The following is a 72,089-nucleotide window of genomic DNA, read 5'->3' on the forward strand; positions in this document are numbered from 1 at the left end:
GAAATCATTGTGAATTCCCAAAAGTGTGTTGCCTGCTTTGTTTAAGCAAAGATAGGTAGGTCTCTCCTGGCGCATGAGCGGGAGAGATGAGGCTGTAGGGATGGGCAGGACATGAAAATGAACACTGAACTTGCACTTAAACTTTGGTGAATCATTAAACAATTTTTAAATGGCAGCTGATTGGTTTTTCCAAGGATCACTCCGGGGCAGAGATAAACCTGTTTAATGCTTTCCCAACTACCAGGCAAAATCCTGAACAAAGGATTAGCTGCCTGGGCCGGAAGAATCTGTAAGATAAAAGCATCAAGTTCTGTTTGTAGAATAGATTCTTTGCTACGTGAGTGAGTGAGTGAGTGGTGGAGGTGGAATGCATCTTCCCTCTTGGGTGGCTGGCGAATACTGGTGCCACTTACTATGTTGGGGAACGTATCAGGGGGAACAGATCTGGCAAGGAAGATTATGACTTTGACCCTACTGCCTGGGGAGGTAGCACATATATTTTATATTTTGCATTTTACACCTCATCAACACATCTAAAGTTTGGAGATTGCAACCAACTTTATATATGTTTATAATGATTTACATAATGTGGGAAACAATGACTGAAGGAAATGTACATACAACTAAATTTCCTTATAACCTGTAGCCTATTGACTAATACTTGAGGCAGGCAGATAAGACCCTCTTCCAGGAACTCCCAAGTGTCTTAGTGTTAATGCTTTGCTAGAGGGTAAAGCAACTTTAGCTTTGAGGGTACTAGGCCTCCAGGAGTCTGTGAGTCTTCCTTAGCATATGAAAATCCCTTTAGAAACTCTCCTGGCCTTTACCTTCCCCAGCTCCTAAGTATATGATCAGTCACTTCTCACAATCCTGGGGCAGTGCTTTCTGCCCATGGGTCCTGTCCCTGAGCTTTAATAAAACTGCCTTTTTGCACCAAAGATGGCTCAAAGATTCTTTCTTGGGCGTTGGCTCCGAACCCCAACACTTCAAACCACATCACTGCCTACCTATACAATTTTGTGTGCAATGTCCATTATTAATACAAATCTGAAAAGGCTGAGACTAAAATACATCCATAGATAGAAGCCCTGGTACTTTCTTTCCACACACCATTAACTGCTTTGTAAACTGCAGTTTGAAAGTCCTGGCTTTATTTATTTATTTAAAAAACTTAGGGCTCAACTCCTCAACCATGAGATCATGACCTGAGCCGAAGTTGAACGCTCAACCGACTGAGCCACTCGGGTGCCTCTGAAAGTCCCTGCTTTAAAACAAGTCTGTAGATGAGGCCACCCTCATCTCCAGGAGAAGCAATCGTTGGGCGAAAAGTTTGAGAGGGTGAAGGTAGGTGCCTCGCAGTACTCCCATTTATGAATACACTTAAGAATTAAACAGAGGATGGGGCACCTGGGTGGCTCATCAGTTAAGGATCTGACTTTTTTTTTTATTTTTTTTTTATTTTTATTTTTTTGTTTTATTTTTTTATTTTTATTTTTTTTTTTACAAATAGTTTATTGTCAAATTAGTTTCCACATAACACTCAGTGCTCATCCCCAAAGTGCCCTCCTCCATGCCCACCCCCCCTCCCCCCCATATCCATCAGTCCTCAGTTGACTTTGTTCCTCTCAGGTCATGACCTCCTGGTTCGTGGGTTTGAGCCCCACATCAGCCTCTCTGCTGACAGCTGAAGCCTGGAGCCTGCTTCAGATTCTGTGTCTGTGTCTCTCTGCCTCTCCTCTGCTCATATTCCCTCTCTCTCTCTCTCTCTCTCTCTCTCTCTCTCTCTCTCTCTCTCTCTCACACACACACACACACACACACACACACAAACACACACACACACACACACACACTTAAAAAAAGGAGTTAAACAGAGTTAAAAGGAGGCTACAAAGGCTAGTGAGATGGCAGGGCCAGAGAGGTTAAGAACATTACATCCTGGAAGTTAAGGGAAGACCAGGGCTCTTGTGTGTGTTGTCCCGATCCACGCTTTTATTTATCGAGTGTGCCCACTGTCGCAGGCACATTCCAGGGCCTGGAGACTCGGTAAAATAAGACCTCGTCCTGCGTGAGAGAGGCAGAAAGTAAATGGTAATATTACAGGGTGATAAGTATTTTAAGACTAAACGTGTATATTTTTTATTAAAGTGCATGTTTATGTGTCAGGGAGGTGGGATACTTCCTGTTTTCCAGAGGAGCGATGGCTGAGCTTTTTCTCTTGTAGTTGTTCAGCTAAGTGTGGGGTAGAGAAAGCTTAAAATGTTTGTGATTTTGATTCCCTAACAAAAGTTTCAGTTAGGTACAGGGAACCATCTTCCTGGTGTCTATCATCATCATGAATATATGCAAGTACTGGCTCATTTATATTCCTGAGGAGAATTACATTTTCACAAATTGTTACAGATAACAGTACTCACATTGAAATGAAAACTTTTAAATACCTTTCTCTATTTATAGCAGGGAAGGAAAGAAGTTCCCCAGTTCTGCTCCCTGGAGGCATTCATTAGGAGAAGTTTAATGAAGCAGGCAAACAGGTGCTGCTTGTGCTTTTTATAAAGGGTTGCAACAGGCTCTTCCCATCCCTTCAGCTTCCAAATGGGAACACACCTCATCCGCTAAGCTAATAGCTCACAGCAGGGTCCTTTCAGGGGATCCACATAAATATTCAGTTTTATCTTCCTCTGCCTGGTGATCTATCACAAGCACAATGGACAGAGAAAGATGGAAAAAGTAAATACAGAAATATATGATTTCTGGGTCATGAATCTAAAGTTAGTTTTGGTATAGTAAGATTTTAAAAATCTTACACTGAATATAAGGTTGGTATATGAATTAATAAAAACCCTGCTGATTATAATTAAAGATTTTCCTACATCCCAATTTTCAGGGAAAATAGGTAACTAGTAGCCGTGTCTCTTTTCCATTGCGCTTTTTTTTTTTTTTTTGAGAGAATGAGAGAGAGACAGAGACAGGCTCTTAGGCAGAGATCATGACCTGAGCTGAAATCAAGAGTCAGACATTTAATGGACTGAGCCACGCAGGCGCCCCTCTTCCATTGCTTTTTGATTTCTCTCCCTTGCTAACAACTCCTATGTCTGTGGGCACTTACAACATTTACAATCATTCTTAACAGATTGGACATAATGTAAATATTGTATGAAATCTTTGTTGGTTTCACTTAAGCCAGGAAGTAAACTCTAATTACTTGGGTGCTTGAATACTTGTCAATTTGGTAGTACGGTTTCCTTTGAACAATCAGAGTGGAAGATCACTTTCATTCACTTTGTAAAAGCTCACTTAAAAATAACCTGAATGAGGGGCGCCTGGGTGGCTTAGTCGGTTAAGCGTCCGACTTTCGCCTAGGTCATGATCTCGAGGTTCATGGGGTCGAGCCCCGTGTCGGGCTCTGTGCTGACTGCCAGCTCAGAGCCTGGAGCCTGTTTCAGAATCTGTGACTCCCTCTCTCTCTCTCTGACCCTCCCCTGCTCACTCTGTTTCTCTCTCTCTCTCTCTCTCTCCTAGAAATAAATAAAACTTAAAAAAAAAAAAATAACGTGAATGAGAAAAATAAATAAACATGATTGTCCAATTTAGATGGGAACTCCGGATTCAAGTAAGGCTTCTCATTGTTTAGGGTTTATTTGGAACACTTTTCTGAACTATTTCTACCTGGATACAAGAATGAAGTGTTTTGTACCTGTGAGTTGGATCCCTGTGTTCTGGTAGAGACTGAACCAAACCGAAGTATGTAGTTACTCTTAAGTGGTATGCAATTATTACCTCTTACCAGGAATCTTAAATTAATAAGATCATTAACAATCATTTTGGCTTATATAAAGTAAAATAAAACTATGGGAAAATGTAAACATTGAGGTAGTTTAAGGGCAAACATTGGTAAGGCAGAGGTAGAAAAGAGGCCTGGGAATCAGATAAATTATCATCCCAACACAGATCAGTGTTAAGTGAGGGAGCATAAAAATCTGATTATACTTTTCATGCTGTACTTAGGATTACAGTTTGGCTGTGAGAAGGAGACTAGAAAAGACCGGCTTTAAACAAGTTGGGTGTGTATATGTCTTTTCCTGAAGATTGGTGGTAGGCAGTCCCCAGCTGGTGAGAAGGCTCTGTGTTGTTAAGTCCAGAGGAATGCAATTCCTTTGAGCTCCCTCATCCCTGAAGTATGGCCCTTGTTCTTAGGGTTCAAGATGACATCTGGAGCTCCAGATATGCTATGCATGTTCTACACAGCAGAAGAAAAGACAGGCAAAGGATGGGCACAGATGTGGATTCCATTTATACATCATTAGCCAGGACTTAGTCACACCTCAGCTGCAAGGCTGACTAGAAAATGACTGCTTTATCCCAGGTGTCCTTGTGCCCAGCTAAAAGTCGAGGGTTCTGTCGCTATTGAAGAAGGAGAGAATGGACATTGGTAGGCAAACAGCAGTGCCTGCCGAGGCTGCCTCTATGGTAAATGTTGCATTAGGAAGCACAACTACTTGATGGGCTGGGACCGCTGCGGTGTATAAGTCCCTAAGGATGGGTTCTAGGTTGTTCACTTCTTTACCTCCTGGAATCCTAGACCCCATCTGGCCTTCCCTTGATCCCTACCAGCTACTACTACTGCCCTGCCCTCCAGAGAAGGCCTGGGTGTGGGTATGGCAGGAATTGCGGGCATACTCTTGCATCTGGGGAGAGGAAACCTGGTGGCAGCCGTCTCCACCCAGGATGCGGGTACTCTGCACTCAAGTTGCAGCGTCTTCGTTGTGTTGTGTTGGAGCGGTAGCCCTTAGGGAGAGGATGTGCCAGGCTCAACTTCCCTGGTTGGCTGGAGGGAGAACCCAGCTGTGGTCAGATGTCAGCACCTGTTAGCTCTGGAACGTGAGCCAAGCCACTGGCAGCTGTGAGGGCCTGCCCTTGCCCCATGAATAGACAGGTTGACCTTGGGGTACACTTTCTTCCTGACTCTGGTTTGAGTTTGTCTCTTCTGGCCCACTCTGTATGCTCTCAAGGGATGAGCCACAAAATTAGCCTTCATCTCAGTGGTTCCTAATAGGAGTTAAATGCTCTGTTAATTACATTTAAAACTGGCATTTCATCATATAAAGATAAATGGTAAAATTCATGCTAATAATTCAAAATCTCAACATTCTTAGAATGAAATTAAGTAGTAAATATCCCATCATCATGACAAATTGGAAGGCAGACTGCAGAAGAAAGGAAAAAGCCTTAGATTTTAATGCCTTTAATGGCATTTCTTCCCTTCTTCCCCACAATGATTTGGAACAGGAAGCCTCGCATTTTCATTTTACACCGGGCCTTACAAGTTATGTGGCTGTTTCTATAGGTGAGTTTTTCTATTTCAGTAAGAAGATCTTGCTTTTAAAGTTTTGGAGGCGAGTTTGTAAAATTTCATGAAAGGAATAATTAGAACAGTGACCCTTTGGCTGTGCAGGTGTGCCCTTTTTGTCAGGTGTCAAATAAGATTATGTGCTCCCCTTCATCTCATTGCCTAGTTAGCCATTTGCTACCCAGAGTCAAATAAGATATTCTTATTAATGCCAATAAGACTTGTGTGCAGTCTTAGCTTGGTATTAGAATTAGATGCAGAATAGCTTTGTCAATAAATCAGTGTGGATGTTGCCTCAATAACCACAATGTAATTTTCAGCATGTCTGATATAGATTTATATCCTTTTATTATATAAAAGAAATGCTGAAGGTCTTCTGTGTTTTCCTAAGCATTGTTGAATAATTGTACCCTTTCCTACCTCTCTCTAATTCTGACAGTTTCTGTACGTCTAAATGGAAAAGACAATTTCTACTCTAAAAGAGGAGATTATATAAATGAATTTATTCTCTTGTTTCCCTTCGGCTATGGCCCACCTACTCAGGGTTCTATTTATAAAGCTAGCTTGGCATGTAATTTGGTTGCCTAATGAAATGGAGGTGAATAACAAGTGGTCCCACTGTAAAATAATCATGTGCAAGATGGATGAAGTCGAATGTTTGGTTTCAAGAATTTCCTGCACTATTAGTCCCTTGGGTAATACATCTTCCCCCCCATGCATATTGTGTCCCCATTATGCTGCACACTTTCAATTTTTGCAAAATGCACCAATGTGCCAGGCCCAGACTGACATTTCCACATTGATGTTTCCTAATAAAACAACTGACAAGATACATTTTTAGCCCCGATACAGCTCTTTCAAGGTTGTACTGTGTCAAAATGCTCTGTGAGAAGTTACTGCGGATGTAGAACACCACATTACTTGTGTTTTCACTGAAGATAAATGTATCGGTACCACAATAAACCAGCCATTAACATTCATATTACAGGTAAATTCCAAGGGTGAGAAATTGGAGGAAAAATGAGTGAAGATGAAATTTCTCTCATTTTAATAAGCCATGGTTAGGGTTTTGATGCATAGATTAGTTTCGTCATTCAACGAATTTAGTGAGGCTTAATATCTGCTAGGTACTATTCCAGGTACTGGAGAGCCAGCAGTGACAAAGATAAAGATTTCTACCTTCATCTCCTGAAGCTTTTGTTCTCATGAATATATAAGAGCACATGTAACTAGTTAAGGAAGCTTAAGAATTATACAGAACAGATCCTTTTTTTTTTAATGACTTGGATTATGGGAATATTATTCATAAAAATTACTGAGCAGGAGAGAGTAGTGGTGAGGAGCTTGAACTCTAGAATCAGATAAACTAGAGTTTGACTCCTGGATCTTTTAAAAGCTATTGGCAAGGAGCTTGAACTCTCTGAGTCCTAATGTTGATATTTGTAAAATAGGACAAAAGTAGGTGACTGCCATAAGAATAGAATGAGAAAATTCCTGGCAAGCACTTAGTCTAGTGCTTGAAACATAGCCTACACCCAGTAATTGTTTCCTTTACTGTTGGTAATATTTAATGTCTGTATTCTCGCAGGAAGACTTTGATTTGAAGACTGAGCCTCGAGCCTGAAGTTCAATAGGAGCTCGATGAATTAAAATTGCAATATGGCATTGCCTCTCCAACTTGAATGTGCATGCAAATCTGCAGGGGGGGGGGTTGTTCAAATGTAGGTTTTTAATGAAGTAGATCTAGAATGGGGCCTCACATTCAGCATTTCTTAGAAGCTCCTAGGTGATACCTGTGCTGTGGCTCCTGCTCTGTGGATCATACTTACGTAGTGAGGTTTATAAAACACCTTGATTTCACACTGATAGGAGAAATAATAAGACCTGGAAGTATAGGGCAATATGAAGCAAACAGTGTGCTTCCAAACAATAGGGGATGTCTATGACTTCAACTGATGATATATATCAAATAACCCCAAAGAACAGTAAGGAAAATACCTTGTTTATTGTAAAACACACAAATGTAGGTGGTGGGATAGGGATCATTGTTCTCTGCTGCAGCCTCTGGAGAATTGTTCTGTCCTAACTATCTTGGACAATAGAAGTGAATTCGAACTTGCTGGGAAAAAGGTCCCCAAGCCTTTCCATTTGCCTACCCTTCCAGAAACCTGTATCAAAGTTTACTTTTATTTCTACTTCTGTATCTTTAAGAATGTAGAATACTCACTGGAGTGCTTCAATCAAGCAGCCATATAATGAAAAATATTTGATATAATATTGCATCCAGCAATCCCACTTCTGATATATACCCAAGAGAATTAAAAATATGTACCCATGATTTGTACATAGATATCCATAATAACATATTCATGATAGCCTCAAGCATAAACAACCCAAATGTCCATAAATTGATGAATGCATAAGTAAGAGGTGGTGTATTCTTATAGTAGAATATTATATTTAGCCATAGAAAGGAGTAAAACACTGATACATTTTACAATATGGATGAACTTTGAAAACACTGTGGTAAGCCAGATACAAAAGGCCACATGTTACATGATTTAATTTATGTAAAAAGTCCAGAAAAGGCAAACCCATAGAGACAGAAAATAGATTAGTGGTTGCCAGGGGCTATGGGAAGGGGAGAATGTGAAGTGACTGTTAATGGGTGTGAGGTTTCTCTTTGGGGTGATAAAAATTAGATGGTGGATGGTTGCACAACTCTGTGAATATACTAATAATCCCTCAATTGCACACCATAAGATGGTGAATTTTATGGTACTTGAATTAGATATATCAATAAAAATGTAAAAAAAAAAAGTATATCACATGCCAGATGCTTCAGCAGCTGGAGACCTATAAACAAAAAACTTAAAGACGTTAGCCATATTCTTTAATTGTGGTTTTAAGGGCTCAGTTTCATTATATAAGTCAGTGGTAGATTAAAAATAGGAATGAATTCTTTGTGATTCCTCAACTTCTGAGGCGGAGTCCACTCCTTAAAACTGGGATGATCTCTGGGCTCGTTTCGTCAATAGAATATTGGCAGAAATCATGTGTGAGATCTCCAGGCCTGAGTCTCAAGAGTAGTTAGTTGCAGCTTCCACTCTTGCTTTCTTGGAACATGTGGAGAACAAAGGAAAAAGGAATCGAGGAAAAAAATGATAACTTACAGCCCATTGACAAGGACTTGAGACAGGCAGAGTGACCTTCCACAGGTTGCTTAGCTGCTTGAGAGAGAGACTCTGAGAATCGTCTCTGCTCTCCAAGCCGGCCCAGCTGTCTCAGCGGGAGGCCCGAATTCTACAACGGACTCTGCATAGACCAACTTTCCAGTTTGTGAGAGCCCAGTCCAAATTGCCTACCCATGGAATCTGGAACAAATACATAATTGTTTTTAAATCACTATGTTCCGGAGTTGTTAGTTCCATAGCAAGGTCTATTTTGTAAGGTAGCTAACATTTCTTCATTTCTTAACAGGACTTTGCTGATGACTACATTAAAATGAGAAAGACTAACCAGACTAATTAAACTGGCAGACTAACCAGTTTTCTTGGTATCCCACTTTCCATTTACAATGTTTTTTTTTCCTCCCCAAAACCTTTCTAGCTGTGTCTTCTTCTGAATTAATAAAGGTCTGACCTCTGGGAGATCACGGTAATCACGGTAATATTTAGGAGACTTCATGGAATGGGTCCAATGGTCACATGGTCTTGAGCCAGAGAGGAGAATCTTCACTGAAAGGTCATTCATTTCCTGATTCATGTTTCTGGGAATACCATTTAAGAGCTTGGGTCTATATACCAGTTAACTAGTAGCAAAGTGATTTCTCAATTCTGGGTAATTTCCATACATATTTGCATATTGACAATGTATAGAGTGTCTTGGTAACTAATCCTCTCTGTTTTGATTTGGCTATTAAGGTGTACAGAGCAGTCTTCACTGGTCTTTAGAGCATTCTGCAGGCATCACTATAATGCTCATCACCATTACCATCATAACAACCTTATCTGTATCCAAGTCAGTCTCCAAATACTTCTTTCATTGATATTGCTCGACTTTTCACAATTTATATAATTCTTTATCTTTAACGATAGCCTTGCCGTTGCGTATTTTGATTGATATGTAATTGAGTTAACTCACTAGTCCACTTAACAAATATATATTAAGTGACTACCAGGTCTTGGCAACTTTCTAGACAATGGGAATATAGCAATGAACAAAACAATCCTGCCTTCATGAAGAATATATTCTATTCAGGGCAGGGTTAAAAATTAAATCCGTAGATTATATGCCAGACAGCAATAAATGCTATAGAGAAAAATAAAGCTGAGAGGGTCTAGAGAGGGCTGTGGGTAGGATATTGCAAATTTAATTGGAGAAGACAAATTGTGATGCAGGCCCACAAAACCTTGACCAAATCAATGGGAATCTCTGGAACAATGACAGCTCATCAGAGTTGTCTTCCATGAGGTCAGAGTGACTGGGCCTTTCTACACCTGCTTTGTTTAGTTGTTAGATGCAGGTGAAATGATTTTTGAGCCTGAGGTAGATCCTCAGAGAATGACAACAGAGCCCATCAGATGACCACACTCTACATTTGAAAGGGAATTTCCTCATTGAAAGGGCATCTGGTGATGTGTCTTATGTTTACCCCAGAAGCCAACAGGGCTTTTGGGCAGAGGAATAATGAGACATGAGTGATGTTATAAAACAGTGATACTGGATGCAGTGTTGTGAATGGACTTTAAAAGAGATGCAGGGGATCCTGGGTGGTTCGGTTGGTTAAGCATCCAACTCTGGATCTTGTCTTAGGCCATGATCTCACAGTTCCTGGGATTGAGCCCCACATGGGACTCTGTGCTGACAGGGTGGGGCCTGCTTAGAAGTCCCTCTGTATCTCTCTCCCTCTTCTGCTCGCACTCTCCATTTCCCTCTCTTAAAATAAATTAAAAAAAAAAAAAAAAAGAGAGACAAATGAAGCCGTAAGGAAAGACAATGGCTGGGTAAAGAAGACCAGGTAGAAGACTACTGTAATACAGATGAGATGTGATTAGGACTTGGACCAAATCGTAGCCATGGTTTTGGTAAGAAGGAGTAAAATTCTGAATAGATTTTAAAGTTTGTGCTGACGGTGTTCACTAATGAGTATCAGATGTGAGAAAGCAATAAAAGATAATTTTTTGATGTGATGAACAAATGAAAAAATGAAATTTTCATTACTGAGATAAGGAAATTTGTGAGGAGGATACTGGGAATTAAGTTTGGGACACATTAAGTTTGTGATGTCCATTAGTGTCAGTATATAGATCTTAGGCTGGTAGTTGGACACATGAATCTATAGGTCAAAGCATAATTATATTCTGTAGATGTAAATTTTGGAGTCATTAGTATATAGATGGCCATTAAAGACGTGAACTGACTGAATCAAGTCAGTGAGTGTAGACAGAAAAGAGAAGTGTGAGAACTCAGTCCTGCTGTGCCGCACTATATAATGGTGATGGAGATGGAGATGAATCAGCAGAACCTCAAAAAGATAGGCCAGTGTAGTAGAAAAAACAAATAGAGTGGGAGATCCTGAGAGCCCAACGAAATAAATGCTTCATGGAGGAGTGATCAGTTGTGTCAAATGTTTCTGGTAGGTGAAATCCAATATCAATATTTACAGAAAAGAAAAAGTCTTAAAATTTGTATACAAGCACAAAAGACCCCAAATATACAATGCGATCTTGAGAAAGAACATAGCCTGAGGGACCACACTTTCTGATTACCAATCTACAGTAATCAAAAGAGGATGGTAATGGCATAAAAACAGACCTATAGGCTGACAAAACAGATTCGAGAGCCCAGAAATAAACGCACACATATATGGTTAACAATTTTGACAAGAAGGGAGTAAAATTCCTGAGAAGAAATGAGGGAAAGTGAGTGAAGGTTGTCAAAAGCCACAAACTTCCATTTATAAGATGAATACGTTCTGAGGATCTAAGATACAGCATGGTGACTGTAGTTAACAATACTGTATTGTATATTTGAGAGTTGCCAAGATATCTTAAAAGTTCTCAGCCTCCCCCCCCCACCCCAGAGATAACCCTGTGAGATGATGTGTTAATCTTCTTGTGATCATTTCACAGTATATACATACCTCAAACCATCATATTGTACAACATAAACTTACACAATGTGGCATATCAGTTATATATCTTGATAAATCTGGAAAAAAATTTTCTCCTCAAATAAAAATGACCAAAAACTTACCACTGGATCTAACAACACAGATGTTATTTGTGGACACTGAAGAGAAGTTTCAGTGGTGGTGTGAGGCAAATGCCTATTTAAGTGGATTCAAGAAAGAATGAGAGCAGAAGACGTTAAGAGGGTAACAGAACTCTGAGGTTGACTACCAAGGATAGAAGAGAAACAGGGCAATAAGTAAGGGAAATGTGGGTCAAAAGTATTTTTGAAGTGAGAGAAATTTCAGCACATTTACATGTTGCTGGGAATGGTCCAGTAGAGAGGAACAGATTGAAGGTGCGGAAGACAGAAAGGACAGTTTCAAGAGTGGTGTTCTAGAGCAGGGGAAAAGAAGCAGGATATAAAATGCTCAGAGGTAATCAAAACTGACAGAGAGCCAGCATGCCCAGCTCCTTAGTCTCTGAGGTTGGGAGGTAGTCAGGGTTTATAAACAATAAATGCAGACAGATGAGCAGTGGTGGTGTAGGGAACTGGTGAGGGTTTTCTAACTAATTCCATTTCTTTTCCCTCCATGAGGTTGGAAGCAGTCTCCCCAGTGAGAATGAGGATGATGGGAAGAAGATGTTGGAGGTAAAGGAGAGAGCGATGGTGTAAAATTGTTTTCTAGGAGGTAGGGACACAGTGGTTAAATAATTGTTGGATTGGAGTATATAAAAAGAGAAATTTAGGAAAAAAATGGAAATGATGGCCAGTGAGTAGCATGTTAGAAACTAAGATATAGAGATCATTATGTACTAGGAATAACAAAATTTAGATTGATCATGTGTGTGAAATTAGGTGAAAGCTCATTGGAAAAGACAGTATCAATCAAGGGCCTAGACTGTTTGCAGGATGCTAAAATCATCAAGGTGTATGATCAGGATATTCCTGGAAGGTATGAAAGTGGATGTGGACCTTGTCAAGGAATTAGGACAAGTCACCCTAATGGTAGAATTCAAATGGATGAAATTAAAAACTAGGTTTAAGGGAGGAGAAAGTAAAAAGATCTGGAAATAATTGCTACCTACTTTCAGGATAAAGAGGATGATGGGTGGGGGCGCCTGGGGGAGTCGCTTGGTTAAGCGTCTGACTTTGGCTCGGGTCATGATCCCACTGCTCATGAGTTCGAGACCTGCGTTGGGCTCTGCGCTGACAGCCTGGAGCCTGCTTCAGATTCAGTCTCCGTTTCTCTGTCCCTCCCCTGCTCATGCTCTGTCTGTCTCTTTCAAATATAAAATTAAAAAAAAATTATTGAAAAGAGGATGTCTTAAAAATTTAAAAAAAGAAGGAGAAGAAAGAAGCTTCAGGTGAGAATACTCTGGAGAGGCCTTGTCCTTAGGGGAGAGTCAGATCCCAGACAGGGCAAGCAGGTGAAGGGAGCCTCCAAAGATGCTGAGGATACAGGAGGTTCTGCTCAGGCTGGACTGAGTCTCCATGTGTTTCCCAGATTGGGGGGTGGATGAGACATGCCTTTGGCATCTTGGGTTTCTTATGGTGTTTGACATGAAGAGGGGTACAGGAGATAATGAGAGCTAGCTGCTGCGTCTTACAAGAACAAACTCAAAAATCAAACTTTGGTGATGCACTCAAGTTAAAAAAAAAAAAAAACAAAGCTTGGTCAGTTGCCTCCAATGTGGCAGTTGGTACCACACAGATGGGAATGGCAATAGTGACAGAAGCTATTTACGCTCTGTCATGCAGTTTTTTCTCTCCTTAACTCAGCACTTTGTAGATGCATTTCTTTCAAATATGCTTTGGAAAAATGCATCTGGAGTTTAAAACAGTTCCTGACATTACAAATCAGTTTTTACGTTGAATCATATATTATTAATGTCTCAGAAAGGGCTTTTACCAAAACCAGAAGCCTGGGATGCTGTGTGCATGTACACATGCGCATGTGTGAGTATACACACACACCATATCGACTGTGTATACAGACGGTATTTTGTGTAGCTTCTTGGGGGACCCAAGTGACATTTTCACGGTGTGTTCTTACCTTTAATAAAGTGCTCCTACTATATGATATGCATTTCTTTTGTGATCCTTTTTCAAAATGTAAAATTACTATTTGAATGTGAGAGAAAAAGACTGCGTGTGTGTATGTGTGTGTGAGTGACAGTGTTCATTTAATGTATATCTTTTCATTTGAATATAAACTGACTTAGGGCAGGTAGAGATTGGTGTGTATCTCCAGACATAATATATCACCTAGCACATAGTAGATACTTAATAATACTGTTTGAATAAGTGAAAAACATGCTTAAATTCTGTGGTGCCTTTCAAAACTTTCATGTGTTTTCTATAGCTCATATGGGTAGAATGGAAGGTATTATTCTCCTTTCTTGATCTTTTTGGGCTGTTATAACAAAATATTACAGACTAGGTAGCTTAATAAATAACAGACATTTATTTCTTACAGTTCTGGAGGCTGTGGTGTCCAAGATCAAGGCTCAGGGAGATTCATTGCTCGATCAAGAATTGCTTCCCAATACATTTTGCTCTGTTCTCACCGGGTAGAAGGGGAGAGGGCATTCTCTTCAGCCCATGTAAAAAACCACTAATGCCGTTCATGAAGCCTCCAGCCTCATGACCTAATCACCTCCCAAGGCCCAAACTGAAGGTAACATCTCCCTGGGGATGAGGTTTTCAACATAGAAATTTCAAGGGGACATAAATATTCAATCTGTAGCATCTCCCAAATATATTTCAGTATCCTTTTGATTATAATTTTATAAATGGGAAACAGAAGCTTTTATTTTAAAAAATAATAAAAGGAATAGTAACAAACACTGATGAAGTACTTATTACATGCTAGGCATTACTGTAAGCACTTGCAGTGATTTATTTGATTCTCACAACAACTCCACGAGGTAGTTAGTGTTATTGTCCCAATTTATGTATGAAGAAATGGAGACATAAACTATTAAGACTCAAACAGTTGGAAAGCAGCAGTGTCTGTCCCCTGAACACAGGCAGTTTGGACCTTAACTGTGCATACTCTTAACCACTTTGTTATAGTGCTTCTGAATAATCGTTCTTAAGAACAGATATAATTTTATTTTAATCTATAGATCAACCAATTACAGTAATAAAAATAAAGGAGAAAGATGACAATTACATAAGATTATAAGAAGATTATTATGAGCATAAAACTTATTTGAATACTCATTAATTCAATGCATTAAGTACAGCATAATGCCTTCACCTAAAGCTGGGGAAAATAAATTTGTTGTGAAAGGACAGATATCACTATAAATTTTTATTACAAGGGTTGCAAGTGAATGATGATTCTTTGTCATCCTAATATTTCTTTTTTTTAAATGTTTTATTTATTTCTAGGAGAGAGACACAGAGACAGAGTGAGCAGGAGAGGGTCAGAGAGAGGGAGTCACAGACTGAAACAGGCTCCAGGCTCTGAGCTGGCAGTCAGCACAGAGCCCGACGCGGGGCTGGAACCCACGAACCGCGAGATCATGACCTAAGTGAAAGTCGGACACAACCGACTAAGCCACCCAGGCGCCCCTCTAATATTTCTTTCTGCAGTTATAGTGAAATAACTTTTTTCAGATAAGTGCTTCCACACATTTTCAATATTTTTCGTTCCTTATCCTCTTTTTATAGATGGTGATGCTTGAAATTATATAATGACTTCCCAGTTTTTCAAAATGGGACCATAAGGGAATGAAGAATTACATATGATAGACTAATGAAACAATTTCTATTATATTTCGGCTATTGTAATTAGAAAAGAAATGACAGTAAGATGCAGTGTAAGTTAAATTTATACATAATTTAAACACCTATTCCCCGATTAGAGTATGAACTTTATATCCTCAACACATTGGAGAAAACTCAAATGAAATTTAAAATCTTCTATAGTACATAATGATCATGGTTCAGATAATGTAAAATATATTTTTAAAGCAAATATCATTTTCATAATTTTATAATTTTTTCCATAAAGACATAATAGTCTTAAAAAAAAGATTTGTGTCCTAACCCCTTAGCACTTTCAACCATTTTTCTCAATTTCTTTTGTGGTCTTCATGGTCTCTACCCAAACGTTCAATATGTAATGAAATTGCTCAAGGCTACCCTACATCCTCTTCTTTCTCGAGCTATATTACAAAAACTGAAACGCCTTTAAAGCAAGCAGGTATTGCAAATGTATTAAGAGGCCTGATAGAAAAGAAAGAAAATTGTTAAACTGGAAAATGCATGTCATATCTAAATATTCTTAAGTTCAGAAAAATTTAAAACATTTGGCTGGTAAAAATCAAGTCAACCCTCCCTGTCGACTTGATTCAGCTCACTGAAGGGCCTGCTCTATTCTCTGTCCCTTTAGGATATCTCATTTTTGCTTCTGGCCTCATTTACCATCTGGCTAATGCCTCTCCTATTTCCAGACCTTCCTTTGAGCTATATGTTTTTGCATTCACTTTTCCATTTGGCATTTCCAGTGAAGTGTCCTGTATTCAACATATCTCAGACCCAACATCTCCAAACCTAGTTTTCTTTGAATGTTTCCTGTCTCCACAAATGTGGCCTCCACCCATCCAACTGCAAAAACAAGACACCTAGGGATTTCCTTGGCAACTCCCTCCGCTTTACATCGCTTGCCCCATTTCCATGCTCCTCACTTCCCTAAGTAATCCTTTCCCAACACCTGTCAGTTACACCTTCTTAACGTGTCTCCTGGGGGCTTTCTCTTCACCTCCACTACCACCAACTTTGATTTATTTACTGTAGCCTCTTGCTTGGACATTTGCAACAGCCATTTACCATCTTTGTATCTATTCAGCTTTCTTTACAGTACATTCTCCATATTAAACTAGAGTGATTTTCTTAAAATAGAGATTTGATCTTGTAACTCCTCTCCTCTGCTTAATATGCCTCAGTGGCTTCCAATTGCTCTCAAAATAAAATCCATATTCCTTAATGTGGCTATAGACTTTGTAAAAGTTAAGCTTTCCTCATTCTCCTCTGTCTTCATTCTACTTGTGGTTCTTGAGTTGTGGCCATCTGTCCCCTGTAGCTGCATATTTACTCCTTCAGTCCCTCTCTGGAAAAGTTCCGCCATATCAACTTTGCCCAGAGCATACTTTTGCTTCCTTCTAGCTTCAAATACTTGACATTCCCTGGGAAAGCCTTTCTTGAATCCCTAGCCAACAAAAGGATCCCTTTGATACATACTCATGAAGAAACTTTTCTTTTCTCATTCCAGTTTGTGATTTTGTGTTCATCAGCCCATTAGTGTGATTATTTGGTAAAAGTTTATTCCCCCACTTGACCAGAAGTTCTACCAGAGCAGAAGTTTTCTGTTTCTGCTTAGAGATGACAGGTATCATAAATACGTTTAAGGGCACAGATGTTTAAATAAATAAAAGTGAAACCTAATGCTCAGTGCAAACAGTACTTAGAGAGACCTCCAACTTAGAATGTAGGAACATCTAACAAACTTGTGAACCCCTCATACGTTTACTGTGTGGGGACGCTGTTATTTTCCACTGTTCTGCTTGAGCCTGAGGCAACTCCACAAATCCTTAGTGGGCAAAATTTGCAGATAGGCCTAACGGGGCTTCAGTGAAGCAAGAGCCAGCAGCAGTTCATGCACTGTTGTTCTGTCATTTGTAATAATTTCTCCAGCTGCAGCCCACATGTTTTAGAGATGGCATCATAAACATCCACCACTGACATCCGTACTGTGGTTTCTAACAGTGGTTTGTACTTGAAGTAGCAAATTGAGCTCTGCTGTCTTTTCCTTTCCAAGGTCCTTTGTAAGTTGACATTTGTAAGTACACTTCTAGCTCTATTGTTTTTGACCATAATCCCGAGACAGGTGCAGGAGCAATCAACTGCCTTCAGGTAATGACCCTCCCCGAATCAGAAAACAATTCTACAGTATTCCTGTATGCGGATACCTTTGGTTAAAATCTACTGGTTGTGTATTCTTCAAGTTATGTGCTATAGCTCCACTGAAAAGTCCTAAACTCTTGAGGCTCAAGTGACCCTCAGTTTTGCCTTTGCTTTTTGCCCAACAGACAAATGCAGTGTTCTGAAACAGTGGGTGTTTTATAAGCAGTATCTTAAAAGTTAGGAAGAATGGCCAATGCCACCGATAAGATGTGGTAGTGTGTCTGGGAAGTTAGAGATTTTGGCAGATAGAAATTTCATTCTATTTTTGTAGTGGTAAGAATGTGTACCAGCAACTCTGAAAATCTTACATGTATTGCTTTGTTTTCAGTACACATATATTATTCAGGATAATTATATCCCCAATAAATAAATAAATGAATATTTATTTAGGGAGAGGGCACAAGTGGGAGAGGGAGAGAGAGAATCCCAAGCAGGCCTAGCAGTGTCAGCACAGAGCCTGATGCAGGGTTCAGTCTCATGAACCACGAGATTATGACCTGAGCTGAAACTAAGAGTCTAGCACTTAACCCACCTCATGTGCCCTTGTTTTCAGAAATCTATTAAGGCCAATCCCAGGTATTCTGTTATTTTACCCAGAAACACATGAGCCTGCTTCTCTAATGAATAAAGTCATTTATTTTGTAATATAACCACCATTATTACAGCTAACAAAATTAGCAATCATACCCAAATTCTATTTAATACCCAATTTATTTTGAAATTTTCCTAATTGTCTTAGAGATGTCTTTTTATGGTTGGTTTGAGTATCAATCTGAGCAGGATACCACAACGCTTGTGATTTAAAAAAATGTTTTTTAATGTTTTATTTATTTCTGAGAGAGAGAGAGAGAGAGGGAGAGAGAGTGAGCAGGGGAGGGCCAGAGAGAGAGGGAGACACAGAATCCAAAACAGGCTCCAGGCTCTGAGCTGGCTGTCAGCACAGAGCCCGATGAAGGGCTCGAACCCATGAACCATGAGATCATGACCTGAGCCACCCAGGCACCCCACAATGCTTGTGATTTTTTTTTTGTCTCTTAAATAATCTTTATGCTCTAGTAATCTCTCATCCTTTTGTTTTCCATACCACAGTCTAGTTGGAGAAATTGAGTCCAACACCCTCTTTGTCTGATTGTTACCTTGTAGTATCATTTACCATGTCTCTCTATGCCCTTAATATAAAAATTGGAGTAATATTTTGATGGATAATTAGACTTGGATTCAATTATTAGACAAGACATCCTCATAGGTTGTGCTCTATACTTCCTGGTGTATCACATTAAGAGGAAAAGAAATGTTCATTTCACTTCTTACTAATGCTTACTAAGTATGAACAATCTAATCCCTCCACTAAAAGATTCCCATAAACTTTTTTATTTAGTACATTTAGAATCCATTGATTATTGTGTGTATTCATTATTTTTAATTAGTATTTGCAAAATGGTGATTTTCCAATCTTACCATTTTATCTGTGTTGATTAGCTATAACTATCTCTAAGAAGAACTGACTTTGTCATTTTTCAATAAGAAAAAGTATGTCTCTTAATTTGCTTATTTAAAAGATCAATTTTCAAGCTAGTAAGTTGTGTTCTAGCAAATTTTATAGTATCTAATCAGTTTTTAAAATATCGCATCTTACAGATTTTACTATATCAAGTGTTTTTATCCATTGCAGTGTTTATAGTTTTTGATGCTCAATGTCAATACAATTTAGGACAGTGGGAGTCCCATCCAGTTGGCCCCTATAATCTTTAGACATGGTGCCCTAGTGTCATCTTGTACACTACTCACCTCTGACCTGGTATCAGCCATTTCTTCAAAGAGTACTCGTTCCTTTTTATTGGGAAAAAGTAGAGACCTCAATCTGAGTCCTGTAAGTACTCGCCGCTAGTGGGCTGACATTGCTTTAGGGCCTTCCAATAGACAAAGCTAGAAAACAGATACATCTTTTAAGGGAAAAGTTTCCAGTGTGTATAGATGTTACTAATCAAATGTACGATTACAAGGTGTATACTTTGATTTTTTTTTCTTATATCTAATTCCTTTAATGTTTCATGAATGGATGAATAGGTAGATATAAAGTTTTTTTCTCCCAGGTTAAAAAACAAATTTACCAATGTTTTCTAGTACTTCATACATTTCTTTCTTTCTCTCTCCTCTTTCCTTCCTTCTTTCTATCTATCTACCTATTATTATTTTTAAAGATTTTTTGGAGAGAGAGAGAGAGAGAGAGAGAGAGAGAGAGAGAGTGAGTGAGGTGGGGGAGGGGAGAGAGAATATGAGAGAATATTAAGCAGGCTCCATCTTCAGTGTGGAACCTAATGTGGTGCTTGATCCCCTGGCTCCTAGGATCATGACCTGAGCCATTATCAAGAGTAAGGCGCTCAATGACTGAGCTGACAGGTACCCCATAGTTTTATTTCTTTATCTGGAAATTTCTGATTCCTTTGGAATTTATCTGAGTATATGATTGGAGGGACAGATACAATTTTATAAGTTTTTGTATGCTTATCCATTTGTCCTGATATCATTTACTAAAAATTGGTCACCCCTTGACTTTAGATAACACTTTTATCATTATTAAGTTCTATACGTACTTGATGTTTTGGATATCCTATTCATTTCCATTGTTTTTTCAGTTTATTAGTGAAATGATGCCATGCTGTTCTAATTATTGAGCCTTTAAATTGTTTTAATATTAGGTATGATAATTACCCCCACCACATACTTTTTCAGCCTTTCCTTTGCTGATTGTGCTTGTTTATTTTTCAATGAACTTTCTGATCAGCTTGTCTTGTTCCAAGGTAAAACATGATGGTATTTTTATTGGGACTGATTACGTTCTAAAATTAACTTAGAATTGCCACCTTTATAAAGTAGAATTTTCATATTCAAGACTAAGGTATACATTTCTGTTTGGTACTATATCTTTCACATCATTCCATATTTTCCTTATCTTTTGTTGCACTTTTAAAAGTTTGTGCCTAAATATATTATCATCATCATCATCATTTCACCATAGAGAAAGCCTTCTTTTCCATTGTATCTTTAAAGTGGTTGTTGCTATTGCTTCTAAATGCTAAGGCTATTGGTTTTAGAATATTAATTTTATATTCTGCCACATTACTAAACTCTTACTGTTTGGAGTAGATTCTCATTGATTCTTTTGTTTTTGTGGCTGTAATATGAAAATCTTCCAAATTTTTATGCCATATCTATCTGTGTAAAACCAGTTGGGTTTACAGAAGGCCTGCAATTTAATGTGAAGAACAACTGAAGGTACACCTAACTTGTTCCAGACTTCATTGGTAATCCTTTTAGAATATTCCCATTAATTGTTAACTTCTGAATTGAAATAATATAAATGTTATTATATTAAGGAAATGTCTGTCTTCTTAAATCTATTAATGTGTATTATATTAAAAGATTTCTAAATTTTTAATCAAACATACAAAATAACATTTTCAGGGGTGCCTGAGTGGCTCAGTTGGTTAAGCGTCTGACTTCAGCTCAGGTTATGATCTCACAGTTTGTGAGTTCAAGCCCCATGTCAGGCTCTGTGCTGACAGCTCAGAGCTTGGAGCCTGCCTCAGATTCTGTCTCCCTCTCTCTCTGCTCCTTCCCTATTCATGCTCCGTCTCTCTCTCTCTCTCAAAAATAAACACTAAAAAAGAAAAACTTAAAAAAAACCCAAAATTTTCAGCAGTTCTAAAAGAAACTATTTTCTATTTACCAGTATTAATCAATTTATTTTTACATTTTGCTTCTTTATCATTCTCCCTCTCTACCTGCATGTGTGTACACATTCATACATGTATCCAGGGCACATGTATATATTTTTTCTGAACCATTTGTGATTAAGTTTGAGATATTGTACCTATTTTCTGTGTGTTTAGTTTTTTTAAATTACCTTAATACATACATTTAGTCTATTATTTTACTGATACTCTCTACCACTTTCATAACAATGATGAAATTAGTATCTTCCTCTTTATTCCCCCACTTTCTCTCAGAATTTAATAAGATATGATAACCTCTTATACCAGTTGACATTCTGAGTGAACCACTTTGCCTTTCTTACTCACTAATTATTAGCTGTAATATTTTTTGTCAGAGAACATGTTTATACCCTATCTGCTCATGTTATCAGCAATGATTAGTATTAGTTGTACAATTACATTTATTTTAGTCATAGTTTTATAATTAAAATGCTGAAACTTTTCCTGAATTCATGGTGGGCTTCTCCATTAAATTCCTAGGAATATATTTGGTGATTAGTGTTCTCTGTGCTCTTGGAAATTTATAACAGCGTGATTGAAAATCAGTTTGGCTCAATATACAATGCTGATCTCCCACTTCTCCCTTATGTATTTATATCTACATTGTTGTATGTTATGATGTGTGTCTGTTGATGTCTGTTTCCAATGCAATTATCTTTCCCTTATACGTGATTTGGTCTTTTGGCTTAGATGCTCAAGAATTCTTTTTTTAATTTTAAACTCAATAGTTTTACTGGAAATTGTTGAAATGTTGGTCATTCTTCAATAATTTTTCGAACTGCATGAGTACCTTTGCAAACACTGCCCTTTATTTTCCAGGATTATATGAGTTATAATGTTATTTGTGATTATTGTTTTCTTCTTGGGATCATGTATTATATCTATGCTATACTTCATTTCTTATTTTCTACATCTTTCTAACCATCCATATAACATATGTACACATAATTTGTCAGTTTTACTCCCTTTTATCCTTTGCTTTCCTTCCTTTACCTCTAGTAGTTATCCCTTCATTCAAGTTTATTCTACATGAGATTTCCATACTGACCAACAATATGTTTTTTTGTTTGTTTGTGTTTCTAATTTGGTTCTTCATTCTAAAAGTTATATTTGCAAAACTTCCTCTTGTTTTGTAATCTTATTTTTAAGAATTTTCTATTTCTAATTTATATATTTCATGAAACATTTTAGAGTTTTCTTAATTAACATTTTTCCCCCTCTGTTTACATGCTGTGGTACTGTGTACTTCTAACTTGTAGGCAAGCTGTTCAGTGGACTTTCCTGTTTTTATATTTATGTTAAGTTCATTTTCTTCTTTTCTTTTAATAAATGAGGTTTTGTATTTTTAAGGGAATACTTTTGTGATGATAAGTGGGTCAGGCTGGCTTTCACTTCTTGATAGTCCTCTTCTATTTTAACTATAATGTATTAAAAATATGATTTCCTTTATGGAATCATGTCCACAATTCTAAGCAGTACCTCCTTGGGACCTCCCTACCTTTACTACCTACTTTTTTCTACTACCTTTTTGTCTTACTCAATTTGCCTTTTATTCACAGAATTGTTTTAAAACCTGCTGAGTCTCTGTCCTTCTGCCCTTCCACAAAGAGCCCCCCCCCCCCCCCCCCCCCCCGGGTGTTTCATTCTATTAAGTGTCTGACTTTGGCTCAGGTCATGATCTCACAGTTCATGGTTTTGAACCCCATGTTGGGCTCTGTGCTGACAGCTCAGACCTGGAGCCTGTTTTAAATTCAGTCTCTGTCTCTACCCCTCCCTTGCCTGTGCTCTGTGTCTCTCTGTCTCTCAAATATGAATAAACATTAAAAAATTAAAAAGTTTTTCAATAATTCCCAAATCCTTCATTGGTGGACTTGACTAGTATCTTTGACTAGTTCCTTATGTTGGAACTCACCCTCAACTGGGAGCCAGTGTAGTCTTTTATCACTTACACGACTATTCTTAGATCCGCATGCCTGAGGGCTCCAGAAATAGACTACTTTCCTTTTGCATGGGAGTTTTCTTGGGGGGAGATTGCTTATTGTTTCTGAGCTCTTAGTACCACTGGAGCTATCCTTTCTCTACCCTACACTATTTTTGTGCTGTACAGGTCATGCTACTCGTGGTGGTTTGACACCATTGACCTATATTCTAAGAAATTGATAGCGATATTTTGTTGCTAGATTTTTCCCAAATGTCCATGGATTATTTTTTCCTTTTCACTATCCTCATTGTCTGGCTTTATGAAAAGATTGGGAAGATTTGAAGAGTACATTTACAAACCTCTTTATTATATACTATCTATGCTCTTAGTGTTCAGTCCTCTCCATTTTCAAAATTTGTTTCAAATACTAACACAGTACTAAAATAGTATTCATTTTCGCTTTTAAAAGTGGAGAAGTAGACATATACTTTCATCGTCATTATAAAAAAACAAAATTTTTTCAGTATAAATTTTAAACAGAAAACATAGTATTCTCATGAGAACCATGCTGTTTTTTGACCTCAATATTTTATAAAGTGCTTGTCAATCAAACATTTGAAAACAGTAGATATAAATACTTAAATGACCCTGTGGAGATAAAGTTTAAGTGGGGTCAACATATTAGCATTAATTTCTTTTTTTGGAGTTAAAAACATTGTTTCTCATTAAAAAATGATCTTAATGGAGTCTGTACTAAGGCTGAGGGTCAGCAGTGTGAGTAAATTTGGCTAGTGATCTTTGAAGAAGAATTCTTAACCAAAATTATAATCATGCAGTGTGGACACACCCTAAATCGACTCCCAGGGTATCCTATCTTTTGATTAGGTTATAGTATATTGCAAAGGTGATGGGATGTTGCTCCTATGATTAAGTTAATGTTGTATATGACTCTGTAGTGGTAGAATGGAGTCAGAGATTCTTCTGCTGACCTTGAATAAGTAAACATCCTGCTTATGGAGAGAGCCACGTGGCAGGGAGCTGTGGGCTGCCTTCAGCACATGAGTGTCTTCCAACAGCCAGGAGTAAGTGTATTCTTTTGACAACCTGATGCAGATTCTTACCTAGTTGAACCCTCAGATCAGCACCTGTGAGAGCCTGAGCAGAGGACACATCTAAGCTGTTATGCCTGGACCCCTGACCCTCAGAAACAGATGTGTGTTGTTTTAAGATGCTATGTTTTTGGTGACTTTTCATGCATCTGTAGACCACAAATACACAGAACATTACAGAAAGAAAAAGTGAAGGGCAAGGAGAAGGATCACGAGGGGGTAAATGCTTGACTGTGTGATCTCTGTAAGTGCTGGCACACCTTAAATCCAGTGGCTTTTCTCCAAATACATTAGGAAATGATAATAAACATTCTAAGTTAACATTAATTAATGGGAGGAATTTTTTCCTTCGTTGTTGGCAAATCTTGTGTGTAATGTCATTTGCTTCCAGATTAGTTTACAGCAAGGCTTAGGGCCTTAAAATTGTGTATGTATGTATAGATAACATATATTTATATTTCTAGAACATATATATATTTTATTGAACATAAGTATTTTAAATACATATTAATGTTTATAAATATGAATGTTATATAATGTATATAATACATAAATACATAATATAGTATACATATATACTATTATCTCTAATATATATTTTATGCATACCTGTGTGCACATACATACATATGCATACACATATACATGTGCCTCTATATATATGCACACAGATTATTTAATTTGAAGTTATTTGACATTTTATTTCTATGGCTTATAATGAAAATTTCCCTCTCTATAAGCTTTATTAATTATGTTAGGCAAAAATAAAATTCAAATTCCAAATAAAGACTGGTAGGTAAAAAATACATAGGGAGATATCTGAAACTTCATGTACCATCCTGATGATTTTTAATATAGTTGTATTTCTGCTTTCTTTAGGTCTCTTAATTATATATTAAAGGTAATCAAATACATCCTTAATGAGGAAATTTCCTTTGCCATTTTATTTGTTTATTTTAGAGAGCACAAGCAGGGGAGGAGCAGAGAGAAAGAGTCAGAGAATCCTAAGAGGCTCCACATTGTCAGCACAGAGCTCAGTGTGGGGCTTGAACTCACAAGCCATGAGATCATGACCCGAACTCAAATCAAGAGTCAAGGCTTAACTGACTGAGCCACCCAGGATTAATGATATTTTTGAACTCCTGTAGTTAGGGGTAAGGATAAGTTAAGGTCTAGGATTGCCAAAGTTTGCTTTTTATGGTCAAAAAACTAATAAAGCAAAGGTGAATGAATATACATTGACAGATAAATAGGACAAGGCCAGAATAAGCAAATAATGGAGGGAGTGGCTATAGTGGTGATGTGATCTACAAAGAAGACTCAACAGTAGTAGATGAATGAGAAACAGTAGTGCACAAACTGTTCTAACATATTCTTCCTTTTATCTCATATTCTTTCTTTTTCTTGCCTCTTCTTTTGCTTTTCTCAGTCTTTCCTTTTAGTTTCCATCTCAGTGTTCTAATGCATGTGCAGATGGGCCAGGATTTGGTAAACATTGTCAGGGGTGGGGAATTCTAGGCCAGTTCTTATCTTGTTGCACCTCGAGCCTGACTGAGTCAAAAATAAATGTATTTTGCTCTGATTTCTGCTGCCCTCTCGCTAGAGTTGTCAGAGGAACCGGCTTGAGCTTCTTAGGATTCAGAGCCAGAAGAAACCACTGGGTTCGGAATGCACCCCAGAAAACAGCATTGGGAGGTTCTAGAGATACAGATGCATAATGCATGCCAGACTGTGGCTCCTAGGGTGCCTCTCCAGGTGAGGTGAGGTGGTTGGAAAAGAAGTCTGCAAACTGTATTGGTGGAAGTCCAGACAGGGCTGAGCAGGTTGGTGAAGAGTGAGTGCCATGTGGATGTCTCAGCTTGTAGGTAAGAGCATGATTTTAGAAAAGCTTGGGAATAGACATAGGTCACTGTCCAGGGACACACCAGCTATCAGCACCAAGCAAATCCAGGGAGAATCTCATAGCCTGAAGGTCATGAGAAAAATAAGCAGCAGTATAGTGGGACTTCCATTCAGAAAGTACTTAGTTGTGAAGCAAGACACCATCAGGCTATTCCTAGACAGATCAGTCAGAACAAACCAAGGAATGGGAACCAGGTTATGAGGCAAAATGGCTTAACAAAGAAGAGACCAGAGCTAGTTATAAAAATAGGTTGTATATAAAAAAAGCTGGTGACAAAAACAACACTAGCCTAGGGAAATATCAAGAACAATAGGACTTAACATTATCAAACTACTGAATTCCTGGATAGAAGTCTTTAAAAACATTCCTAGAGGGGCGCCTGGGTGGCTCAGTCGATTAAGCGTCTGACTTCAGCTCAGGTCATGATCTCATGGTTCATGGGTTCGAGCCCTGCATCGGGCTTTGTGCTGACAGCTAGCTCAGAGCCTGGAGCCTGTTTCAGATTCTGTGTCTCCCTCTCTCTCTGACCCTCCCCGGCTCATGCTGTCTCTCTCTCTCTCAGAAATAAGATTTTAAAAAAACATTTAAAAATTATTCCTAGATATTTGACCCCAGGATAAGTCACCAGGCTGAGCATGTAAGGTCATGGAGTTTAATTAGCATTTGGTTTGGGCATCTGAGGAACACAGGGCAGAGAAATGCTTTAGCTTCCTAACACTTCTATTAAATTGTTTCCTCTTATTTTGACCAGGTTATTTCTGTTATTTCTGCTATTGGCATTTCTAACTCCACTGAAGGAAATTCTCAAATGGTAGATCAAGCCTGAAACTCTTAATTTTGGATTCTGTCTCACAGAGGGAAAGTTTAACTCTAAACATCAAATGTTAAGCATCAGTTAATTTGTATCGTGAGGCCAAAATATCCTTAGTTCTTTGAATCTGCTATTTTGTATATTAAAATGTAAATATTTTATCAAGGTTTCTATTAACATCAGAATCTGAAACTGTTACTTGGATACATGGCCATCAAGTGGTACTAGATTCCTAGACTATCAAAGAAAGAATGTTTTTTAAAAATTTACATATCTCCTCCATAGCCATGAATTTTTATGCTCTGTTGAATAAAAGTACATTTTTAAAAATCATACTTCTGAGATGACATTATTCCAACTGATTGTATTATGATACACATGCTTGAAAGTGTATATATTACATACGTACAGCTCAACACATTTCCAAAAAGCTGAGAATTACCCATAAAACTAGAGCTCAAGTGGAGGAAAGGGGAACAATACTAAACAATACTAGCCCCTGGTCAGGACTCAATTCCTCCAAAGGGACCACTAATCGACCTTGTAGAATCATGGGTTAGTTAGATTATGGATGAGTTTTTTTGTTGTTGCATTGTGAGCTAAATGTACAATTTCATAATCTAGTATAGTAATATATAATCAACATTAACTAAGAATTAATGTTATTACATATATAAAGAATATATTCATTCTTTGTTTACTTTATATTAATAGAATAAAGATTCCTTATTTATAAGCATATTCCTCGAGTCTAAATTTTTCTTTCAACATGCTTTGCAATTCATCTGTAATATTGAAAGAAATCTATAGCTCCTTTATTCTCATTGTTGTATTTCATTTGGTTAATATGCCACAATTCATTTATCCTGATGAACATTTGGGAAATTTCTGAGTTAGGGCTATTGTAAGTAGTACCACTATAAACGTTTTAGTACATGTCTTTTGAAAAACCCATGTATGTTATTGCTGTTGGGTGGAGAGGAATTCTAGTCTATAGGTTGTACTTATGTTCAATTTTAGTGGAAGCTGCCAAATAAGTAGTACTTGAAGGTTTGATTTTTTTTTTTCTATATCTTTGTCAACACTTATTTTTTATTTTTTTCTCAGTTTAGCCATTCTGGAGTCTGTGTACTGATGTTTCTTTGGGTCTCAACTTTCATCTCTGATAACGGAAGATGTACACAGCTTTTTATATGTTGGAATAGTTGGATATATTCTTTTCAAAATTGTTCAAGCCTTTTGTGCATCTTTTCATTGGGTTACCTTTTTAAATTGGTTTTGAGTTTTTAATCTAATTTTTATATGAATCCTTTGTTGAATATATGGCATAAATGTCTTCTTCCACTCTCTGGGCTTGCCTTTTTATTCTTTTTTATTATTTAAAGTTTATTTATTTTGAGAGAGAGGGTGCACATGTGTGGCAGAGAGCAGGGGGGAAGGGCAGCGACGGGGCTGGGGAGAGAATCTCAAGCAGGTTCCGTGCTGTCAGCTCAGAGTCCAAGGCAGGGACTTGATCTCATGAACCATGAGTTCATGACCTGGGCCGAAATCAAGAGTTGGACCCTTAACTGACTGAGCCACCTGGGCACCCCTTGCCTTTTTATTCTGAATGGTCTCTTTTGATAAGCAGAGTAATTAAATTTAACACAGTAAAAATGATCACTTTTTCTTGTGATTGTTGGTGTTTTTAATGTGCTGTTTAAGAAATCTTTGCTTTCCACATTACCTCAGAAAACCATTGAGAATCGACTTTTTTGTGTTTGGTATGAGGTAGAAGGTCAAGATACTTCTGCATCCCTCATATAAATATTAATTGCCCCAGAATTACTTATTAAAGACACTATCTTTGCCTCACTGAATTGCAATTATGTATTTTGCCATGACATTATTAGAGGAATTTTCAGAAGAAAAGAATATTCAAGACACATGCCATAACCTTTCTTATGATAAGTAAGATTTTCTTTGATTTAACCTAAATTTTAGATTGCAATAAAAAAAACACCTCTTGGCTAGCAGTGTCTTAAAATTTCAAAGCTACAGTGTCAGAGCATTGCTGGATTGCTTATCACTTAAAGTCCTCATTTAGAAGCTAAACATACTTTCTTTGACAGACATGTTTCCTTAACACGACTCTTCCAGTAAATTAAAGGAATACCCTTAGTTTTCTTTTCTTTTTAAAGTTATTTATTTTTGAGAGAGAGAGAGAGACAGACAGACAGACAGAACATGAGTGGGGGAGGGGCAGAGAGAGATGGAGACACAGAATCCAAAACAGGCTCCAGGCTCTCAGCTGTCAGCACAGAGTCTGACACAGGTCTCAAACTATGAACTGTGAGATCATGACTGAGCCGAAGTCAGACACTTAACCAACTGCCCCCTTGGTTTGCTCTTATAACTCACAAAATAGTTACTTCCTTTACCTGAAGCAGAGAAATAATTAATATATAATACCAATATTAGGCTCTTTAAAATATGAAAAACATCATTTGTTTTTACCATCAAAAAGAGAAAGGCTTGGGGCACCTGGGTGGCTCAGTCGATTAAGCCTCCAACTTTGGCTGAGGTCATGATCTCATGGTTCATGGGTTCGAGCCCCGCGTCGGGCTCTGTGCTGACAGCTAGCTCAGAGCTTGGATCCTGCTTCGGATTCTGTGTCTCCCTCTCTCTCTGACCCTCCCCTGCTCACGCTGTCTCTCTCTCTCAGAAATAAATAAAACATTAAAAAAAAGCGAAAGTCTTGCTTTTTATTTAGTACCTTCTCCCTCAGTTGTCTGTATTGGGTAATGCAGCATACGAGTGTATGTGTGCATAGCATACACACACAAAAGATGCTCTTTTATAACCATCTTAGACAAAATTGGACTGATGGCTTTAGGCTACTCGCTATTGTTCAGATACATTTCTTTTGTAAAAGACTGTATTCTTGTAATGGACAAAATATTTTGAAAACAAATTCAAAATGTTTTAAAGATAAACATAAAATCTTTTGTTTCCATGCCTGAAAATTTTACTTATTTTCAACAAATGTATGTAGACTGAAATTTACTCTGTACTCTAAGCATGACAGTCCATCTCGTTATATACATATGTATTTATAATTTTGCCCATACATGTTCATATAAAAGCACATGTAAAAGATATTTTTATTCAAGGAGTTCAAAATGTTTATCTGTGCGTACATTTATATATAATCTTATACACATGTATTTTATTTTGTAAGTATTGATGTATCCTTAGAATCTTTTTAAACATTTTAAACTCTAAATTCCTAAAGAAAAATCTAACTTTAAAATAGTTCTGTTTGCACATTTACCACTGAACCAACATATGTGATGATTCTTTGTCACTTCTTGAGTTTAAGCCTCAAGGTTAGATCTATAACTGAGTCAATAAAACACTTTTTCTTTAATGCTGGATTGTAATAGTTTAATCTCAAGGAAAATGGCATATGTAAAACCAATTTTAATCTTAAGTCTTCTTGCAGTATATGATCTAAAATCTAAATTCATAAGCTGTAATATCAACTCTAAGACAACGTATTTGGCATGCAGTCATTGCAATAGCCTCCCCAGGACAGTTGAGATCATTAGATCATGGGGAAGTCAAATTACCCTAGTAAAAGATAATGCGTCATTTGTTAAGTCAAACCTCGTCTCTGTGCTGAAAATTCACAAAAGTGTATGAAGACTGATTGGCAGTGACCTTGACTGTCAGACTGAAAATAAAGACGTTGAGATTCTGTAGGCACAAATCCAATAGCTTTAGCTATTTAAGTCTAAAAGACAGCACAAAATGAGAAAGTTGACTGTGATCTCGTCACAGTCACAAGAATGAGAACCATTTCACTTCTGGGATAGTAGAGATCCAGAGACTTTAGGTCATCTGAGCAGGATGAATGTTGTGTGACTTGAGGAATGGTCAGTAAGCAATATTTTATAGAGTTAATCTCACAAATGCTAAGATTGCTCAAGTGTGTGAAACATACTGTTGTTACTCCTTGAATTGTTAGCAGTCATTTACAATTTACAATGGATTTATACAGGAGAGTATAAAAAAGACATAAATGCTATGAGCACTTAGATAATTCAGATTTCATTGCTATCATGACAATTAAATCAGACAATGAGCAAAAGTCTTTTTGTCTTGGGCTAGTTACCTGGCTAATATATTCTGGTCGATCTCAAGTAGCAGCCTTAAACTTACAAAGGATCTAGTGTCTCCTAGGGTCTCCTTGGCATGTTGTTTTATTTATTTTTGACAGAGAGAGGGAGAGAATGAGTGGGGAAAGGGCAGAGAGAGAGGAGGGGAGAGAAGATCTGAAATAGACTCTGTGCTGACAGCAGCAAGCTCGACGTGGGGCTTGCACTCACAAACCAGGAGATCGTGACCCGAGCCGAGGTCAGACGCTCAACTGACTGAGCCACCCATGTGTTGCAGCGTATTAATTTTTATTGAGTGGGGAGTAGGAAAACTCCAGCTTTCCCAGATTATAACCTCATAGTCTGGGAAAACCTAAAATCCCACTTGGTAGGTGATACAGATTTTTGTGCTACTCTCTAGTTTAGGAATTAAGATCTATCTTAGGGGTTCTCAATCCCAGATTTACTGGAAGATCTTATCAAGACATCAGAGGGGCTTTCAGGACTCATGTGGCTAAAAGAAAAAAAAAATATTTGGCAGAGTATCCCAAAGTTTTATTTGCTTATACAGTTTTATGGCTTTCTACTTATGTTTAAGATATTGTAAAACAGGGGCGCCTGGGTGGCTTAGTCGGTTAAGCGTCCGACTTTCGCTTAGGTCATGATCTCGCGGTTTGTGGGTTCGAGCCCCGCGTCGGGCTCTGTGCTGACTGCCAGCTCAGAGCCTGGAGCCTGTTTCAGTCTGTGACTCCCTCTCTCTCTGACCCTCCCCTGCTCACGCTGTCTCTCTCTCTCTCCAAGAAATAAATAAAACATTAAAAAAAAAAAAAGATATTGTAAAACATACTGTTAGGCCATCAATAGAAGTAAGGTCAGTCAGAGAATGTCATTGGTCTTTCAGAGAAATGTTTTGGGGAAAGGAATAGGCTATTGTTCTATTTGTAATGGTGTTTTGAATCATTTAAAAAATTTTAATTCATAAAGTCACCGACATGTCAAAAATGATATGTAAGCACAATACAAAGATGACTGAGAATAATTTAAGACCAGGAGTAGAATGGTATGAGCGTTTCCCTGTTTATTCCTTATGGACTATTATATAATCCATTGGCGTGAGTATGGTGAATTATAATCTGCTTTCTTCTTTGTGATTGAATGAGTTAGAGAAAGCATCCCATCATGAGCACCCAGGAAAAGCACCTGTGAGTTTCAATTTAGCTCAGACACTCAAATTTAATTTTTGGTATTTTTTCATCTCCTCAGGGAAATGGTATCATAGTTACATAAAACTCAGAAAAGGAGGTAAAATGAACCATATATGTGGACCCTAGTGGTTTTCTGAAAAGTAAGGCATCTTTAATATACTTTAGTCCTCTGTATGTTTTTTCATTCTATAGAAAATTTCATGGTCATAGAGCAATTACTAGATAGCCAATTTGAACAGATGCTTTATAACAAAAAAATTCCATTTGACCAAAAAAAAGTGCTGCCTAAGATAAACCACACCATCGTGTTTCCAGCCGTCTTTAGAGAACTGATAGAATAATTAATGGACCCACCTAGAACTCACTTTTAGCTGAGGGACTCCAGTACATCCGTTTATATAGCAGGTGAGAGAACTAAGAAATACATTACGGGAAGTAAGTTTTTTTGCTAGAAAAATCTACACCTAAGTGAACAACTGATGTAAGGGGATATGAGATTGTGGTTTTAGGAAAACAATGCAGGCATGTTTGGATGGCTCAGTTGGTTAAATGTCTGATCCTTGACTTCTCTTCAGGTCATGATCTCATGGTTTGTGATTTCAAGCCCCACATCAGGCTCTGTGCTGATAGTGAGGAGTCTGTGTGGGATGCTGTCTCTCTACCGCCTTCTCTCTGTCCCTGTCCCTCCCCACTCTGTCTCTCTTTCTCTCTCTCAAAACAAATAAACTTAAGAAATAAATAAAAAGACCGCATAGACAAGGGAATGAAATTTATTTTTTCCATTTTTATTGAGATAGAATTAACATATTTTCCTATTGTTGACAATATTGTCAATATATTGACATATTTCCTATATCACACTGATTGGTAGATGTTAAACTATTCTTGCATCCCTAGAATAAATCCCACTTGGTCATGGGATGTGATGCTTTTGATGTGCTGTTCAATTCAGTTTTTGTTGAGGATTTTGCATTTATGTTTATCAGGGGTATTGTCCTGCAATTTCTTTTCTTGGAGCATTCTCGTGTTGGTATCAGGGTAATGCTGGTATCATAAATTGAATTTGGAAGCATTGCCTTCTCTCCTGCCTTTTGGAAGAGTTTGAGAAGAGTTGGAATCGGGCAGAGAGAGAGGGAGACACAGAATCCGAAGCAGGCTCCGGGCTCTGAGCTGTCAGCCTAGAACCCACATGGGGCCTGAACTCACAAACAGTGAGGGCATGACCTGGGCCAAAGTCAGATGCTTAACTGTCTGAGCCACCCAGGTGCCCCCTTGAATGAGTGGTTTTGTGTAGGAGATGAAACTTCTACCCTGGTTCAAGCTCTTGGTTGTCTCTCAAAGCTGCCTTTGTTCTTAGTGGCTCTCGGTAGTTGGAGGTGTGCCAAGAACGAATTCATGTCCCAGTGGGTAGCATCTCAGTGAGCACCTAGGTGTAGGCTGACAGGAAGCTGGACCCTCAGGCAGCAGCTTTTAAACTATGTAAATAGGCCTGTATCAGGGAAAGACTGGAAGATGAACCTTCCTGTGTGCCCTCTATGTATTGAGCCCTGGGGAAATGAGTGATTAAGAAACTCTCATTTGCTATACTTGTGTAGGACCTGTGAACGCAAGCCCTGCTGGTTACCAGAGCCAGGCAATAAACGGTGTGTTCCTTAGTGGCAGCTGCAAAAGCTGGAGTGTCCGATGTGTGCACAAGCTCCCTCTAGACAGACATGGGTATCCTGTTGTGGGCCAGAGAGACAACATGGAGGAGACACCTCCTGGGCTCCCCAGTTCCTAGGGAAGACCACAGTCTCTAGAGAGGATTAGTCTTTAGATGTGTGCTAAATCAGAAGCCTAAACTTAAGGCAGCAACCTTTAAAGTTTGGAAATAGGGCTTTTTCAGGGAAAAAAGGGAGATGGATATTTCTGTGTATTCTTTCCATGCTGTGCCCTGGGTGGTAGACTGAGCGAGCTCTTCTGAACCCACCAAGAACTGTGCCGTTGTTTGCCACGCTTCTGTGGGTCTCATCGATGCATGCCCAGTTGGCTTTCAGAGCTTAGTGTTCTGGGGACCCGTTCTTCAGGTAGAAATGTTGAAAGCTGGGGCACGAGATGGTGGATCCAAACCCTTTATTCCTCAGGGAGAGGCGGAAGAGCTTCCTCCTGATTGCACGTTGCTGTGTGAGGATGGGGTTTATGGTTAGAGTGTTTCAGCCTCTTTTGCCCTTTTCCACATGGGTGTTATATAAATCTCTTAGCCAGCTTCTGGGTTTCATTCAGAGGGAATGGTTCCACGTGTCAGTTTGGTGTGTCGGGGGAGGGGGGGAGTTCTGGAGACTCCGATGGCACCAGCTGGGACTAGAACTCTGAAAATTTATGAAAATCGAAGACCGCAGTTTTGCTGGATCCATAAGGAAAATAAAAATGGAAATATAACCTTTCGGTAAAAATCCTTTTAAAATTAAATCCATTGTATAGATTTTTGTGACAAATGCTTAAAAAGGAACAACTATGGGCATAGAATTCCTATTAATAGAAGGACGAACAGTAAACTGTACATTGGAGTAGAGATGTCGGTTACAGCAGTACGATACACTCCAGTCATCCCCGCTTAAGTAAATAGTTGCGTGTAAAGGAATTATTTTGATTATCTTTATTTTTCTCTTGAAGTATTAGATATTGGTGTTCATACTTAAAATTTATATTCATCCCCCAAGGCTATTTTCAACTGAAACCTCTTCTCTGCCTTCATTTATCTAACGCATATCCTCCTCCCTTAAAGGTCCTTATGCATTCTTTATTATAGTATTTGACTTTCTATGTTATAGATCATTGTTCCTATGTCTTTGTTTTCATATCTTATGTCACGTTTATGACCTGGCATGAGATGTCCTTATACTCTGTTTGGATTTTCGGTATTTGGACATTGTATAGGACATTAAATTGTCCAATAAATGTTTATTGTATTACTAAATATTTTTATTTTTTATTTATTTTTTAAATGTTTTATTTATTTCTAGGAGAGAGATAGAGACAGCGTGAGCAGGGGAGGGTCAGAGAGAGAGGGAGTCACAGACTCTAAATATTTTTAGAAAGGACTCTCCTCTAGACTGGCACTTGATTTTTAAAATAATCTTTTTTTTTTTTTTTGAGTCAGTCATTTAATCAATGAATAAGTACAAAGTACCTAGAATTTTGAGGCATTCTACTACTCTAGTATGTTTGCTGTCAGGATCTTTGATCTTTTTCTCATATCTTTCATTTATATTTTTTTTGCTCCATGAATGCTCAATTGTTAATTTTAACTTTGTCTTTTTTCATATTCTTTCGACAAGTGTCCATAAAATAGGTATCTCCACAAGGAAAATAAAAGTCGATACTTCTATTCAAAAGTAAGTATTAGTGCCTAAAACTTTCTTACTATTATCTTCCCTCTCTCTCTCTCTCTCTCTCTCTCTCTCTCTCTCTCTGTCTGTCTCTGTGTGTGTGTATGTGTGTGTGTGTGTGTGTGTTTGGCTATTTTATCCTACACTATTCATTAGGATAGAAGCTGTAATAATTAGATGTAAAATTCTGCATGTTCTTTGAATAAGAAGCTTGGTGTGTAAGAAAAAGAAAAGATACATAGCCATTTACTTCTCAGTTCATTCATTTAACAAAGATGTGTTGATGTCTTGCTATTTGTGAGCAAGCTCAAGCCTACAAAAGACCTGGGTTGTGCCCTCAGAGAGCACTTTGGTTCCATCTTCTCCTCCACCTCTTTTTTTTTTTCCCCCATAGTGGAAAATATAATTATCGTTACTTTTATTTCTTTCCTCATTCCTTTTGCCTTTACAGATCTCTTCATAAATAGTAAATACTTACATTTTATTGTTTCTAAATATGAGTTCTGGAAGGAAGTTTTAGTCTTCTTTTCAGTTGTCACTTTCAAGGCAAAGCTGCCAACTTCTGTAAGAAGACAGGGGTTTATAGTCTATGTACCTCGTAGTATTTGTAGTCTATTTGGAGTGAACAGCTAGATCATCTGGGAAAGTAGTCAAAGTTTCCTGGGTATTTGCCAAAATATTTTCAATTTCTTCGCATGCTTATCATGCAATACAGAATCAGCCATTTTTCAGTTTAGTCAAGAGAATATTTGTAGTTCCTAAGCCATTAATTGCATTCAATTTTCAGTGGCTTGATTAATGTTCTACACTGATAACCATCTCCGTAGTAAATACTGACTTGCCTAGTCTGGCATATAGTGATTTCTAAGGGACTTTATTTATCCATGTAAATAATTATGCTGTTATATATGTTATTGACTTTTGAATTATTTGAGTACCTGAGCAAAGTGTTTTTAAATTAGTCTACTAGAATTGATTATAACTTAGTAATAGTAAAAACTGGTTATACAGATATTCAGTAACTTCAGGTACCAAAAACCATTTAAAGTTTTTGGCCAAAAGAAATACATTTATCCCATTTAGAGGAAATCAAAATCTTTTTTAAGAACTAAAATTCTATTAAAATATTCTTAGCAATCACTTTTTACCATCTTCGTTACTTTAAATTTTATAAGAATGTGGTTGGATCTTGAAAAATCACATGAATAGAAATGCTATCTTTGATAATAGAATCTATAATTCACTATAATTCATTCGCTGTTTGTTCAGGAGTCAGATCAGCACTACATATTCTTGAAACAATGAATAAACCGGCGGGAAAAAGAAACATCTATTTCCTAAGTACTAAAATATTTGAGTCTATAAGCTGCTCTTAACCTTTTTAGATGCTGTGTTGTAACTTTACTGGGTATAAATTATAAGTGCAGAGTACCTTTACTGAATATGAAAATAAATATTACATTTTTCAGATTATTCATTTCTCCCACCTTAGAATTATTTGGCACACGCTATATGCCAGGCATAGCACTAAGTACTAGAGGTAAAAGGATACCACAAACATGCTTTCTACGTTCATGTTGCTTGAAGTCTGATGAGCAAAACAGGCGTTGATTAAATAATCACAAATATGAATGTAAAATTACAGCTGTGACACCTCTTATAAAGGAAGTACACATGCATGCCCATGGGAGAGAGATGTAACTTGCTATGGAGGCTGCTGTGGTCTGAATATCTGTATTCCCCTCAAATTCATATGTTGAAAACTAATCCCCAATATGATAATTTTGAGGTGGGGCCTTTAGGAGGTGATTAGGCCATGAGTTTGGAGCCCTCAAAAATGGGATTTGTGCCCTTAAAAAAAAGGCCCCAAAGAGCTCCCCTGGCCCTTTGCTCTGTGAGGACACTGGGAGAAGGAAGGTGTTAGTGAGGAGGCTGGCTCTCACAGGTGCTGAAGGTGCCGGTGCCATGAAGTTGGACTTCCCAGCTTCTAGAACTGCGAGAAAGAAACGTTGGCTGTTTATAAGCCATCTACTTTATGGTAGTTTCTTTATAGCAGCCTGAATGGGTTGAGAGGTCAAGGAAGGCTTCTAACAGGAAGTATCACTTACAGTGAGATCCCAAGAAGCAGATGGTCTTATGTGATGAAGAAGGGAGAAGGGGAGCTGCCGACTGAGGGGGGAGTGCAGTGCAGTGTGTGAGGAGAATCCTGGAAATGAAATTATAATTGTTTATGCACGAAGCACATGAAATTCCTGGGATTTGACCATTTGTGAACATATAACATGGCAGTTTCATCTTTGACCTAATGTTAGAGTAACAAGTATGGGAGAATTAACGATACAAAATAACAAATTTAGGAAAACAGTTGCTCCATTGTTCTTAGGCTTCTTGATTATTTTCTCTATAGAAGGTAGAAATAACAGGGCAAGGTAATTAAGTAACATGTGTAAGTGCACAGGCGTTATTATAACAAGGCAAATGGCCAGTTTTTAGATTCTCTCTTTGAATCATAGAACCAACCAGCCAAAAATTGCCTAAATTACTGAAGATAGGCATAGTTCAGCTATAAACAAAAGTACCTTTAAGAACCTTGCAAAGTGTAACTATAAAATACACAGAAGTTGTAAACTAAAAGTAGAAAGACAAATGTTTCAGTTAGATTAAAAGAAGTCACGCAGGGGGCACTGAGTGGCTCACTCAGATAAGTGTTCACCTTTGGCTCAGATCATGATCTCATGGTTGGTGAGTTCCAGCCCAGGGCTGTCTGCTGTCAGAACAGAGCTTGCTTTGGATCATATCTCCCTCTCTCTCTCTGCCTCTTCTCTGCTTGTGCTTTTGTGCTCTCTCTCTCTCTCTCTCTCTCTCTCAAAAATAAACATTAAAAAAAAACCCTCACCTAGGAGGCTGGAGGATGGATCCTATGATCACGTGATTAGGTAATCCTTTCTGCCTGTTGTCTCAACAGGGTCATTTCTTTTTTTCTTTCCAAATAGTTTATTGTCGAGTTTGTTTCCATATAACACCCAGTGCTCATCCCCACAAGTGCCCTCCTCCATGCCCATCACCCCCCTTTTCCTTCCTCTCCCCCCCCAGCCTTCAGTTTGTTCTCGGCATTCAAGAGTCTCTCATGGTTTGCCTCCTTCCCTCTCCCCCACTATTTTTCCCCTTCTTCTCCCCCATGGTCCTCCATTAAGTTCCTCTTGATCCAACTATATGTGCAAACATATGGTATCTGTCCTTCTCTGCCTGACTTATTTCTCTCAGCATAACACCCTCAAGGTCCATCCATGTTGCTACACAAGGCCAGATTTCATTCTTTTTCATTGCCATGTAGTATTCCATTGTATAGATAAACCATGTCTTCTTGATCCATTCGTCCATTGTTGGATGCTTAGGCTTTTTCCATGACTTGGGTATTGTTGAGAGTGCTGCTATGAACATTGGGGTACATGTCAACAGGATCATTTCTTTTCTCAAAAACTTTAATGACCCTGTTGTTTTTGTTTAGGTTCTTTGCCAGATGCTTCCCATCTCAACAAAATGTCATTTATTTGCCATCCTTGTGAACAATTTCTGTCTGGTGGAGTCAGATGGGGAGTGAGTGTGAGGGTAGCGGAGATGGTGGCGGGGTGGTGGAGACATCCCGAGAGAGCTTATACCCTTTTTTCCTCACACCACGGATGCCTAGAAAAATTATGTTTCCATGAATTAATATGCAATGTTGCCTATTACATGTTACACTAGAATGTAACATAAAATACAATCACTGGATTTGATAAGTCACTGACCCATTCTCTCCTGAAAGAAGAGCTCTCCCAGGAGCTACAGACCTTTCTATTTTGTTTAAATCATGTACAGAGTAATGTTCTATGAGTCCATGAACACTGAAGCTTCATGAAGTGGGTTTAGTTTTAGCTAAATAACTCTCCGCAAAATAATCAGACCCATATTGACAATATGTATCATAGATATTCTGTACTTGGCAATTATTTGTCAATGATAGGAAATTTACATTATTAAATTAGCTGATATTCAATACAGCCAAACCAAGCTTCTGGTTTACCTTTTCTTTGCTAATTGTTTGAAATCTAAAGTCAAATGAACGTGGAAAAAAATTTCCCTGATGTTTACATATTTCAGTTTTTTTTGCACTCCTGCTTGGTCTCTCACACACAGTTTATGAGATATTAATTCCAATTACAGTGCCCATGACAATCAGAATTTTGCCCACAGCACTCTACTAAGACTGTTGTAATGACTAAAGGCAAATAAGGTTTAAATTTTTATTAAAAATTTTAGAACTTATTATCAGACTTAGAAGTATAATACGTGCTGTGGGTGATCATATCTTTGGGAAATATTTTCTTCTACTTAACTTCCACAACACTGATTTCTCCTGGATTTCTTCCTACCTCTCACTGTTTTCTAATCTTCTCACTTAAATTCTTTTCTACGTCATTTTTAAGCGATCATATTACATTAAAAAACTATGAATTATCTGTATGGTTATATTTCATGATCTTACCTTTTCCAGTAAATTCAACTGCTCCATAATAACTCTAATACCTTTACCTTCCAAGTCTGATCGTTCTACATTTCTATATTTCCTATTGAAAATACCAACTGAGTTCTCTAGGTAAAAATGTTTGTTCAAAACTTCTTTCCCTAAACCTTCCTCCTGACTATTTTGGTAAGTATAAATTTTAAGCACAATAGATTTTTTTTGAAGTACAGTTGACACACAGTATTATGTTTCAGGTGTACAATATAGTGATTCCACAAGTCTGTACATTATGCTGTGCTGTTCGCAAATATAGCTACCATCTATCACCATACAGTACTTTTGAATAGCATTAACTAAATTCCCCACACTACACCTTTTACTCCCATAATCTATTTATTCCATAACTGAATCCTGTATCTCCCACTTTCTTTTACCCATTTTGCCCCTCCTCACACCCCTCTCCTCTGGCAACCATTAGTTCTGTGTATTTATGGATCTTTTTCTGCTGTTTGTTTATTCATTTGTTTTGGTTTTTAGACTCCACACATACATGAAATCATACAGCATTTGTCTTTCTGTGTCTGACTTATATCATTTAGCATCATACGCTTGAGGTCCATTTATCTTGAGACTATGACTATTGTAAACAATGTTGCAATGAACATTATTGGGGGACATGTATTTTTTTTTTAATTAATGTTTTTATTTTCTTTGGGTAAATACTCAGTAGTGGAATTCCTGGATCATATGGTTTTTATTTTTAAATTTTTGAAGAACTTCCACAGCAGCTGCACCAGCTTGCATTCCCCCCAACAGTGCACAAGGGTTCGTTTTCCTCCACATTGTCACCAACACTTGTCATCTGGTCTTAGCGGACTCCAGCTGTGCTGACAGGTATAAGCCGATTTCTCATTGGAGTTTTGATTGGCATTTCCCTGATGATGAGTGATGTTGAGTATCTTTTCATGCAAACACAGTAGTTTCATAAGCTAGAAGCATAGGGAATCCTTGATTAACCCTTTTACTAATTAGCCCTCTCTTTTGCCCTGATCCAACTAAGAACAAATATATTCCCAGGCATGCAAAACCTCATGTTTATAGTACCCAGGAGTACTTGGGAAAAAACAAAGAAAACTACTTGATTACAAACTCAGCCAATCAAGAGGCAAATCAGAATCTCTGGCATGATAAAGCTAAAGAAAGCTAAAAGAAAGGATACTAAAATTCTATCTAAGAAGTAAAAATGTAAATAAATTTTAAATCCATAAGAAATATAAAATGATGTAAGTCTAGAAAAAATATCAAATGCTAGTTAATATGACATACTGGAGGCTGGAGAGAGGATGAGAAAGCCAAGAAAATATAAATTCATATTTGCATAGTGTTATGTTTAAAGAATATTTAGACTTGATAAATTAAGAAATGTTTAATTATATAATTTGAGGTGTTAATAGTACTTATCAGGAAATTAAGCATAGCCTTTAAATCTTCTTTGTAATTTGATAGGAAAAAAATTACACTCAAGGGATAATGTAGGGCATGTACCATGTACCAAATATTAGGAAAAATAAGGTTAAAAAACATAAAACACGAAGTGATTAAGCTCAGCCATTTTTATGACCTTAAATGTAAGTAAGAGAAATAATTTATTTGGAAAAAGGCTCTCAGACTGTGTGACAAAACAAATGCAATTTTGTTATAGAAAATAATTCATCTGTAATATTCCAGAATGATTGAGCAAGATGCTTGAAAATTTGATAAACCTGAATAGCTATTTCTGATATTTTAAAAAACAATTTAAAAACATTTAGTAAAGTAAAAATACAGGGAACTTTCCTTACAGTGGTTTTGTTTAAATCCAGATAATCCAGATAAGATATCTGGAAACATTTTCATTGACATTTGCAATAAAACAAGAGTGCAATATTGCCACTGTATTTTCATGTTGTTCTAGATGTATTGAATTAGTACAAAAATAGGTTGTAAATGATATGAATTTATATATGAGAAACCTAAAAAGTAACTTTAAATCAATTAAAAATAATATGGGGGTGCCTGGGTAGCTCAGTTGGTTGAGCATCTGACGGTTTCTCAGCATTGTGAGATCAAACCCCATGTCAGGCTCTGTGTTCCCCCAACCCTCTCCCCCTTTCCCTTTCTCCCTCTGCCCCTTTCCTCCCCTGGCATGTGCTTGCTCTCTGTCCCTCTAAAAAGAAAAAAAGAAAGAAAATTCAACATAATGGGTGCTTAAAATTTTAATGTATAAAATAAGTGTTAATATATAAATAAATAATATACAAAAATAGTCTTCTCATATAAACAAGTGAGCAAATAACGTGGATGGGAGAAATGGAAATTTTTCTATTTACACTAGCAGTGAAGATACAGATACTTAGTGTTGTAGTTATTCATTCCTGCCTAATAAAGTACCTAAAAACTTAGTGAACTAAGACAACATATTTTTTCTTTCATGATTTTACATCTGACTAGGCTCAGCTGGGTAGTTCTCATCTACTTCTAAATAATGGCTTCTTAAGTAGCACTTTCAGTAGCTCTTAGGAAGTTCAGTCTTCTGTGGTCTTAGTATTTAACATTGAGATAGGAGTCAATATGACTGTATTAGCAATTTTAAGAAATTGCAGTTGACACTGTAAATGTGCCAGGCACTGTGTTAAGCCTCTAACATTTAAAATCTTGAATCACTTGTATAAGAAAAGTGGTATCTTATCCATTGTGCTAATGGACCCAAGGGTACACCTCTAGTTAATGGTAGCTCTGGGATTTGAACCTAAAGCCAGACCTCTTTACTGCTCTCTGACTGTTTTACCATACTCATTACCACATTTTGAGAAGTGAAGATCAAGATGTGAAACCCCTTAAGAGATGCCCAGATATAATTAGAGGGGCCTCTGAGGGTGGCTGGATGCTCAACTGTGAAGATTGGATTTACATTGTTATGATTCTTTTCTTTTTTGTTGCTCAAGTGGTATGACCAAGAAAGGATAATTTACATGTCTCCTGATTTTATTCTCATCTCACAAAATCACTTGTAAACAGATTTTTTTAATAGTTTATTGTCAAGTTGGTTTCCATATAACACCCAGTGCTCACCTCACAAGTGCCCTCCTCCATGCCCATCACCCTCCTCCCCTCGCCCCCCCACTCTTTCAGTCCTCAGTTTGTTCTCGGCATTCAAGAGTCTCTCATGGTTTGCCTCCCTCCCTCTCTACCACTATTTTTCCCCTCCTTCTCCCCCATGGTCCTCCATTAAGTTCCTCCGAATCCTCCTATATGTACAAACATATGGTATCTGTCCTTCTCTGGCTGACTTATTTCGCTCAGCATAACACCCTCAAGTCCCATCCACATTGCTACACATGGCCAGATTTCATTGTAGTATTCCATTGTATAGATGAACCACATCTTCTTAATCCATTTGTCAGTTGATGGACACTTAGGCTCTTTCCCTGTTTTGGCTATTGTTGAGAGCGCTGCTACTTGTAAACAGATTTTTGAATGGATCCATTTTTCCTTCTTCTTAGAGCTGTCACTAAAGCATCAAAGCTGTCTCAACAACTTTGGGTTATATCGGTGACTACAGGGCTGATTGACACATCTTACTGAGGTGTCACAACTGGTCTCACGTACCCCACCTCCACATCACTACCTCCCCGACTTCTTCAGGCACAGAGGACTAGAGAAATTTTTCCCCAGTCATTAGAAAACATGTTTCTCCTTCTCTGATGTGAACTAGAGAAGCCAGAGTCAAAAAGAACAGGCAAAGTGAGGTGGTTTATACATTTGGTTTATGCCATAAATGCACAGCCTCTGTGTTCCTCTTTCCCAGTTTCTCCTTGTATTTTTCTGATAGACTGTGGAGTAGAATATTTTTCTATTTCACACTATCTAAAAGTAACACTTTATAATTGAAATATAAAATACAATTTTGTTTTCTTCCAGAGTCCAGCTGAAATATATAAATATTATCAATCAGGACTTCCGTTGCAAGTCTAAGAAAATCTATCTTAAAAGGGTGTAAACTAAAAGGAAGTGTTTGTTTTGTATAAATGAGCATTATAGCTGTAGATGCTAGATGCAATATCACGTGATCTGTGTGTTCACACAACATTTCCAACCCCTGGCTCTGCTGTTATTGAGTATGTGCTTCCTCTTTGAGCGCCTTGGGGAGGTAGGAGCTCTCTACCTTTACATCCTTCCAATCTCCCACTCCCCAGTAAGGGAGACTTTCTTGACTGGAATTTAAATATGAGAGAGTTAAATTCTGATGCCTTAATACATTCACTGTTTCAGGACAATGGATGCCTCACACACAAGCAATTACCTTTTTTCCCTTGGCATTTTGGATGGTAATAGTGAGGTACTATCTTTGGGATAACTGAAAACGCAGTCATGAAGCCATTTTCTGTGTTGTGATTCAGGTGAGGAACCCCAGCTGAGAAAGGCCAAGGGAATTCTAAAAGTATCTGGATCTAACTCTTAATGGTTTGAGTTATGCTACATAATCCCCCATGATTCAGTTAATATGGTCAGAAGGATTGAATACACAGATGGGCCAGGCCTAACTCATAAATACACATGGAGGGCATAGACCGGGTGGCTTAAAGTACAGAAATTTATTTCCTCACAGTTCTGGAGGTTTAAAGTCTGTGATCTGGGTACCAGCATGGTTGGGTACTGGTGCGAGCTCTTTCTGTCCTACAGACAGCCTTCCTTTCTCTGTATTATTACATGGTAGAGAGAGATTTTTTCCCTCTTTTCCCTCCTCTGTAAGGGCAAAAACCCATATGGAAGACCCCACCCAGGCACCCACGTGGCCCAGTTGGTTGAACATCTGACTGTTGATTTTAGCTCAGGCCATGATCTCAGGATCATGGGATTGAGCCCTGTGTCAAACTCCACGTTCAGTGTGTATGCTCTCTCTCTCTCTCTCTCTTTCCTTTCTCTCCCTCCTTCCCTCTCCTTCACTGACTCTCACTACTAAAAAATATTTTAAAAAAGACTCCACCCTCATGACTTCATCTAAACCTAACTATGTCCCAGAGGCTTGTCTTCCAAATACTATTATAACATATGAATGTTGAGAGCACAAACCTTCAGTCTATAAGCATCAGGAAAGAAGTCTAATCATATACAGATTGTGAAAGGGGATATGATGGTACTGGGAAAGAAATAGAAGGCATTGTTAACCAGAGAAGAAGAGGCTAAATAGAACAATAAATCTCAACCGCACCATGTTTAGACATACTTACTATCTTTAAATTTACTTCTTTTGTAAGCTTTTTTTTCCTTCCAATTTATAGTGCAGTATTGGTTAGAAATTTATTTCTAAATCAAGAGCTGTGTTAAGTGCCTTACCCACTGATGAGTTTTCCTGTCATGATTTTAATATTACATGTTCCTGAAGCAGTTTATAGCAGTAATGATGGGAAAATATTGTCTTTAGTGATTTGAGACTATACAATGTAATAAACATGAACTCTATTAAGTAAACTATAAGAAATAACTTGCAAATGATGCCGACACTTTTAATTGTTAAAAATCAGGGTTTACATTTTTTCCTTGAGGAGAGGAGCAAGGAATGATGTTTTTCTTCCCGTGACAAATTTCACTGTTTTTCTTTTCTGGTTTCAACATTCCCACATATTTCCTTTCACTTTGTGTCAGATGCAATTTCTCAAGCTGAACAGGAGTAAACTCTTTTCATTTCCACATTGTCACTCCTGTTCAGTTTGGTTATAGATGAAATGAAAGCATATTGTACAATAGACCTTATGTGTGCCTTAATGCCAGAAAATGATTTCAATGAACAGAAGCAAATGTTACGCGTATTTAGGCCTCATATAATGTTTTAATCTTATATGGGTACACAGAGATCCACTTCTCAGGATAAATGAAAAAAGGGCTCCACCAAATGGAAGATGGAATGCAAATTGAAAGAGAATATGCACCTAATAATATTAAATATCTAGGCAAGGAAGAGTGCTGGAAAGCTGCATTATTCCTGTGTAATCAAAAGGGACTTAACCATGGTGAATCACTTGATTCATTCAGCCATGTGTAATAGGTCAATTAAAATGCGTACATTGGCAAATTCTCAAAAGAGCAAATGTTTAGTCTGATGTGGCTCCTTGTCCAACTGATCTGTTGCTATTGCATAAATAAAACAAAATAAGGAAGGGCCAAGAACAAACCATGAGGATTTATAGATCAGCAAATTTCCATTAACTATGCATCTGGCTTAGCAAACAGAACAGTAGATATGAGGAGTTTGCACAGGTTATGTTTTATGCTTTTTATGCAAGAATATAATATTAATTTCTTTGACAGACAGTATGCATTTTCTATATTCTAAATACTGATCTAGGTACTAAAGATGTAGTAAACAGAAGCCTCAAATCCCTGCTTTCATGGTGCTTAATTTGGTTTGAGGAGACTAACAATAAACCATCAATAGAAGTTGGTGAAAAGAGTTTAGGAGAAAACTCAGGAAAGGGAGATTTAGATTTTTTGGGTGGGTATAGGGGTTCATTTTAAAGAAGGGACATATAATACCCTACTTGGAAGGTGACATTGGAGAAAGCCATGAAAGAGCTGAGGGAGTTAGCCATGTGGCTATATGGGGCAAGAAGTTTTGAAGAACAGGATAACAAGGTCAAAATCCTTGAGGTAAGAATATTTTTCATGTGAATAAGGAAGAGCAAGTAAATAGTTGTGAGATGAGAACTGATAAGGGGTAATTTGATTATATAAGGCAATGGAGATCCTAATGGGGACTACTGAGTAAAAAAAAAAAATAGACATTTATAGCAAAAGACTGACATGATCTTATTTGTCTTAATAAGACTTCTTTTACTGCTATGTAGAGATAGACTATAGGTTCAATGACAGAGAAATAGGGAAAGTAAAAAGACCAAGCCATGGCATTGAAAGATCAACAAGTCTCTCTTAACTTTGCAATAAACCAGGTTAGAAATGCTAGTGAATTGGAAGAGGGTGGTATCAGGGGAGCCAGTGAGAGGTGTTCAGTCTCCAGATGTTTAAGCTAGAGAACCCAAGAAATTTGCTATTGGACTAGATATGGGAGTAGAAAAAAAGAGAAGTCAAGGATGACTCCAAGCTTTTTGGTCTGAGATACTGAAAGATGGTCTTGCCATTCATATAAACTGAAAGATTATAGAGAAGTAGTTTGGGATGAGGAGAATCATGAGTCTGCATTTGGACATGTAACTAGGAGATACTCATTTGACAGCCAATAGAGATCCTGAAAAGGCAGTTGGATATTTAAGTCTGGAATTTAGAGTAGATTTAGGCTGCAGATAAATATTTTGGAGTCACAAGTTATTTTTAAGGTCATTAAACTAGATGGGAATGGTGTGTATGCGCACATGTGTGCACACTTGCGTGCACACAGACACACACACACACACACGTGCCAAGGAGTGAAAACTCTGACCAGGACAGTATGAAGTCATGGAGAACAAGTGAGGAATATTCTTAGAGGGAAAGAATTATCAGCTGTACTAAATACTGCTGATATACCATGCTATGATAGAACTTGACACCTATTGCCCTTTTGAATGTAATGGACTTACTGATTCTTTGTTAGAAGAATATTAATTTTGAAATGGTTGGCTTTGTGGTTGGGCTAAATTTGAAATTCTGACCTGGTTTCCATTATGATTAATGGAATACATTTATAAGATAGATTTTGGGGAATTTTTTTTCTCTTATAAATAGAATCAAAGACACTGACCTTTAAAGAGACATGACGTCTGGGCATTAGTATCATCAGTACCACTCTCCATTCAGGGGATTTAAGAATGGGTTCAGATGTTTATGATTAAAAGATGGGTTTGTATTCAACACAACTTGGTTGCCATATGAGGTTATTATGTCTTAGATAGCTTCAATAACGGGATCTATTGACCATCTAAAAAATAAAAGTGTTTTATTCCATTTTTCTTCTTTATGGTACATATTTACACCAATATATGTCTGCTTACAATAAGACTGCATTTTTCAGACTGCATTTACAAATACATATGGCTGCTTACAATAAGACTGACAGCTGTCAGGTATAATCTTACAGCTAAGTTCTGGCCAATGGAACATAAGAGCTATTTCTAAGTACGGGCAAGTATCTTCTAGGAGGGACATATCCTTCTTTTTTCATTCCATACATAGATAATGACTAAACAAAAGAAGCTATTTTGGGACATCAGGTAAACTTGGGAGTGACAGCTACTCGTGATCTAGAAACAAGAGGAGAAAAGCTGGGATCGTAAGGAATATACGAATCAGAGCAGCCATATGTAGACAGCCTACGTCAGGACTGATTCTAAGTGAATTAGATCCATTCTAGAATGGATATCCAGATGTCACCATATGTTTGTGTATATATTGTGTTTAAAAAATAGTGATGAGGCATTTGGGTGACTCAGTCAATTGAGTGTCCAACTTCAGCTCGGGTCATGATCTATGGTTTTTATGAGTTTGAGCCCCATGTCAGACTCTGCACTGACAGCCCAGAGCCTGGAGCCTGCCCAGATTCTGTGTCTCTCTCTGTCCCTCCCCTACTTGTGCTCTTTCTCTCTCAAAAATAAATAAACTTCTTTAAAAAAATATGATTTGACTCAAGGTAATCATAACCCTATTCTTTTTCTGTTGGTATGCATGGGGCATAGTATTATTTTATAGACTAAAATTTTTCAGTATTTCATTTTCAGCCTTTTTTGGTAAAAGCTACTGTAGTTTTTACATCAAAAATAATTACTCTTCAACTTTTCATACAAGCAAAGAACGAAGTATGTCCTCTGTTTCATTTTACTGAATCTTTGCAAATAAAATCTCCCCTTAGGCTGACTTAATATTTTAAAAACAAAAGCCTTGAGGTGAGATTATACATGATGTAGAAAAATGGTAAAACTCCATGTAAAATAGTCTCTGGCTTAGGTCTCAAGAAGGTAACCATGTTGTTTAGAGTTTTGTTTCAACTTGTAGATGCACATTACAAATATTTTAATGTTCTTTTTAATGTTTATCCATTGTTGAGAGAAAGAGAGAGAGGAAGTGAGTAGGAGAGGAGCAGAGACAGAGAGGAAGACCCAGAATCTGAAGCAGCTCCAGGCTCTGAGCTGTCAGCATATAGCCCAAAATGGGGCTTGAACTCATGGACTCTGAGATCATGACCGGAGCTACAATTGGACGCTCAATTGACTGAGCAGCCCCAGGGCCCCTAGTCTCATATTTAAAACTCTAGATATAGGAAAATTTAATGTGTATACATTATTATCTGTTTTATCTTTGTTAAGAGAGTTCCCCTTCCCCACAGATACCTTTTACATTTATCTTTAACCATCTCTTTCAATGGCCAGAAATCAAGATAGTACTAACCAGAGAAAGTAGAGAAGCTATAGCATTTCCAAAGGTTTTTCCTTTCCTTCTGTCATTGTCTCTCCCTGTCAAGTTGTGTTCTGATTGCCTCAGGGGCCACAGCCCTTTGGTTGTGTTAAGAGTCACAAAGGACTTAGTGCCATACCTCATCTTTTTGAAAGGGGCATCAATGTAACCTGAAAGTGGAACATAAATGGCATGAGTATTATAGGTGTGTGGAAAATTTATGCAACTATTGTGTTTACCAATCTCTCTCTTTCATATTCAGATAGGACTTTGAGAATAAAGAGAATTGCTATTAGACCTCACTGAAGCCAATGATTTGGTTTCAGTCTCCAGTTAATTGTCTTTGATGATTTTTATCATTACAATCTCAGCAGAACCAAGTATCACTTCCTGAACAAGATAACTATTTTAAGTGATATCCAGACAAATCTGTTAGAAAGTATTGGACATAGCTGGATTCTATGTCAAAGTGCCATGTCTATGAAATTTAATATTTCAAATTGTGTGTGGTTTCCTCAGTTATGTAATTTGTTATTCTAATCAATGTACATTATCAATATATATCTTTTATGAATTATTTTAACCTCTAAACATATACATGTATGCTGTTTTTCTATCAAGACAAATGTAACAAATAGTTTTTTTATTGACACAAGCAGCACTTATTAGATGCCTACTGTATACCAGGCTCATTACTGAGGCAAAGAAGAAACATAAAGTTTTTATTTTCCTGAAACTCATAGCCCAGAGCTCACAGCCTATCTAGTTCAGTTGTTTATTTTTATGTGTGAGGAACATAGGGCCCTGATAAGTTAAATGACTTTCTTAGGATCATGAAGTTAGAATCCAAGCCAAGACCAGAAGTCAGGTCTCCTGACCGTCTGTCTGCCCAGGGTGATTTCTACTATACTACTCTGCCTCCCTCTGTCCAACCTGGGTGCATTGAGGCACAAGAAAAGAAAAACTCAATGTGCTCAGCCCATTCTCCTCCATTCTTGAAATTCCAAATAGCCTTCTGGTGGCCTTCTAATCTGCTTGGTCTAAACCTCATTCTTTGTGCTCTCAGGTAGTGGGAATAGATGGGCTCTTTTTTACACAGAGCTGGCAATCCCTTCTTGATTGACTCCAGACCAAAATTAAACTCTTGCTAAGCAAACTCATCTGGCTTTATGGATAGATGCTTTTCAATTATCTAAGACTATCATACCTACTCCTAAATCATCTTATTTTCTTTATTATTATACATTGCTTCAGCATACTACAGTGAGCTATTAGCTCTCAAGGGAAAAAATGATTTTTTAACTTCTTAAATATAACGATGTTCTTTGAGAGACCATGGCATATTTGATGAAAGTTTTTTAGTAGAACTTTTTCTCTTGACTGATCCAGATTTAAACAATCTAAAATCAATTCCTCTGGAGCCACTTGTCATTTCTTGTCTTCATTTTGGCAAGGTGGGTGGATGTGTGTCAGACTTTACTTTTACCCAGAGTTAAAAAAATTGGTTATCAGTTCTTGGCCTTGCTTCTAATTCTGTTTAAAAATAAATTGGCTTTTTTCGACACATTTAAGCAAAACTGTCAGTAAGAGAGGTTGGTCAGAGTTTTGAGGATAAAGTAAGCAAATATTATTGCTATATTTGATGAATTGTTCTGAATCATACCACTTTGAAATATTAAGCCCAGGTGGGGAAAGGGAGCCAAATTTACACTCATGCTGAGATTTCATGTAGTGTCCATGGACTTCATAAATTCTGGCACTTGAGGGTGTTGGGATCATATGAGAACCCTTAAATGTAGAGCAATAGTGAGGAGGAGGTCAGAGTCCAAGTTCTAAACAATTTGATATTCAACACCCTGCCCTCCATATTTACATTCTCATATTCATCTGTAAAAGGCAGTAATAATGAGGGAGCTTCATGCAAGAGTAGTGAACACCCATTAGATCCAAAGCAAGAACGGGTTAACAAATACATATACTGCCCTGCATGCAGTTGAAGCCTTGGGAATCTGTGGAACATATTGTTTCTATAAGTTATTTCTGATTATTAGAAGTAAAGGCTATAAGAGAGCTCTGCAGCATCATCCAATCCATACACCCTCTAACACCGTACTTTGGAGCCCAAGAAGATGTAACCTTGAACTCTCAAGATAACTAAATGGTCCTTGTAAGTTTCCCACTGTGAAGCCTGGATTAGTGACCAATAAAGTAGCATGGCTAGCCACATGGCCCAGAGTCAAGTCTTCTATTTCTTCCTAAAGTTGGAGATGTGGCCCCTGTTTACCTCTGCTGTCTCTCGTCTCACTTCTGTCCTCCTCACTGTCTGTTCTCCAGACTTACCGAGCTTCCTACAGTTCTCTAAAATTGCCATGTGATATCTTTCTCCAGGTTTGTTTCACACACTGTATCTTTTGCCTGATGTGTTCTATCTCCATGCCTTCCATCCACAACTTCTATTCTCCACCTCCCTTTGCCTGAATAATAACTACTTATGCTTCATATTTCAGTATATATATCCATTTTTCTCTCAACAGGTTGTGTGAAATGTCCCTCAGCAGCCCCTTTAGCACTCAGTACCATCTCCGTATGAGTCGTTATTGAAGTGGCTTGTCAAATTTTCATGCACTAGAGCCCTATGTTCCATGATTTATTTGCCATTAAAGTCTCAAAATTAACTCATAGTAGGTTTACAGTACTTACTTGGTGAGTGACATCAAAGATTAGGCACCCTCTTTAGAATAAATTTAAGGTGGCTCCACTCCTTCATCATTGAGTAATATTTACGGGTACCTTCTATACATAACCATTCTAAGAACTGGAGAAACAGTGATGAATAAAAGATAACATCAGACAGTAAAGCAGACTTCCTTCGAGGTTTGTATAGTCTTGTTTTCTAAATATGTTATCAGAGAAAAATTCATATTAAATGAATTATTCTGTGTTTAAGCCACTAATAAAAAATTACTGCAAGTGTTCAAGTATGACTAAAGGCAGAACGTACCCAATTAAGTACCTTTTGTCCTCATAACTCTTAGCACCACCAGAGGAAGACTAACAAAATTATCATTATCTTTCATTTCAACTGAAACAATATATGATAAAATGTTACATAAATTTTTAAAAGAACATATTTTCCTAAGAAGTACAAGATTGGACACAGAGCCTAAGTTGAATATAAGTATATATTTGCTTGGAAACAGACAAGGCTCTGTGTTCTCTTTGTTTCTTTTAATATGACAAACATGGCTATACGGTAGTTTTAGTAGGGAAAGGTGGTGGTATTTGCTATTAATAAAACTGTCAAACAGCTGTTTGTAACTTTTGTAGCTATGGTCCCCATAGAGGAAATGTTCATAGCAATTTCCATCACAATTTAGAAAATGATATTGCAGACTGAGAAGCATACAAAACAGATGCACCTATGAGGGTCTTCCAGAAAAAAAAAAAAGTGTAAAAATGAAAGCGGGTAATGCTATTATCTAATTTTCATCAGGCTAAACGGATTTTTTTTCAACTCATACATATATGAGTTCCTGTTTAAATTTAAGATGCTAAGAACTTCACTGGGATGAATAGCTAGAGGTAATATAAAGCATAGCTCATATTTAAAGGAATAGCCACATATATTTAGCTAGTTTCCCTAAAACTTTCTTTTGTTTTTATCCAATATATGTATTTTTTCTCCTTCACAAATATTTTCCTCCTGTAGCCCACCATCAACTTTCTTTCTCTTCTTGAACTGGAGAGGCAGCCGCTGGGAGAATTAAGGACTTCTTTGAACAAGCAGGAGGAACTTTAATCTGAAATGTTTACAGCAGAGGTGTTAGATTCTTAAAGCCTTCTAGATGGTTCCCTGTTTGGTGACAACATGCTGCAGAGGAGGTCAAGAGATTAATGGTAGATGAATCACATTTTAAGTATCTTCTAACAAACTGTATTTAAGCTTGTATCCAGTTCTATAAACTATTTAAAGATGTTTCATTTCTCCGAAGGCTTAATATAAGTCCTAAGGACTCACGTTATTTTTTATATTCCACAGCTTTTCTGTCCTGTGTCCCTCTCCACCAGTGGTGGTGAACTGTACTGGATATAGACTGAGAAAGAAAGAACGTTTTGTGGCAATTTTGAAACAAGTAGAAAATTAAAGGAAAATAATTTGTTGATTTTCCTTTTAAAAGCATACTCACACACATGCTTTGTTTAATTGCTTTGGAAATTCTAAAATGGTACCTGAGTACTCATCACAATGATAGTGCTTTATGCTTTAACAGCAACAATTGTTTGATAAGATTGAAGGAACTTAAAGACTATTATTTCAGTGCTTAAAATGCAAAGGTATATGCAATATATAGTTGTATATATACACATATATAAAAATAGATATACCTCTGAGAATCCCAGAGGTAATCACACATATTTATATATGTATATAAGTTATATATAACATGTATTAATATTTTATTTATGTTATAAATCATATATAACTTTTATATATAATAAGCTATGTATATATAACATGTATACAATCTAAGAATCCTAGAAGTAACTACAGGTACAATAAAATATTCTTGAAGCCATACTAATTTCTGGGTCTTGGGTCACTCTTCTTAACTAGGGAGAAGTGCTAGGGTGTAGGAGGTGATGATTTAACTACTAATCAGAGATACTACCTGTACTTTGAATGCTGTTCTGAGCTATAGTTTGGGAACAGAGCCAAACTTCTGGTCTGCTGTCTGTTGTTGACTGCTGGGAGTGAGGTGAAAGCCCCAGAGAATATGCTCATATCTCATTATTTGTAGTGAAAGATGTTAATATTATCAAAGTTAATGAATCAATAAATAGGATTTTAAACATATTATAGAAAGTTAGCAATATACTGAAAGCAGATGTGAAACCATCCAAAGCATCATACTAAAACATTCACATACAATCACACACAGAAAAGAAAAAAATATTAAGGGAAAGAAAATAAAGCATTAGAAATGTAGAACATGACATCAAAGAAAACATTTTAATATTTGCGAATAGATTGGGTCAAAAACTAAAACGAAGCTGTAGGCCTTTTGCAATAAATGTAGCTAAATGAAATGTTTCAGACATAGGAAAGTAAATTAAAGTGAAAACAAACTAGGAAGATGTCAACAGTAGGAAAATATGATTGTGTGACTATTCGAACATGTTGATGTCAGACAAACCTTTCCAATGAGAAAAAAGAGGAAAAGGAAATTTACAAGATATTACAGTTCACACTGAGGCTCAAGAATTTTTTTCTACTAAGAAATACAGTATTAAAATAAAGAATGAATTTACAGGAAATACAAAGAAATGTGACAAAGTAGCTCAGAAGTGCATAAACTAGGTAAGGAAAGTAGTAAAGGAATTTGATAAAGGTCAAATTTCAAATCAGAAAGAAGTATTATTTTAATTAAATGGTTTTTCAGACAACTGGTTAACTATTAAAAATATAAACTTAACTCCCTAAATTGTACTCTATAACAAATTAAATGCAAAGCAATTGAAACTTCACCCATAAAATATGTAATAAAAATACTAGAAGAATATTCAAGTATTGTGGGTTCTAAACGACTTAACTTCTTGTTGACCTAATATGTATGATTTAATTGCACAATGTAACACACCTAAAATGTAGATGACTGGGACTTGTACCTCCACAAACTAGGTCTAGGGCCAAAGCATTTAATGTATGCCATGGGTAAAAAACATAGACAAATTGTATACAACTCTAGGGTAGAGAGTGCATTCGTGGAAAACTGGATCTTCACAGAAAAAACTTGATGAGTTTGACCACCTGAATTATAATCCTTCCAAAGTGAAAAAACTACAAACATAACAAAAAATCAAAAGACAACTGAGAAAGTAGTTGCAATACATACGATAAAAATTAATATTTGTAGTACATTAGAGATTTTATACCAACAAGAAAATGAATAGTACAGCATAGGGAATATAGTCAATAACGTAATGCATTTATCATGGTAAGCATTTCATAATATATACAATTGTTGATCACTGCTGTACACCTGAAGCTAACTTACTGTCAATAATAGTTCCATTTTCTAAATATTAAAAGTGAAATGTAATATAAATAAAAATATTGCAGAAAAGGTAAGTGAAGAAAAATAGGCAAACACAAAATTACACAAATGGTTAATGATTTTGGCAGTCACAAAATTAATTGCCAATCTAGTCAATAAAAATGATCTTGTAAGTCTATTCATTTCCATGGGAAGATGAATAATCTATTGAAAAAAATGACAGAAACTATATAATATGCTTACATTAATATTTTCCATGATGTATATGTATCTATGGCATAGAAAATTTAATGTATAGTTATTTATAACTTTAGCTCTCTTTGTTTTCTTTTATGGATGATTTTATAGGGCTGTGTGGAAATAATGGCAATAAAAATTGCAAGAGTGAGAGAGAAGATAAATAGAAAGGGCATGTAATAACTACTGTTGGTTTCCTACTCAAAATTGTGCCTCTTCTTTCTAAACAGATCAACATTTTGTCAGATACTTCATGGGCTCCTCTCCAGCCTCATGATTTGAGTCTGGATTATATCAGCTAAACATAGTCTGTCTTGCAGATGCATGGGTACATGACAAAATGCTAACCAATGGGACATTAGAATAACAGTGGTTCTGAGAAAATGTTCTTCATTGTTAAAAAGGGACATGAGTAAGAGTCTTTTATTTTTCCTACTTTGGATGATTTAGGGTTAGAATGTTGTATTTGGAGTTGTTGCAACCAACCATCTTATTGCCATAAAAAGAGAACAAAACTTGGAGAACCAAACTGAAGGCCTCACAGTTTTGAGCGGCTAACTGCCCGGAACTCACCATGTCTCTATTCTTCTTATTAGGAAGATACATTTTTCATTATCCATGTGACTTTTGTTTGACTTTGTATTTGTTTACTGGAAGTATTCTGATACAGAAAGGGAGATACTTATGGAAAGATTTAATTTGGAAGCTGACAGGAAGGAGAATTAGAAGAAGGATATATAATCAGTGCAGATTTGAATTTTTCTATAGTGCTTTGAAGGCAAGAAAGCCATAGATTTTTTTTTTAGCAGATAGCATAAGAATTTGGCAGAGTATGTGACAGGGTATGGAGGTTTTATAGAAGATGTACTCTCTGTCAATATAATGAAATTACCCCTATGCTATCTGCTTTAGAGAGTTCCATAAAGATGTGCATTTCTTTCTGGATATTAAGTTTGGATTGGTCTTTTTGTTGGATGTAACACCATGTGTAGAGCGGTACCAGCTTTACAAGGGCTTTTGATTAGAAGAAAAAGTCTTTCCTTTTGAATAATAAGCCTAAAGTATATTCTAGGGAGACAGATTTTATGATCAAATTAGTTCAGGAAAACCTTAAAGCATTCTTATTTTATAAAAAAATATATAAAATCTTGATACAAGAAGAGTGTTTAACCAAGAATTTCCCAACTTGAGAAATGGTTAAATCACTGAAGGAATTCCAGGAATTATCTGAGTGGCTTCTATGTGGGGTTGAAGGATAGATGAAAGGATGATTATTTCTTGACAGTGAATTATAAATGTAAATACCCACTGTCTCAGACCACTCAACAGATGACCAATGCCAAATCAATAATAGCATTTGAGTGAAGTCCCATTTTATCTTTGAAAACATTATGTGTAAAATGGAATTCATACAATATTTACTTTATAGGATTGTTCTGAGAATTAGATTATTGTGAAGTTTAAGGAAGTATTGTATTTAGAAAGTACTTAGCCCATTGAAAATAAGCATTGTAATTATTGAGATGATTACCACTATTATAATCATCATGTCATAGAAAATATAGTAGAATACAGGTTTCCCCAAAGCATTGGGGGAAGTAGTTTAGAGTCCTCAAGCAGAATGGAGGTGATGTTTTGGGTCAGGCTCATCTCCCACCCAGGCACAATGCACAAGGACTTGAATGGTGACTAGTGTGCCAAGGACTATTGGGGACTTTATTTCTACTTACTTTTTATAATAATTGTATTGATATTTTCTCAAAATATGTTTTTGACTTTCTATTTTGGAATCCCTATCAATTCTTGAACACTTTGATCTTCGGTCATAATAGAGTAAAATGTGCAGAGTAACATTTAATTTTTGGAAAAAAAACCCCATCAATTAGAAGGTAGTTTGGCAAAACATGAGTAATACATTGTATCACAACACTTTTTATTATGAATAAGGTGTAACTCTAAAGGAAGGCCAACACTAGGGAATATTTACACTGATATCTGGGGTGTTCGGAAATAGGTAGCATCATCGGAATTCACTTAACGTGTTCAAGGGGACAACTTTGAAGAAGAGCATCGCATGAATATGTAAGTCCTAGTAAGTTAATTTTAAGTAAATATTACTATTTTATAGTTCCTTTCTCCACCACCCATGAACAAGCTGGATTTTCTACTGATATTAGGTATAAAAATGATTTAAATTTCACAGAGATCAAAAGGTCTTATATACTAAGATCTTAAGTGATTTTGACAGGGAAGTGAGTCATATAAATTTATACCTAAGAGGTAAGAATAAGGTCATATTTATTCCTGAGATCTGCTAAAGTAGTTGCTTGAATCCTGAGGCATTGAAATAGCCACAAAAGCACATTTTTGGCATTTCTTCAGAAATTGAGTGTGCATGCCATCTCAAGGTTAAGGTGAAGCAAAGAAGATTTGTGTGTTTAATTTATGGTCTAGCTGGAGGGTCAAGGCACTATGATTATTGGTGCCAAAGATACACATAATAGATATGGTAATGGACATTCCATAAATTTTCCTAGAAAAGGAGTCCAAATGTCTCAGGAAAATGCAAGCACAGTGTCCTGTATCACCCTGCTGATAATCATATCCACTATTTATTGTGTGTGCTCAGAATTTTTCACAAAATAAAAAACAAAGATCGTATTAATGAAAGTTCTATCTTTAGTAGGTGGTACCTGGGAGTTTCATCCTTTACAGTTTTCCACAATGACCTTGTGGCAAACTATATTCTGCTTTGACCTTTATCCCAAATATTAAAATTGCATCGAATGACAGACAAGTAGTGATAGACTTTTAAACCATATATATAAAAGTAATACATATGTACTCTGGAATAAGAATGATTTCTTGGTGAATAAATTAATGGTGTGGCCACCCCTGTTGAAAATAGAGGGCTTAGGGAAGTCCTGTGATAATATAAATTTTCTAGTTGTTTTAAAATGTTTATTTTATTTTAAAACGTCAGCAGGGAGGGACAGAGAGGGATGGAGACACAGAATCAGAAGCATGCTCCAGGCTCTGAGCTGTCAGCATAGAGCCCTTCTGTGGGGCTCAAACTCAAGAGCTGTGAGATCATGACTGGAGCCAAAGTTGGATGCTTAACTGACTAAGCCACGTGGGCAACCCAAAAATTTCTGGGGCTTGTGTTTAATATATATCTTGAAATATATAGGTAATATGATTATTCTTTATTAATTTTGATGCTCAGTTATTTAAATATGCATTCCCCATTGAAATAGTTTCCTATGATGGATGCTATTTATTCGTGCAGTAGAAATGCAGCAATATGAGTAATTTGTAATTTCTAGAATTCTCCTTTTTGCTGTAACGCGGTAGAGCCCTAGTCCTAGATCTGCTGACTCCTCTGACATTGGGCAAATTATACTCTTCCTCTATCTTGCTTTCCCTCAACTGTAGAATAAGAACACTTAGTAGTACTGATCTCAACAGTAAATGTGCTTTATTAAAGACCTATTAGCTTCTTGAAGTACAAAATTATAGTTTTTGTGGAGTTTGCTTTACTATGACACTCAGCATCAAATCTCTTCAAATCTTTATAAATGCCTCACTGCATAAATGTGCTTTCCAAGGACAAATGAAAAGGAGTTTATTCTGCTACAAAAGAGGACACTGACTTTATTCTAACAATAGCTGAACCTAAGTAGGTTCCTTCTAAATAATGGCAAATATTTTTTAGGTCTTTAAAGTAAACTAAAATGGCATGATTATACAAGGAGAAGAGGACTAAATATAATGTAATTATTATGAAAATATATGGCTATGATAAAGAATAATATGCTTCAGTTTATTTAAAATGTCGTTTAGGTTGGAGAAACCCTATAAAAGAGAAGCACTTGAATTTCTAGGACAAGGTAAATACGAGAGGTGATTTAAAGATCAGAGATAAAATTTTATATATCATTAAAAATTCCTGCCTGCTTTTTAAAACATTTTTACCAGTGTAGTTTTTATTTAGGATCCAGTGATCCATGTACTTGTTTTATAAGTGAGGAATGATAGGCAGTTTTTAGAGATGGCACACTCCGAGGAGCCAATAAACAGATTGGCTTAAACGTAATACCTGCCCATATTATGTGGAAGTCATTTAGAAAACTCTTTCCTATCACAGGTCTCGAAGTTTCTGTTTTAAACATGAAAATGTTTTTACCTCGTCTAATGAAGACGGTATAAAAAGGTTGGGCTGGGAGTTCGTCCGGAGATTGGAAGAAGGAAATGAGATACCTAACTTATTTCAGGCTCTATGTTGATTATTTGAACACATTATCCCTAAGGATTCCAGAGTTAAATAAAAAAAAAAAAAAAAAGTAAGGACTTATTATGATTCTTTCTATCCTATTGAAGGGCTTTTATTGTGATTCAAGTAACTCATTCAGGAAATGTAGTCTTAGAAGGAGGCTCTTGCCATAGAGCGTTTGTCTTAGACTATATTTCTGGTACTGCCTTCTTCCCTTTCCTCTCCACTGATCTCCTGTGACCCGATGCCTCCCTCTGGTGGGAAATATTTCCCTGCCCTTTTATTTGGATCAATGAATATGAGCAAAGGTAATTTATGCTTTGAAAGAGATTTCATAATTCATCTCAGCCTCTTGCTTTTGCCCTCTGCCATAAAAACAACACGTCCGAGACGGGCTGCACCTCCACACTGAGTCCAAGAATGATGAGACTCTCAGCAGAGCCAAGCAGAGTGGAATACTGACATAGTAGTCCTTGCCAAACCACAGTTTGCATGTAATGTGAGAGAAATAAAATGCTTTCTGAGGCAATTCATTGAGCTAAGGGGTTATTTGTTACAGCAGCAAAAATATCCACTTGAGAAATAGCTGTTAAATCTTGTGGGCTGCTGTAACAAAAATGCCAAATATATGTGACAGACATTTTGTTGGACACCAGGAGGAAGAGATACAGTTATTAGAAACTAGAAAAATAAAGTATTATATGGTGGCAAAATATTTTGTAACATTTTTGTTTGAGACGGTTTGGAAGGCAGTTGATGTATAATAAAGGGTCATGGCTTTGGGCAAAAATGTTTCAAAACCGTACATTACTAGCATGAGTTGCTTGTTATTAGGTGCATTTGTTATTATATAAGGCACTATAAGAAAGCTGAGATCAGAAAAGAATTGGTGTGTCTGGAAGTAGAGATGAAAGCAGGTGGAGATCCCAGCCATCCTAGAACTTGGAGAATTGGAAAAAGGAATGGTTTCTCAATTCTAATCATCAGAACATAAAATTAGGAAATCTTTTGTCTACAGTCTCAGGGTGAATACTAAACATGGCCATACCACATTCCACGTTAAGATTTCTGAGTGGATTCAGATGGTCTTTCCATTGGACAAAATGTGGTAAAGAGAAGGTATGTGTGGTAATTCCCCAAAAATCTGACTCAAAGAGCCTGAAATTAAGTCAGTAGGAAAAGTTACTTTCAACAGGAATTGTGGGGCTAGTGATTGCTTATGAAGCTGTCATAAAACTGACTTTTAAATAAGGCTGTTTTTGAGAAGTTTGTATTGACAAAAGTAACAAGAGCTTAAAACAAAGACCTCGTGACTGTTCAAGGTCTTAGATTGTGACTGTTCAAGGTATTGGAAACCCTTGATCCTCTGACTTTTATTTCTACCTGGGGAAGCAGGCTGAGAAAGTGGTTTCATCCTGGAGAATTTAAAGCCCAGCGAAGTCACACAGTCACAGTACTTTTGAAATCTGGGAAAACATTGTGAAGAGCCCTTGTGCTGGAGTGGGCAATGATCTTTCATTGGGCCTCTGCTCTGCAACCCTGTTCACTGTTCTCCATGGATTTTGGCTCCATGGTCTGGGAAGATCTTCCTTTCCTATTATCCCCCAAAGAGAGCAAAGGAGAATCTTTAAATATGATTGCTTGATTCATCTTGGTCTTTTCTCATGCCTCTGACATAGAAACAGAATGTCCTACGTAGGGGTTTATTCTCCAGGGTTCTAGAACGAGACTGTGTTGGAGAGCTGATGAGTTCTGATGCAGCAACAGCCTCCCTGCAGGATATGTGTCACATGAAGGGAACTGAACAAAGGTTGATGGAAGCCACCCACTGAAATTTTAGAGTTGTTTGTTGTCCAAAACTGATTAGGGCATCATTAATCTTTCCTGTTTACTCACCAGCTTCTTACTAGTTTCTATGGACTCCTTCCATTTTGTAAATTGAAGAGGATGTTCTAAAGGGAAACATTTCTCAAGAGCATGAGGCATATACCCTTACCATCCCAACTGCCCCAATATAATCAATCACCAGCTTCCAAATTCTCACATAAGGAATTGGTCCCCAGCTGCAGATATGGGAATTCTTCCAACTCAAAGGAGAATTATAAACTTATTCATGGGGCACATAGAAGGTAAAAAGTGAAAAGAGGAAGACACCAACACAAAGATACATGATATCATAATAGGAGCACAGAACTCTTTGTGTAGTTTTGTACATGAAGATAATCAATACATAGTAATTCAAAGGGAGAGAGAACTAAAACATATATTTTTCTGAACATGCGCTTTAAAAATAAGACTCCTAGATGCTGTGTTCTTTTCATAAGGGATTTTCTGGACTCCAAGGATTCAGTGATGTCCTCTGATTCTATAATTTTTTCCTCAGTTGAAGACCTATGGTTTGAAAAGGAACCTGCCTCACCTTTACTATGGTTGTATTTTCCATGCCTGGCACACAAACAGTGTCCAGTATGTATTTATTGAGTTGAACTGTATTCATGATACAAGATGAAAAGATTGTATAGTTTTGTATCATTATTGTTGGAAACTAGTTTTTGCACAGCCTTCAAGCTAAGAATGGTTTTTACAATTTTAAAGAGTTGTGAACAAAACCAAAACACAATATGCAACAGGATTCCACGTGGCCTGCAAAGTCTAAAATAATTACCGTTTGGCCCTCTACAAAAAAATGTTTGCCAACTCCCGGTCTAAATTCAAAGACTATTTCCTGGACTTAGTGCCAAACATAGGGAACTTAGGCAGGGACACACATAATGATAATTCAGATTAAGAAACAACATGACAAATAGAGGAAGATGCATATGGGGAAAAGAAGTTGCTTGAAAGTTATTCTTAGTCTTAAAAAGCAACAAAGGAAGAAGTGCAGTCTTTTTCTCTGTTAAAGTCTGAGTGTTATGTGGGGATATCATACTTGAAGTTTCCTATAGTCATCTTGTGACCACAAGGGTCCAAATGATAAAATCTTGATCAATCTTTAGACAGACTTAGCAAAAGGAAAAACGACCCACATAAATAAAGTTACAAATGAGAAGGATATAGAACAACCCCACAGAAATACAAATGATTATAAGAGAATATCATGAAAAAATATATGCCAATAAATTGGACAACCTAGAAGAAATGGATAAATTCCTAGAAAACCTATAAATTACCAAAACTGAAACATGAAGAAATAGGAAACTTGAACAGATCGATAATCAGCAAGGAAATTGAATCAGTAATAAAAAAAAAAAAACTCCCAGTAAGAAGTGCTGGACCAGATGCCTTCACAGAAGAATTCTAGCAAACACTTAAGAGTTAATTCCTCTACTTCTTAAACCATTCTGAAAAATATAAATGGAAGAAATGTTTCCATATTCATTTTATGAAGCCAACATTACCCTGATATTAAAACATGATAAAGACACTACAATAAAAGAACTACAGGTCACTATTTCTGATGAACATAGATGCAGAAATCCTCAACAAAATATGAGCAAACTGAATCCAACAATACATTTAAAAAAAAAATTATTCATCACGGGGTGCCTTGATGGCTCAGTCGGTTAAACGTCTGACTTCAGCTCAGGTCATGTACTTGAGGCTTGTGAGTTTGAAACAAAAATGAGCAAAGGGAAAAAAAAGAGAGAAAGATAAACCAAGGTTAAATCAATTCACTTTAATAGATTCTTAACTATAAATAACAAGAGATGGTTACCAGAAAGGGGGGTAGATGAGGGTAAAGGAGTACACTTGTAATGGGCATCTGTGATGTATGGAAGTTTTGAGTTACTATATTATACACCTGAAGCTAATATTATACTGTATGTTAACTGGATTTAAGTAAAAATGTAAAAACAAAATTGGAAAATAGGAAAAAAAAATCTAACACACTGAGTATTATAGAATGAAAAGATGAGAAGGATCTGGGACCTATTATCATGTTAAACCTCATAGTTACCAAACCTAAAGTATCATAATTATGTATCTTGCTATGAGTGATAAATCTCCCTACTGTTTAAGTCTATTAATGCAAATTTTCTATTCATTTCATCTGGAAGGATTTTGAATGATACTGTAATTGGAATCTGTTTGGGATGACAAACACAATGCCTTTTCGTAACCACAAAAATTACCTAAGCTCCTTTTCTGACTAACATAAGTAACTACTGCTTCTTTGCCAATGATATCTGTAGGTAAGCTTTAATCCCTCACTTCTTGGAATAAAGAGTATTAAGATACCCATTGTTCCTGCCTCTGATGACATCCAAGACAGAACTGGCCCAAGTCTTTCCTAGAACCTCTTTGAAATTATCAGGCTCGGGGTGTGTGGGCAGCTGGTTCTTGATTTTGGCTCAGTCCATGATCTCATGGTTTGTGAGTTCGTGCCCGGCATCAGGCTCTGTGCTGATAGCTCAGAGCCTGGAGCCTGTGTCAGATTTTGTGTCTCAGTCTCTCTCTGCCCTTCCCCCACTTGTGCTCTACCTCTGTTTCTCTCTCTCTCTCTGTCTCTCTGTCTCTCTCTCTCTCAAAAATAAACATTGAAAAAATTAAAATTATCAAGCTCAAATGAAAATGCTGTTAAAAACCCTCCGAAGTCCTTGTACTTGATAATCTCTGAGTTCCTCTAGTTTATGTTTTTCTTGCTGTAAAAAGCATAGTAATTCTAATATTTTTTACTATGAGTATTTTCCTGATGGTCTTGTAACCTTTTACTTTTAATTAACAGACTTATTTTTTTAGAGCAGATTAGTTTTACAAAAAAACTGATTAGAAAATATAGAGTTCCCATATACTTTGTTTGCTCAGTTTTCCCATTATTAGCATCTTGCATTGATGTGGGATATTTATTGTAATTGATGAACCAACATAGATGGACATTATAGTTACACTATGGTTTACTATTTTCATTGCACAGTTCTGTGGATTTTGCCAAATACGTCATGTCTTCTATCCATCATTAATTATAATACAGAACAGTTTCACTGCCCTAAAAATCACCTATGCTCCACCTGTTTATCCTTTCTACCCCATGCCCTGGAAAGCACTGTCTCTGATTTTGCCTTTTCCAAAAGGTCATGCAGTTGATCATACAGCGTATAGCCTTTCAGACTGATTTCTTTCACTTAAGAATATGTATATAAGGATCATCATGTCTTTTCATGACTTGATAACATTTCTTTTTATCAGTGAATAATATTCCATCATCTGGGTGTATCAGTTTATATATGCATTCATCTACTAAAGGATATCTTTATTGCTTCTAGTTTTGTAAGTTATGAATAAATAATTTTTATTTTTGTGAAGGTTTTTGTGTGGATAGTCTCTCAACTTATTTGGGTAAATACCATAGAATGCAATTGCTGAATAGTATGGTACAAGGATGTTTAGCTTTGTAAAAAGCAAACAAACAAAAACCCCACAAAAAACCCTGTCAAACTCTTCCAAGGTGGCTATACCATTTAATTTGCAGTCACCCCACCAATACATGTGAGTTCGTATTGCTCCACTTTCTCAGCATGTAGTGTTGTCTGCGTTCTGGAATTTAGCCATTTTAGTAGATGTGGAATGGTATATTATTGTTTTAATTCACAGTTCCCTACTGGTATATAATAGCAAGCCCCTTTTCATATGCTTATTTGCTATCTGTACATCTTTTTGTGAGGCGTCTGTTCAGATCTTTTGCTCAGTTTTTAATTTTTTTCTTTTTTCACTGTTTGTAAGAGTTCTTTGCGTAGTTGAAATAAAAGTCCTCTATTACATATGTGCTTTGCCGCTGGTGGTCTTTTGTTGTTGGGTTTTACCAAGAGAGGGGAGACTTACTTTCTGAACAAGGCAGATGTCAGACCACTCAAATAGATTTGAGAGTGGTCATGGCTTTTGCTTCTCATCAAGTTGTCCAGCTAACTTTCAAGGAAATTGCTAAATATACTTTTAATTTTTAACATAGGTAAACAAAAAGAACATTTAAGCTATGTCTTCCCCGCAAGGTTGAAATTGCATGTTGTTCAATTCATATTTGTAAATTGCACAGCTGAGAATACGAAATTTTCTTCCTAAGAGAAATGTGCTCAAGCTATAAGAAAATGAGACATCTTCTCAACAAATGGCCTTTAAAAAAATTCAATTTACTTCCTTTCATCATTGCTGATAATAATAAACTTGAGTAAATATTAAGTGTTTTTCCCTTCAAGATTTAAAAAATGTTCCAATTATAGAGAGACTAGAAATATATTTGGAGACTTCCTGTTATTTTTAGATACTCTAAAACCATAGTCTCTTCAAAAAAAAAAATGTCTCTTTGCCTACTTCAATAATCCCTTTCATAGCCATCTCACCAGGAAACATTAATCATCTGGTGGTGAATTACCTGATGCATTTTCTTAAGAAGTTGGTCCTTTTTGCCATATTTTTAAGGAGTGGTTGACTAATGGATGCAGTGAGTAATCTGTTTGTGAGTGTGGTGTTCATAGCTTATTTTCAGAACATTCTAACCTTTGGAATTTTGATGCTGAAAACCTTTAATATTTATTTGGCATCCTATATAAAACCCCCTGGATTTTTTTCGTAGCAAAATATTTACAGTACTTTCTTTTCTCTAATGTTGTGGTTTTATAAATATCATTTTGTAATCAATAAAGTCTGTGGACAGAACTGTCAATCTCTTTCCTTTTAATAATTCCTCATGTCTGACTTTTAAATCTTACATACCCTAAAGATTTGGAAATCTAATTAGTTACCTTTTGAGTGCTGTTGACTTAAAGATCATGATTTTCCATCATCTCATTGAAAGTTGTCAGATGCAATGTAGAAGAATTTCCATAACTTTGTGGGGTATATTGACAAATTGTCAGGAAAATAAACAGAAGTTATACAGGGACTCAGTAGTCCAGAACCACTGGGAAAACTCTTCAATAAAAGAGTCATACATAATTTTGAGTTTTATGATTTTACCCATAAGAAACACATGTTGAGCGTAAATAAGTAAATAAGCATAAATAAGTAATCAAGCTAAAAGTGTTAACTTGTATGCTACCTATATTCAGAAGAGCATTTTTTAATTTTATTTTTTTTATTAGAGAGAGTGTGAGTGGGAGAGAGGGGGAGAAGGAGAGAGGATTCAAGCAGGATTCAGTGCTCAGCATGGAGCTGCAGGGCTTAATCCCATGACCTTGGGATCATGATCTGAGCCAAAATCAAGAGTCAGATGCTCAACCAACTGAGCTAATCAAAGCACCCCTGAAAGAGCATTTTTGTTGGAAATAACATGAATGTGTTGAAAGCAATAGAATGTAGTGGCTGTCCATTGTGCTAATACTGTCCTATGATAATTGGTTGTTGGGATATTTTTATCACTGTTCTTTATCATATTCTCTCCAAGAGGTGGATACATGAAACCACTACTCTTAGATATTCTTTTCTTCATCTGTACACCCATGGGAGAAGTGACACATTATGTCACTAACTTACGATTTAATGATTGAAAAACAAAAATAAAGGTCTTTATTGAGCATAAATTACACACTAAGCACTAAGATAGATTTTTTTTTTTCTCATGTATTGCCTCATTTTGATTTTCTGTCTTACCTCTGGAAGGCAGGCATCTTTAGGTCCAGTGTGGAAAGGTGAACATCGAAGTTGGGAAATATTAGTTGCTTTTAAAAAAGGATGATTTTGAAAAGCAGATTGCCTAGGAAGCAGGAGGCTATTACTTTGGAAGAAAATGGATGTTCAAAGAGAGGAAAAAGAACTTTCCAAGAAAAGGTAAAGAGGTGAAACTCTTGGAATAAAACACGTGCTTTATTATCTTCCCCTGTCTAGTTCTCTTAGTGGATGCATTTCTGGGTATCTGCTCAGTCGAAACTTGTTCTTTCCTGCGAACTGTTATCACTGCTCAGGTGATAGTCGTCAGAGCACAATATCTATCACAATACACTGCTTTCACTTCAGGTAGTTTGAAAGAAGTACCTGGCATTTGCAACCAAAGAACTGAATAGAGAGGAATTTTTTTCATAACTGCCTACCCACAGCATAGTAGAATTTTGGGGCGGTTGTTGTTTTCAGTTTACCTTTTCCATCTTCAAGATTAAAGGAAACTGTTATTTGGTTGACTATAAGAAATTCCATGAGTGGCTCAGTCGGTTAAACATCCAACTTTGGCTCAGGTCATGATCTCGGGGTCTGTGAGTTCAAACCCCACGTAGGGCTCTGTGCTGACAGCTCAGAGCCTGGAGCCTGCTTCGAATTTTGTGTCTTCCTCTCTCTCTCTCTGCACCTCCCCCACTCGCACTCTGTCTCTCTCTCTCTCTCAAAAATAAACAAACATTAAAATAAAAAAAAAAAGGGCGCCTGGGTGGCTTAGTCGGTTGAGCGTGCGACTTTCGCTTAGGTCATGATCTCGCGGTTCATGGGTTCGAGCCCCGCGTCGGGCTCTGTGCTGACAGCCAGCTCAGAGCCTGGAGCCTGTTTCAGAGTCTGTGACTCCCTCTCTCTCTGACCCTCCCCTGCTCACGCTGTCTCTCTCTCTCTCCTAGAAATAAATAAAAAATAAAAAATAATAATAAAAAAGAAATTCCATGACACTAAAAGTAAGCTAGGGCAGGAAGTTGGAATTGTAGATATTTTAAAAATGGATAGCAAGATATTTGACCAAAGGAAGAAGTTTACAGAGTTGAAGAGGCACCTCTCCTTTAGGAATCATTCCTGTCTTCACCATGGAAAGGATTGGTGGTTCCGTGCTCTGTCACAGATTCTACTAATTTTGTGTACTGACTAGAGATATGTGAAGACTGCTTTTGTAGTTTCTGTATTGCATAAGTCAGTAAACTTCAAAGTCCTTGCAAATCAGTCTGGGTCTTTGTTTCTAGTATCGTATTTTATGTTTTAGAAAATGGGTTTTTAAGTTTCAGATGTCTTAGGGAGAAAAAAGAAACCAGAGAAAGTGCTTCATTTGAATAACACTGATCAGAAACTGTGTAAACATGAGGTGCGTGTGTGTGTGTGTGTGTGTGTGTATAGGTGTGTTGATGTGTGATGGGGAAGACTATGAAGAGGAAATCCCAAACTCCATGCATTTCTATATCACATTTGGTGATTACATATTTAGCATGCTGGGAAGGAAATCAGGCACAAAACACTCATTATGTGAGAAGAATTTTTTCTGTCCAATACCCCTTGCACCCTGCTGAATACATATCCATTTGTGTTTAATTCTATACGGTCAAAATGTAGTCACATTTTGAATTAAAAGAGTTTAAATCAAGACAAGCAGTTACCTAGTTATTTTTTATATCATCCTCTGCTCCCTATTATGTTATCTAATCAAGACATGAATAGCACAGTATACACTGTAAAAAATTAAATATGCCTTGCTAAGCAGGTTCAAAAATTCATATTTAATAGTTTTCAACCCTCCTAAAAAACAGAAGTTTGATATTCTCCAATGATATTAGTGTGTAAAGAAATCCTCCTGTAGCTTTTCTTTAATGGAGAAAATTTCCTCTTAGACTGTGGTTGCCAGGAAATGTATAGTTACAAAACGCTTCCTATTTAATGATGCATTCTCCTACCCCAATCAAAGACCCCATTAGATAAGATGGGATATTTCTCTGACTTTTAAAATTTGGAGACATTAAGGCTCAGAGTGGTAAGTCCTTTGCCCAAGAAACTATAATGAGTAATTAAAATAGCACTAGAATCCAGGCTTTTCATTTCCTAGGTCAGGATTCTTATTGCTTCTCTGGCATTTGGTACACCATTTAAGCCCTCTGAAATCATGTGTCCAGTTATTGGTTCCTAAATTTCTAGGCATTTAAGAAAAAAATAATAGAGAAGACTTATAGAAATTATTATGGGAGGAAAACAGAATCTGTGAAGGAAAGATAGAACAGTTGACATAGTTTAGCCTGGAGAAGAGAAGGTTGAAAGGTGACTTGATATGTGTCTTTGAGTAAAATGTTCCCGTGAAGAGATGTTCTATATCTCTGTCGAGGAGCTGGTGTAAGTTACAGTGATGAACTACTGGGTCAGATATAAGGTAGCGTTTATGGGCAAGGAGTGCATTAAATTCAGGAATAGGCAACAAAATGGGTGAAACTTCTTTTTATGTTGAAGTAAATAAACTCTTAGGATCCTTTTGGCCTTTGTGTATTAGAATATTGTTTGTGATTATTCAAGCTTATTATTTCTCTGGTCATATACCATATTGCTGAATTTCTAAAATGCTCATATCTTATGTATAATCTACATGATGTGTTAATTCCCTTTGAAGTCCTTATTGCCTCATCCCTATTGAATTAAATATTCTAACTGGAAGGAAGCTCAGATATTGCTTTCTATTACATGATGTTTAATTAAACAACAATACCTGAGGGTAAATCCAAAAGATCTGCTCATGCAGGAGGAATTCCAATTCTAGCTTCCCCTCTTCTGCCTTTTTTTTTCTCCTTTTGCTTCACTTACTCTTCTTTTGCATAGACACAGTAGAGCTGAGAACTCAGGATTTCCTAATGTGATTACTTTTTACTGGACTTTGTTTAAAATAGCAGAGGGAGGAGAGGGAAATATCAGCAAATTTGTTACACTCTCTTGGAGCTTTTAGAGCCATGTTATCAAAGAGTATTTTAATCTATATGCAAGATTTTATGAGCATCTGACAGTAATTGAAAAATATTAAAGTACAGTGGCAAATGTAAGATAAATTTAAAATATAGTCTTTACATATGAGTTTAAACTGGTAACTATTAACAACAACAAAAAAATCTTTGTAATTAGGTGTTTACTGACACGATACAGACTTTAAATGTTCCAGAAGCTTATAAGAGAACAGGATTGATTGTGTCATTTGATAATAATTGGGTGTATACTATGTTTATTCATTTTTTCATGAATGCAAAAATCTTTCACAGAGTGCCTACTAAGTGTCATACACAGAGGACAGAACCATGAATTGTTGCTGTTTCAGTGAAGGTTGTAATGAAAAGGCATGTAATAAATAAGCATGAAATAAAAGATATTGGTGAGTGTCATAAAAGACACTAAAGTGAAGTTAGGGAGCTAGAGAGTCTGAGGAATGGAAGAAGGCATAGATAGCCAGGGGGACCTACGTTATTCCTTTAAGAAGCTAGGTACCTTGGCAGGGTCATTCCAAGAAGAGGGTGGTCAAAGGCAAAGGCTGGAGATCTGGGAAGTGGCTGAAATGGAGTGAAATAGGGTCATAGCAACAGAGAAGATATGAGGTATAGACTGATAGATCATTTGGGGCCTTGTAGATCACTGTAAAGACATTGGCTTGCTGTCTGAGATAGGAAATCATTGGAGGGATTTGAGCAGAGGAGTGAAATGATCTGAGTTATTTGGGGGCTGTCCGCTCATTCTGGATGCTGCACTGAGAATGAGCAGAAGGAGGGTAAGAGAGGAGGCAAAGCAGGGACACACGTAAATAGCTATCAAATAATCAGGCCAAATAAAAATTTTGCCTGGGCATCAGAAGTAGCCGTGGCAATAGTGAAAAGTGGTTAGAGTACAGATAATTTTGGAGTATGTAGCAGTGCTGTTGGTTGGTTGTGAAGTGAGAGAGAAGCAAAGAAATAAATCTCAAAACATTTCACATGATTAAATAAAAAACAAAAGTTTCAATTTGTTATTGGGACAGTGGTACAAGGATCAAATTCATAGTGAGTGGAAAGATAAAAAATTTGGTGTGGGGACATATATAGTTTAAGATGCCTGCTAGCCACTCAAGAGAGGATATTGAATAAACATTTGCACATACAAGTCTTGAGTGCAGAGAGATCCAGACTGGAAATGTAACTTTAAAAGCTGTGAGCATAAAAATAGCTTGTCAAGCATGATTACATGACGTTATCAAG

Source organism: Hyaena hyaena, unplaced genomic scaffold (assembly GCF_003009895.1).
Source record: "Hyaena hyaena isolate Hyena2069 unplaced genomic scaffold, ASM300989v1 scaffold_1116, whole genome shotgun sequence".
Classification (NCBI taxonomy): Eukaryota; Metazoa; Chordata; class Mammalia; order Carnivora; family Hyaenidae; genus Hyaena; species Hyaena hyaena.